The 66,035-nt window shown below is 43.5% G+C and overlaps 1 protein-coding gene across 1 annotated transcript; it reads left to right on the top strand.

Moving 5' to 3' along the window:
* Positions 1–39,538: 39,538 nt before the first annotated feature.
* On the top strand, positions 39,539–60,036 carry LOC137536863 (oocyte zinc finger protein XlCOF22-like). The gene is made up of 6 exons (XM_068259048.1): positions 39,539–39,585; positions 51,263–51,350; positions 52,340–52,507; positions 52,627–52,761; positions 52,890–53,163; positions 57,254–60,036. Exons 1-6 carry the CDS (start codon positions 39,539–39,541, stop codon positions 58,852–58,854), a joined length of 2,313 nt encoding a protein of 770 aa, XP_068115149.1. The 3' UTR covers positions 58,855–60,036.
* Positions 60,037–66,035: the final 5,999 nt, after the last annotated feature.

Consider the following 66,035-nt stretch of genomic DNA (forward strand, 5'->3'; position numbering starts at 1 on the left):
GTGTGCATTGCAGTCTTTTGTTTCAGGAAAGCTGACAAAAGAAGATGGGGCGGACGACAGGAAAAAAAAGAAGATGATGGTGGTATGAGACTGCACAGGTGAGTCCTAGATACATAAAGTGTGCATTTCAGTGTTTCGTTTCAGAAAAGGTGACAGAAGATGAGGCGGACGACTGGAAAAAAAGAAGATGGTGAAAGAAGGCAGCACAGGTAAGTCCGAGATAAATAAAGTGTGCATTTCAGTGTTTCGTTTCAGGAAAGGTGACAGAAGATGAGGCGGATGACTGGAAAAAAAGAAGATGGTGCTAGAAGACAGCACAGGTGAGTCCGAGATAAATAAAGTGTGCATTTCAGTCTTTCGTTTCAGGAAAGCTGACAAAAGAAGATGAGGCGGACGACAGGAAAAAAAAAGAAGAAGAAGGTGATAGAAGACAGCACAGGTGAGTCCTAGATAAATAAAATGTGCATTTCAGTCTTTCGTTTCAGGAAAGCTGACAAAAGAAGATTAGGCGGACTACAAGAAAAAAAGAAGAAGATGGTGATAGAAGGCAGCACAGGTGAGTCCGAGATAAATAAAGTGTGCATTTCAGTGTTTCGTTTCAGGAAAGGTGACAGAAGATAATAGCAGTATTTGTATTTGTATAGCGCCTTTCTCCTGTCGGACTCAAAGCGCTTGCGAGGCAGCCACTAGAGCGCACTCAGTAGGCAGTAGCAGTGTTAAGGAGACTTGCCCAAGAAACTCCTTACTGAAATAGGAGCTGGCTTACTAAACAGGCAGAGCCGAGATTTGAACCCAGGTCTCCTGTGTCAGAGGCAGAGCCCTTAACCATTACACTATCCAGCCACAAGATGAGTTGGAAAACTGGAAAAAAGAAGATGGTGATAGAAGGCAGCACAGGTGAGTTCGAGATAAATAAAGTGTGCATTTCAGTGTTTCGTTTCAGGAAAGGTGACAGAAGATGAGGCAGAAGACCGGAAAAAAGAAAGAAGGTGATAGAAGACAGCACAGGTGAGTCCGAGATAAATAAAGTGTGCATTTCAGTGTTTAGTTTCAGGAAAGGTGACAGAAGAAGACGAGTCGGTAGACTAGGAAAAAAAAGAAGCTGGTGATAGAAGGCAGCACGGGTGAGTCCGAGATAAAGTGTGCATTTCAGTGTTTTGTTTCAGGAAAGGTGACAGAAGATGAGGCGGAAGACCGGAAAAAAGGAAGATGGTGATAGAAGACAGCACAGGTGAGTCCAAGATTAATAAAGTGTGCATTTTAGTGTTTCTTTCAGGAAAGGTGACAGAAGAAGACGAGGCGGAAGAATTGAAAAAAAGAAGAAGAAGGTGATAGAAGGCAGCACAGGTGAGTCCAAGATAAATAAAAGTGTGCATTTCAGTGTATCGTTTCAGGAAAGGTGACAGAAGAAGACGAGGTGGAAGAATTGAAAAAAAGAAGAAGATGGTGATAGAAGGCAGCACAGTGAGTCTGAGATAAATAAAATATGCATTTCAGTGTTTTGTTTCAGGAAAGGTGACAGAAGTAGATGAGGCAGACGTCTGGGGAAAAAAGGAGATGGTGCTAGAAGACAGCACAGGTGAGTCCGAGATAAATAAAGTGTGCATTTCAGTCTTTCGTTTCAGGAAAGGTGACAGAAGAAGATGAGGCGGAAGACTGGAAAAAAAGAAAAAGATGGTACTAGAAGACAGCACAGGTGAGTCCGATATAAATAAAGTGTGCATTTCAGTGTTTCGTTTCAGGAAAGGTGACAAAAGAAGATGAGGCGGACAACTGGAAAAAAAGAAGATGGTGCTAGAAGACAGCACAGGTGAGTCAGAGATAAATAAAGTGTGCATTTCAGTCTTTCGTTTCAGGAAAACTGACAAAAGAAGTTGAGGTGGACGACAAGAAAAAAAGAAGAAGATGGTGGTATAAGACTGCACAGGTGAGTCCTAGATACATAAAGTGTGCATTTCAGTGTTTCGTTTCAGGAAAGGTGACAGAAGATGAGGCGGAAGACCGGAAAAAAGGAAGATGGTGATAGAAGACAGCACAGGTGAGTCCAAGATTAATAAAGTGTGCATTTTAGTGTTTCTTTCAGGAAAGGTGACAGAAGAAGACGAGGCGGAAGAATTGAAAAAAAGAAGAAGAAGGTGATAGAAGGCAGCACAGGTGAGTCCAAGATAAATAAAAGTGTGCATTTCAGGGTATCGTTTCAGGAAAGGTGACAGAAGAAGACGAGGCGGAAGAATTGAAAAAAAGAAGAAGATGGTGATAGAAGGCAGCACAGGTGAGTCCAATATAAATAAAGTGTGCATTTCAGTGTTTTGTTTCAGGAAAGGTGACAGAAGAAAATGAGGCAGAAGATTGGAAAAAAAGAAGCAGATTGTGCTAGAAGACAGCACAGGTGAGTCCGATATAAACAAAGTGTGCATTTTAGTCTTTCGTTTCAGGAAAGCTGACAAAAGAAGATGAGGCGGGCGACAGGAAAAAAATAAGAAGATGGTGGTATGAGACAGCACAGGTGAGTCCTAGATAAATCAAGTGTGCATTTCAGTGTTTCGTTTCAGGAAAGGTGACAGAAGAAGACGAGGCGGAAGACTTGAAAAAAAGAAGAAGATGGTGGTATGAGACAGCACAGGTGAGTCCGAGATAAATAAAGTGTGCATTTCAGTGTTTCGTTTCAGGAAAGGTGACAGAAGAGGAGGTGGAAGACTGGAAAAAAAGAAGATGGTGCTAGAAGACAGCACAGGTGAGTCCGAGATAAATAAAGTGTGCATTTCAGTGTTTCGTTTCAGGAAAGGTGACAGAAGATGAGGTGGAAGACTGGAAAAAAAGAAGGTGATAGAAGGCAGCACAGGTGAGTCCAAGATAATTAAAGTGTGCATTTCAGTGTTTCGTTTCAGGAAAGGTGACAGACGATGAGGTGGAAGACAGGAAAAAAAGAAGGTGATAGAAGGCAGCACAGGTGAGTCCAAGATAATTAAAGTGTGCATTTCAGTGTTTTGTTTCAGGAAAGGTGACAGAAGATGAGGTGGAAGACTGGAAAAAAAGAAGAAGGTGATAGAAGGCAGCACAGGTGAGTCCTATATAAATAAAGTGTGCATTTCAGTGTTTCGTTTCAGGAAAGGTGACAGAAGATGAGGTGGAAGACTGGAAAAAAAGAAGAAAGTGATAGAAGGCAGCACAGGTGAGTCCGAGATAAATAAAGTGTGCATATCAGTGTTTCGTTTCAGGAAAGGTGACAGAAGATAAGTTGGAAGACTGGTAAAAAAGAAGATGGTGCTAGAAGACAGCACAGGTGAGTCCGAGATAAATAAAGTGTGCATTTCAGTCTTTCGTTTCAGGAAAGCTGACAAATAAAGATGAGGCGGACGACAGGAAAAAAAAGAAGATGATGGTGGTATAAGACTGCACAGGTGAGTCCTAGATAAATAAAGTGTGCATTTCAGTGTTTCGTTTCAGGAAAGGTGACAGAAGATGAGGCGGATGATTGGATAAAAAGAAGATGGTGGTATAAGACAGCACAGGTGAGTCTGAGATAAATAAAGTGTGCATTTCAGTCTTTCGTTTCAGGAAAGCTGACAAAAAAAGATGAGGCAGACGACAGGAAAAAAAGAAGGTGGTGAAAGAAGGAAGCACAGGTAAGTCCGAGATAAATAAAGTGTGCATTTCAGTGTTTCGTTTCAGGAAAGGTGACAGAAGATGAGGCGGATGACTGGATAAAAAGAAGATGGTGGAATAAGACAGCACAGGTGAGTCTGAGATAAATAAAGTGTGCATTTCAGTCTTTCGTTTCAGGAAAGCTGACAAAAAAAGATGAGGCAGACGACAGGAAAAAAAAGAAGGTGGTGAAAGAAGGAAGCACAGGTAAGTCCGAGATAAATAAAGTGTGCATTTCAGTCTTTCGTTCCAGGAAAGCTGACAAAAAAAGATGAGGCGGACGACAGGAAAAAAAAAGAAGATGGTGGTATAAGACAGCACAGGTGAGTCCTAGATACATAAAGTGTGCATTTCAGTGTTTCGTTTCAGGAAAGGTGACAGAAGAAGACGAGGCGGAAGACTTAAAAAAAAGAAGATGGTGCTAGAAGACAGCACAGGTGAGTCCGAGATAAATAAAGTGTGCATTTCAGTCTTTAGTTTTAGGAAAGCTGACAAAAGAAGATGAGGCGGACGACAGAAAAAAAAAAAAGAAGAAGAAGATGATAGAAGGCAGCACAGGTGAGCCCTAGATAAATAAAGTGTGCATTTCAGTGTTTCGTTTCAGGAAAGGTGACAGAAGATGAGGTGGAAAACTGGAAAAAAGAAGATGGTGCTAGAAGACAGCACAGGTGAGTCCGAGATAAATAAAATGTGCATTTCAGTCTTTCGTTTCAGGAAAGCTGACAAAAGAAGATGAGGCGGGCGACAGGAAAAAATTAGAAGATGGTGGTATGAGACAGCACAGGTGAGTCCTAGATAAATCAAGTGTGCATTTCAGTGTTTCATTTCAGGAAAGGTGACAGAAGATGATGAGGCGGAACACAGGAAAAAAAAAGAAGAAGATGGTGATAGAAGACAGCACAGGTGAGTCCTAGATAAATAAAGTGTGCATTTCAGTCTTCCAATTAAAGAAAGCTGACAAAAGAAGATGAGGCGGACGACAGGAAAAAAAAAAAAAGAAGAAGATGATAGAAGGCAGCACAGGTGAGTCCGAGATAAAGTGTGCATTTCAGTGTTTCGTTTCAGGAAAGGTGACAGAAGATGAGGCGGAAGACCGGAAAAAAGGAAGCTGGTGATAGAAGGCAGCACAGGTGAGTCCGAGATAAAGTGTGCATTTCAGTGTTTCGTTTCAGGAAAGGTGACAGAAGATGAGGTGGATGACTGGAAAGAAGAAGATAGTGATAGAAGGCAGCACAGGTGAGTCCGAGTTAAATAAAGTGTGCATTTCAGTCTTTCATTTCAGGAAAGCTGACAAAAGAAGATGAGGCGGACGACAGGAAAAAAAAGAAGAAGATGGTGATATAAGACAGCACAGGTGAGTCCTAGATACATAAAGTGTGCATTTCAGTGTTTCGTTTCAGGAAAGGTGACAGAAGAAAATGAGGCAGAAGATTGGAAAAAAAGAAGCAGATTGTGCTAGAAGACAGCACAGGTGAGTCCAAGATAAATAAAGTGTGCATTTTAGTCTTTCGTTTCAGGAAAGCTGACAAAAGAAGATGAGGCGGGCGACAGGAAAAAAATAAGAAGATGGTGGTATGAGACAGCACAGGTGAGTCCTAGATAAATCAAGTGTGCATTTCAGTGTTTCGTTTCAGGAAAGGTGACAGAAGAAGACGAGGCGGAAGACTTGAAAAAAAGAAGAAGATGGTGGTAGAAGACAGCACAGGTGAGTCCGAGATAAATAAAGTGTGCATTTCGATTTTTCGTTTCAGGAAAGGTGACAGAAGATGAGGCGGATGACTGGAAAAAAAGAAGATGGTGCTAGAAGACAGCACAGGTGAGTCCGAGGTAAATAAAGTGTGCATTTCAGTGTTTTGTTTCAGGAAAGGTGACAGAAGATGATAAGGCAGACAACAGGAAAAAAAAAAGAAGAAGATGGTGATAGAAGACAGCACAGGTGAGTCCTAGATAAATAAAGTGTGCATTTCAGTCTTCCAATTAAAGAAAGCTGACAAAAGAAGATGAGGCGGACGACAGGAAAAAAAAAAAAAAGAAGAAGATGATAGAAGGCAGCACAGGTGAGTCCGAGATAAATAAAGTGTGCATTTCAGTGTTTCGTTTCAGGAAAGGTGACAGAAGATGAGGTGGAAGACTGGAAAAAAAGAAGGTGATAGTAGGAAGTACAGGTGAGTCCAAGATAAATAAAGTGTGCATTTAAGTGTTTTGTTTCAGGAAAGGTGACAGAAGAATAGGTGGAAGACTGGAAAAAAAGAAGATGGTGCTAGAAGACAGCACAGGTGAGTCCGAGATAAATAAAATGTGCATTTCAGTCTTTCGTTTCAGGAAAGCTGACAAAAGAAGATGAGGCGGACGACAGGAAAAAAAGAAGATGGTGGTATAAGACTGCACAGGTGAGTCCTAGATAAATAAAGTGTGCATTTCAGTGTTTCGTTTCAGGAAAGGTGACAGAAGTTGAGGTGGAAGACTGGAAAAAAAGAAGAAGGCGATAGAAGACAGCACAGGTGAGTCCTAGATAAATAAAGTGTGCATTTCAGTGTTTCGTTTCAGGAAAGGTGACAGAAGATGAGGTGGAAGACTGGAAAAAAAGAAGAAGGTGATACAAGGCAGCACAGGTGAGTCCGAGATAAATAAAGTGTGCATTTCAATCTTTCGTTTCATGAAAGCTGACAAAAGAAGATGGGGCGGACAACAGGAAAAAAAAGAAGAAGATGGTGGTGGTATAACACTGCACAGGTGAGTCCTAGATAAATAAAGTGTGCATTTTACTGTTTTGTTTCAGGAAAGGTGGCAGAAGTTAAGGTGGAAGACTGGAAAAATAGAAGATGGTGCTAGAAGACAGCACAGGAGAGTCCGAGATAAATAAAGTGTGCATTTCAGTGTTTCGTTTCAGGAAAGGTGACAGAAGATAAGGTAGAAGACTGGAAAAATAGAAGATGGTGCTAGAAGACAGCACAGGTGAGTCAGAGATAAATAAACTGTGCATTTCAGTGTTTCGTTTCAGGAAAGGTGACAAAAGAAGATGAGGCGGGCGACAGGAAAAAATTAGAAGATGGTGGTATGAGACAGCACAGGTGAGTCCTAGATAAATCAAGTGTGCATTTCAGTGTTTCATTTCAGGAAAGGTGACAGAAGATGATGAGGCGGAACACAGGAAAAAAAAAGAAGAAGATGGTGATAGAAGACAGCACAGGTGAGTCCTAGATAAATAAAGTGTGCATTTCAGTCTTCCAATTAAAGAAAGCTGACAAAAGAAGATGAGGCGGACGACAGGAAAAAAAAAAAAAGAAGAAGATGATAGAAGGCAGCACAGGTGAGTCCGAGATAAATAAAGTGTGCATTTCAGTGTTTCGTTTCAGGAAAGGTGACAGAAGATGAGGCGGAAGACCGGAAAAAAGGAAGCTGGTGATAGAAGGCAGCACAGGTGAGTCCGAGATAAAGTGTGCATTTCAGTGTTTCGTTTCAGGAAAGGTGACAGAAGATGAGGTGGATGACTGGAAAGAAGAAGATAGTGATAGAAGGCAGCACAGGTGAGTCCGAGTTAAATAAAGTGTGCATTTCAGTCTTTCATTTCAGGAAAGCTGACAAAAGAAGATGAGGCGGACGACAGGAAAAAAAAGAAGAAGATGGTGATATAAGACAGCACAGGTGAGTCCTAGATACATAAAGTGTGCATTTCAGTGTTTCGTTTCAGGAAAGGTGACAGAAGAAAATGAGGCAGAAGATTGGAAAAAAAGAAGCAGATTGTGCTAGAAGACAGCACAGGTGAGTCCAAGATAAATAAAGTGTGCATTTCAGTGTTTCGTTTCAGGAAAGGTGACAGAAGATAAGGTAGAAGACTGGAAAAATAGAAGATGGTGCTAGAAGACAGCACAGGTGAGTCAGAGATGAATAAAAGTGTGCATTTCAGTGTATCGTTTCAGGAAAGGTGACAGAAGAAGACGAGGTGGAAGAATTGAAAAAAAGAAGAAGATGGTGATAGAAGGCAGCACAGTGAGTCTGAGATAAATAAAATATGCATTTCAGTGTTTTGTTTCAGGAAAGGTGACAGAAGTAGATGAGGCAGACGTCTGGGGAAAAAAGGAGATGGTGCTAGAAGACAGCACAGGTGAGTCCGAGATAAATAAAGTGTGCATTTCAGTCTTTCGTTTCAGGAAAGGTGACAGAAGAAGATGAGGCGGAAGACTGGAAAAAAAGAAAAAGATGGTACTAGAAGACAGCACAGGTGAGTCCGATATAAATAAAGTGTGCATTTCAGTGTTTCGTTTCAGGAAAGGTGACAAAAGAAGATGAGGCGGACAACTGGAAAAAAAGAAGATGGTGCTAGAAGACAGCACAGGTGAGTCAGAGATAAATAAAGTGTGCATTTCAGTCTTTCGTTTCAGGAAAACTGACAAAAGAAGTTGAGGTGGACGACAAGAAAAAAAGAAGAAGATGGTGGTATAAGACTGCACAGGTGAGTCCTAGATAAATAAAGTGTGCATTTCAGTGCTTCGTTTCAAAAAAGGTGACAGAAGTTGAGGTGAAAGACTGGAAAAAAAGAAGATGGTGCTAGAAGACAGCACAGGTGAGTCCGAGATAAATAAATTGTGCATTGCAGTCTTTTGTTTCAGGAAAGCTGACAAAAGAAGATGGGGCGGACGACAGGAAAAAAAAGAAGATGATGGTGGTATGAGACTGCACAGGTGAGTCCTAGATACATAAAGTGTGCATTTCAGTGTTTCGTTTCAGAAAAGGTGACAGAAGATGAGGCGGACGACTGGAAAAAAAGAAGATGGTGAAAGAAGGCAGCACAGGTAAGTCCGAGATAAATAAAGTGTGCATTTCAGTGTTTCGTTTCAGGAAAGGTGACAGAAGATGAGGCGGATGACTGGAAAAAAAGAAGATGGTGCTAGAAGACAGCACAGGTGAGTCCGAGATAAATAAAGTGTGCGTTTCAGTCTTTCGTTTCAGGAAAGCTGACAAAAGAAGATGAGGCGGACGACAGGAAAAAAAAAGAAGAAGATGGTGATAGAAGACTGCACAGGTGAGTCCTAGATAAATAAAGTGTGCATTTCAGTGTTTCGTTTCAGGAAAGGTGACAGAAGATGAGGTGGAAGACTGGAAAAAAAGAAGGTGATAGAAGGAAGTACAGGTGAGTCCAAGATAAACAAAGTGTGCATTTAAGTGTTTCGTTTCAGGAAAGGTGACAGAAGATGAGGTGGAAGACTGGAAAAAAAGAAGAAGGTGATAGAAGACAGCACAGGTGAGTCCTAGATAAATAAAATGTGCATTTCAGTCTTTCGTTTCAGGAAAGCTGACAAAAGAAGATTAGGCGGACTACAAGAAAAAAAGAAGAAGATGGTGATAGAAGGCAGCACTGGTGAGTCCGAGATAAATAAAGTGTGCATTTCAGTGTTTCGTTTCAGGAAAGGTGACAGAAGATAATAGCAGTATTTGTATTTGTATAGCGCCTTTCTCCTGTCGGACTCAAAGCGCTTGCGAGGCAGCCACTAGAGCGCACTCAGTAGGCAGTAGCAGTGTTAAGGAGACTTGCCCAAGAAACTCCTTACTGAAATAGGAGCTGGCTTACTAAACAGGCAGAGCCGAGATTTGAACCCAGGTCTCCTGTGTCAGAGGCAGAGCCCTTAACCATTACACTATCCAGCCACAAGATGAGTTGGAAAACTGGAAAAAAGAAGATGGTGATAGAAGGCAGCACAGGTGAGTTCGAGATAAATAAAGTGTGCATTTCAGTGTTTCGTTTCAGAAAAGGTGACAGAAGATGAGGCAGAAGACCGGAAAAAAGAAAGAAGGTGATAGAAGACAGCACAGGTGAGTCCGAGATAAATAAAGTGTGCATTTCAGTGTTTAGTTTCAGGAAAGGTGACAGAAGAAGACGAGTCGGTAGACTAGGAAAGTAAAGAAGCTGGTGATAGAAGGCAGCACGGGTGAGTCCGAGATAAAGTGTGCATTTCAGTGTTTTGTTTCAGGAAAGGTGACAGAAGATGAGGCGGAAGACCGGAAAAAAGGAAGATGGTGATAGAAGACAGCACAGGTGAGTCCAAGATTAATAAAGTGTGCATTTTAGTGTTTCTTTCAGGAAAGGTGACAGAAGAAGACGAGGCGGAAGAATTGAAAAAAAGAAGAAGAAGGTGATAGAAGGCAGCACAGGTGAGTCCAAGATAAATAAAAGTGTGCATTTCAGTGTATCGTTTCAGGAAAGGTGACAGAAGAAGACGAGGTGGAAGAATTGAAAAAAAGAAGAAGATGGTGATAGAAGGCAGCACAGTGAGTCTGAGATAAATAAAATATGCATTTCAGTGTTTTGTTTCAGGAAAGGTGACAGAAGTAGATGAGGCAGACGTCTGGGGAAAAAAGGAGATGGTGCTAGAAGACAGCACAGGTGAGTCCGAGATAAATAAAGTGTGCATTTCAGTCTTTCGTTTCAGGAAAGGTGACAGAAGAAGATGAGGCGGAAGACTGGAAAAAAAGAAAAAGATGGTACTAGAAGACAGCACAGGTGAGTCCGATATAAATAAAGTGTGCATTTCAGTGTTTCGTTTCAGGAAAGATGACAAAAGAAGATGAGGCGGACAACTGGAAAAAAAGAAGATGGTGCTAGAAGACAGCACAGGTGAGTCAGAGATAAATAAAGTGTGCATTGCAGTCTTTCGTTTCAGGAAAACTGACAAAAGAAGTTGAGGTGGACGACAAGAAAAAAAGAAGAAGATGGTGGTATAAGACTGCACAGGTGAGTCCTAGATAAATAAAGTGTGCATTTCAGTGCTTCGTTTCAAAAAAGGTGACAGAAGTTGAGGTGAAAGACTGGAAAAAAAGAAGATGGTGCTAGAAGACAGCACAGGTGAGTCCGAGATAAATAAAGTGTGCATTGCAGTCTTTTGTTTCAGGAAAGCTGACAAAAGAAGATGGGGCGGACGACAGGAAAAAAAAGAAGATGATGGTGGTATGAGATTGCACAGGTGAGTCCTAGATACATAAAGTGTGCATTTCAGTGTTTCGTTTCAGGAAAGGTGACAGAAGATGAGGCGGAAGACCGGAAAAAAGGAAGATGGTGATAGAAGACAGCACAGGTGAGTCCAAGATTAATAAAGTGTGCATTTTAGTGTTTCTTTCAGGAAAGGTGACAGAAGAAGACGAGGCGGAAGAATTGAAAAAAAGAAGAAGAAGGTGATAGAAGGCAGCACAGGTGAGTCCAAGATAAATAAAAGTGTGCATTTCAGTGTATCGTTTCAGGAAAGATGACAGAAGAAGACGAGGCGGAAGAATTGAAAAAAAGAAGAAGATGGTGATAGAAGGCAGCACAGGTGAGTCCAATATAAATAAAGTGTGCATTTCAGTGTTTTGTTTCAGGAAAGGTGACAGAAGAAAATGAGGCAGAAGATTGGAAAAAAAGAAGCAGATTGTGCTAGAAGACAGCACAGGTGAGTCCGATATAAACAAAGTGTGCATTTTAGTCTTTCGTTTCAGGAAAGCTGACAAAAGAAGATGAGGCGGGCGACAGGAAAAAAATAAGAAGATGGTGGTATGAGACAGCACAGGTGAGTCCTAGATAAATCAAGTGTGCATTTCAGTGTTTCGTTTCAGGAAAGGTGACAGAAGAAGACGAGGCGGAAGACTTGAAAAAAAGAAGAAGATGGTGGTATGAGACAGCACAGGTGAGTCCGAGATAAATAAAGTGTGCATTTCAGTGTTTCGTTTCAGGAAAGGTGACAGAAGAGGAGGTGGAAGACTGGAAAAAAAGAAGATGGTGCTAGAAGACAGCACAGGTGAGTCCGAGATAAATAAAGTGTGCATTTCAGTGTTTCGTTTCAGGAAAGGTGACAGAAGATGAGGTGGAAGACTGGAAAAAAAGAAGGTGATAGAAGGCAGCACAGGTGAGTCCAAGATAATTAAAGTGTGCATTTCAGTGTTTCGTTTCAGGAAAGGTGACAGACGATGAGGTGGAAGACAGGAAAAAAAGAAGGTGATAGAAGGCAGCACAGGTGAGTCCTATATAAATAAAGTGTGCATTTCAGTGTTTCGTTTCAGGAAAGGTGACAGAAGATGAGGTGGAAGACTGGAAAAAAAGAAGAAAGTGATAGAAGGCAGCACAGGTGAGTCCGAGATAAATAAAGTGTGCATATCAGTGTTTCGTTTCAGGAAAGGTGACAGAAGATAAGTTGGAAGACTGGTAAAAAAGAAGATGGTGCTAGAAGACAGCACAGGTGAGTCCGAGATAAATAAAGTGTGCATTTCAATCTTTTGTTTCAGGAAAGCTGACAAAAAAAGATGAGGCGGACGACAGGAAAAAAAAGAAGATGATGGTAGTATAAGACTGCACAGGTGAGTCCTAGATAAATAAAGTGTGCATTGCAGTGTTTCGTTTCAGAAAAGGTGACAGAAGATGAGGCGAACGACTGGAAAATAAGAAGATGGTGAAAGAAGGCAGCACAGGTAAGTCCGAGATAAATAAAGTGTGCATTTCAGTGTTTCGTTTCAGGAAAGGTGACAGAAGATGAGGCGGATGACTGGATAAAAAGAAGATGGTGGTATAAGACAGCACAGGTGAGTCTGAGATAAATAAAGTGTGCATTTCAGTCTTTCGTTTCAGGAAAGCTGACAAAAAAAGATGAGGCAGACGACAGGAAAAAAAAGAAGGTGGTGAAAGAAGGAAGCACAGGTAAGTCCGAGATAAATAAAGTGTGCATTTCAGTGTTTCGTTTCAGGAAAGGTGACAGAAGATGAGGCGGATGACTGGATAAAAAGAAGATGGTGGTATAAGACAGCACAGGTGAGTCTGAGATAAATAAAGTGTGCATTTCAGTCTTTCGTTTCAGGAAAGCTGACAAAAAAAGATGAGGCAGACGACAGGAAAAAAAAGAAGGTGGTGAAAGAAGGAAGCACAGGTAAGTCCGAGATAAATAAAGTGTGCATTTCAGTCTTTCGTTCCAGGAAAGCTGACAAAAAAATATGAGGCGGACGACAGGAAAAAAAAAGAAGATGGTGGTATAAGACAGCACAGGTGAGTCCTAGATACATAAAGTGTGCATTTCAGTGTTTCGTTTCAGGAAAGGTGACAGAAGAAGACGAGGCGGAAGACTTAAAAAAAAGAAGATGGTGCTAGAAGACAGCACAGGTGAGTCCGAGATAAATAAAGTGTGCATTTCAGTCTTTAGTTTTAGGAAAGCTGACAAAAGAAGATGAGGCGGACGACAGAAAAAAAAGAAGATGGTGAAAGAAGGCAGCACAGGTAAGTCCGAGATAAATAAAGTGTGCATTTCAGTGTTTCGTTTCAGGAAAGGTGACAGAAGATGAGGCGGATGACTGGAAAAAAAGAAGATGGTGCTAGAAGACAGCACAGGTGAGTCCGAGATAAATAAAGTGTGCATTTCAGTCTTTCGTTTCAGGAAAGCTGACAAAAGAAGATGAGGCTGGCGACAGGAAAAAATTAGAAGATGGTGGTATGAGACAGCACAGGTGAGTCCTAGATAAATCAAGTGTGCATTTCAGTGTTTCATTTCAGGAAAGGTGACAGAAGATGATGAGGCGGAACACAGGAAAAAAAAAGAAGAAGATGGTGATAGAAGACAGCACAGGTGAGTCCTAGATAAATAAAGTGTGCATTTCAGTCTTCCAATTAAAGAAAGCTGACAAAAGAAGATGAGGCGGACGACAGGAAAAAAAAAAAAAGAAGAAGATGATAGACGGCAGCACAGGTGAGTCCGAGATAAATAAAGTGTGCATTTCAGTGTTTCGTTTCAGGAAAGGTGACAGAAGATGAGGCGGAAGACCGGAAAAAAGGAAGCTGGTGATAGAAGGCAGCACAGGTGAGTCCGAGATAAAGTGTGCATTTCAGTGTTTCGTTTCAGGAAAGGTGACAGAAGATGAGGTGGATGACTGGAAAGAAGAAGATAGTGATAGAAGGCAGCACAGGTGAGTCCGAGTTAAATAAAGTGTGCATTTCAGTCTTTCATTTCAGGAAAGCTGACAAAAGAAGATGAGGCAGACGACAGGAAAAAAAAGAAGAAGATGGTGATATAAGACAGCACAGGTGAGTCCTAGATACATAAAGTGTGCATTTCAGTGTTTCGTTTCAGGAAAGGTGACAGAAGAAAATGAGGCAGAAGATTGGAAAAAAAGAAGCAGATTGTGCTAGAAGACAGCACAGGTGAGTCCAAGATAAATAAAGTGTGCATTTTAGTCTTTCGTTTCAGGAAAGCTGACAAAAGAAGATGAGGCGGGCGACAGGAAAAAAATAAGAAGATAGTGGTATGAGACAGCACAGGTGAGTCCTAGATAAATCAAGTGTGCATTTCAGTGTTTCGTTTCAGGAAAGGTGACAGAAGAAGACGAGGCGGAAGACTTGAAAAAAAGAAGAAGATGGTGGTAGAAGACAGCACAGGTGAGTCCGAGATAAATAAAGTGTGCATTTCGATTTTTCGTTTCAGGAAAGGTGACAGAAGATGAGGCGGATGACTGGAAAAAAAGAAGATGGTGCTAGAAGACAGCACAGGTGAGTCCGAGATAAATAAAGTGTGCATTTCAGTGTTTCGTTTCAGGAAAGGTGACAGAAGATGATAAGGCGGACAACAGGAAAAAAAAAAAGAAGAAGATGGTGATAGAAGACAGCACAGGTGAGTCCTAGATAAATAAAGTGTGCATTTCAGTCTTCCAATTAAAGAAAGCTGACAAAAGAAGATGAGGCGGACGACAGGAAAAAAAAAAGAAGAAGAAGATGATAGAAGGCAGCACAGGTGAGTCCGAGATAAATAAAGTGTGCATTTCAGTGTTTCGTTTCAGGAAAGGTGACAGAAGATGAGGTGGAAGACTGGAAAAAAAGAAGGTGATAGAAGGAAGTACAGGTGAGTCCAAGATAAATAAAGTGTGCATTTAAGTGTTTTGTTTCAGGAAAGGTGACAGAAGAATAGGTGGAAGACTGGAAAAAAAGAAGATGGTGCTAGAAGACAGCACAGGTGAGTCCGAGATAAATAAAATGTGCATTTCAGTCTTTCGTTTCAGGAAAGCTGACAAAAGAAGATGAGGCGGACGACAGGAAAAAAAGAAGATGGTGGTATAAGACTGCACAGGTGAGTCCTAGATAAATAAAGTGTGCATTTCAGTGTTTCGTTTCAGGAAAGGTGACAGAAGTTGAGGTGGAAGACTGGAAAAAAAGAAGAAGGCGATAGAAGACAGCACAGGTGAGTCCTAGATAAATAAAGTGTGCATTTCAGTGTTTCGTTTCAGGAAAGGTGACAGAAGATGAGGTGGAAGACTGGAAAAAAAGAAGAAGGTGATACAAGGCAGCACAGGTGAGTCCGAGATAAATAAAGTGTGCATTTCAATCTTTCGTTTCATGAAAGCTGACAAAAGAAGATGGGGCGGACAACAGGAAAAAAAAGAAGAAGATGGTGGTGGTATAACACTGCACAGGTGAGTCCTAGATAAATAAAGTGTGCATTTTACTGTTTTGTTTCAGGAAAGGTGACAGAAGTTAAGGTGGAAGACTGGAAAAATAGAAGATGGTGCTAGAAGACAGCACAGGAGAGTCCGAGATAAATAAAGTGTGCATTTCAGTGTTTCGTTTCAGGAAAGGTGACAGAAGATAAGGTAGAAGACTGGAAAAATAGAAGATGGTGCTAGAAGACAGCACAGGTGAGTCAGAGATAAATAAACTGTGCATTTCAGTGTTTCGTTTCAGGAAAGGTGACAAAAGAAGATGAGGCGGGCGACAGGAAAAAATTAGAAGATGGTGGTGGTATGAGACTGCACAGGTGAGTCCTAGATACATAAAGTGTGCATTTCAGTGTTTCGTTTCAGAAAAGGTGACAGAAGATGAGGCGGACGACTGGAAAAAAAGAAGATGGTGCTAGAAGACAGCACAGGTGAGTCCGAGATAAATAAAGTGTGCATTGCAGTCTTTTGTTTCAGGAAAGCTGACAAAAGAAGATGGGGCGGACGAAAGGAAAAAAAAGAAGATGATGGTGGTATGAGACTGCACAGGTGAGTCCTAGATACATAAAGTGTGCATTTCAGTGTTTCGTTTCAGAAAAGGTGACAGAAGATGAGGCGGACGACTGGAAAAAAAGAAGATGGTGAAAGAAGGCAGCACAGGTAAGTCCGAGATAAATAAAGTGTGCATTTCAGTGTTTCGTTTCAGGAAAGGTGACAGAAGATGAGGCGGATGACTGGAAAAAAAGAAGATGGTGCTAGAAGACAGCACAGGTGAGTCCGAGATAAATAAAGTGTGCATTTCAGTCTTTCGTTTCAGGAAAGCTGACAAAAGAAGATGAGGCGGACGACAGGAAAAAAAAAGAAGAAGATGGTGATAGAAGACAGCACAGGTGAGTCCTAGATAAATAAAGTGTGCATTTCAGTCTTTCGTTTCAGGAAAGCTGACAAAAGAAGATGAGGCGGACGACAGGAAAAAAAAAGAAGAAGATGGTGATAGAAGACAGCACAGGTGAGTCCTAGATAAATAAAGTGTGCATTTCAGTCTTTCGTTTCAGGAAAGCTGACAAAAGAAGATGAGGCGGACGACAGGAAAAAAAAAGAAGAAGAAGGTGATAGAAGGCAGCACAGGTGAGTCCGAGATAAATAAAGTGTGCATTTCAATCTTTCGTTTCATGAAAGCTGACAAAAGAAGATGGGGCGGACAACAGGAAAAAAAAGAAGAAGATGGTGGTGGTATAACACTGCACAGGTGAGTCCTAGATAAATAAAGTGTGCATTTTACTGTTTTGTTTCAGGAAAGGTGACAGAAGTTAAGGTGGAAGACTGGAAAAATAGAAGATGGTGCTAGAAGACAGCACAGGAGAGTCCGAGATAAATAAAGTGTGCATTTCAGTGTTTCGTTTCAGGAAAGGTGACAGAAGATAAGGTAGAAGACTGGAAAAATAGAAGATGGTGCTAGAAGACAGCACAGGTGAGTCAGAGATAAATAAACTGTGCATTTCAGTGTTTCGTTTCAGGAAAGGTGACAAAAGAAGATGAGGCGGGCGACAGGAAAAAATTAGAAGATGGTGGTGGTATGAGACTGCACAGGTGAGTCCTAGATACATAAAGTGTGCATTTCAGTGTTTCGTTTCAGAAAAGGTGACAGAAGATGAGGCGGACGACTGGAAAAAAAGAAGATGGTGCTAGAAGACAGCACAGGTGAGTCCGAGATAAATAAAGTGTGCATTGCAGTCTTTTGTTTCAGGAAAGCTGACAAAAGAAGATGGGGCGGACGACAGGAAAAATAAGAAGATGATGGTGGTATGAGACTGCACAGGTGAGTCCTAGATACATAAAGTGTGCATTTCAGTGTTTCGTTTCAGAAAAGGTGACAGAAGATGAGGCGGACGACTGGAAAAAAAGAAGATGGTGAAAGAAGGCAGCACAGGTAAGTCCGAGATAAATAAAGTGTGCATTTCAGTGTTTCGTTTCAGGAAAGGTGACAGAAGATGAGGCGGATGACTGGAAAAAAAGAAGATGGTGCTAGAAGACAGCACAGGTGAGTCCGAGATAAATAAAGTGTGCATTTCAGTCTTTCGTTTCAGGAAAGCTGACAAAAGAAGATGAGGCGGACGACAGGAAAAAAAAAGAAGATGGTGATAGAAGACAGCACAGGTGAGTCCTAGATAAATAAAGTGTGCATTTCAGTCTTTCGTTTCAGGAAAGCTGACAAAAGAAGATGAGGCGGACGACAGGAAAAAAAAAGAAGAAGAAGGTGATAGAAGGCAGCACAGGTGAGTCCGAGATAAATAAAGTGTGCATTTCAGTGTTTCGTTTCAGGAAAGGTGACAGAAGATGAGGTGGAAGACTGGAAAAAAAGAAGGTGATAGAAGGAAGTACAGGTGAGTCCAAGATAAACAAAGTGTGCATTTAAGTGTTTCGTTTCAGGAAAGGTGACAGAAGATGAGGTGGAAGACTGGAAAAAAAGAAGAAGGTGATAGAAGACAGCACAGGTGAGTCCTAGATAAGTAAAATGTGCATTTCAGTCTTTCGTTTCAGGAAAGCTGACAAAAGAAGATTAGGCGGACTACAAGAAAAAAAGAAGAAGATGGTGATAGAAGGCAGCACAGGTGAGTCCGAGATAAATAAAGTGTGCATTTCAGTGTTTCGTTTCAGGAAAGGTGACAGAAGATAATAGCAGTATTTGTATTTGTATAGCGCCTTTCTCCTGTCGGACTCAAAGCGCTTGCGAGGCAGCCACTAGAGCGCACTCAGTAGGCAGTAGCAGTGTTAAGGAGACTTGCCCAAGAAACTCCTTACTGAAATAGGAGCTGGCTTACTAAACAGGCAGAGCCGAGATTTGAACCCAGGTCTCCTGTGTCAGAGGCAGAGCCCTTAACCATTACACTATCCAGCCACAAGATGAGTTGGAAAACTGGAAAAAAGAAGATGGTGATAGAAGGCAGCACAGGTGAGTTCGAGATAAATAAAGTGTGCATTTCAGTGTTTCGTTTCAGGAAAGGTGACAGAAGATGAGGCAGAAGACCGGAAAAAAGAAAGAAGGTGATAGAAGACAGCACAGGTGAGTCCGAGATAAATAAAGTGTGCATTTCAGTGTTTAGTTTCAGGAAAGGTGACAGAAGAAGACGAGTCGGTAGACTAGGAAAAAAAAGAAGCTGGTGTTAGAAGGCAGCACGGGTGAGTCCGAGATAAAGTGTGCATTTCAGTGTTTTGTTTCAGGAAAGGTGACAGAAGATGAGGCGGAAGACCGGAAAAAAGGAAGATGGTGATAGAAGACAGCACAGGTGAGTCCAAGATTAATAAAGTGTGCATTTTAGTGTTTCTTTCAGGAAAGGTGACAGAAGAAGACGAGGCGGAAGAATTGAAAAAAAGAAGAAGAAGGTGATAGAAGGCAGCACAGGTGAGTCCAAGATAAATAAAAGTGTGCATTTCAGTGTATCGTTTCAGGAAAGGTGACAGAAGAAGACGAGGTGGAAGAATTGAAAAAAAGAAGAAGATGGTGATAGAAGGCAGCACAGTGAGTCTGAGATAAATAAAATATGCATTTCAGTGTTTTGTTTCAGGAAAGGTGACAGAAGTAGATGAGGCAGACGTCTGGGGAAAAAAGGAGATGGTGCTAGAAGACAGCACAGGTGAGTCCGAGATAAATAAAGTGTGCATTTCAGTCTTTCGTTTCAGGAAAGGTGACAGAAGAAGATGAGGCGGAAGACTGGAAAAAAAGAAAAAGATGGTACTAGAAGACAGCACAGGTGAGTCCGATATAAATAAAGTGTGCATTTCAGTGTTTCGTTTCAGGAAAGGTGACAAAAGAAGATGAGGCGGACAACTGGAAAAAAAGAAGATGGTGCTAGAAGACAGCACAGGTGAGTCAGAGATAAATAAAGTGTGCATTTCAGTCTTTCGTTTCAGGAAAACTGACAAAAGAAGTTGAGGTGGACGACAAGAAAAAAAGAAGAAGATGGTGGTATAAGACTGCACAGGTGAGTCCTAGATAAATAAAGTGTGCATTTCAGTGCTTCGTTTCAAAAAAGGTGACAGAAGTTGAGGTGAAAGACTGGAAAAAAAGAAGATGGTGCTAGAAGACAGCACAGGTGAGTCCGAGATAAATAAAGTGTGCATTGCAGTCTTTTGTTTCAGGAAAGCTGACAAAAGAAGATGGGGCGGACGACAGGAAAAAAAAGAAGATGATGGTGGTATGAGACTGCACAGGTGAGTCCTAGATACATAAAGTGTGCATTTCAGTGTTTCGTTTCAGGAAAGGTGACAGAAGATGAGGCGGAAGACCGGAAAAAAGGAAGATGGTGATAGAAGACAGCACAGGTGAGTCCAAGATTAATAAAGTGTGCATTTTAGTGTTTCTTTCAGGAAAGGTGACAGAAGAAGACGAGGCGGAAGAATTGAAAAAAAGAAGAAGAAGGTGATAGAAGGCAGCACAGGTGAGTCCAAGATAAATAAAAGTGTGCATTTCAGTGTATCGTTTCAGGAAAGGTGACAGAAGAAGACGAGGCGGAAGAATTGAAAAAAAGAAGAAGATGGTGATAGAAGGCAGCACAGGTGAGTCCAATATAAATAAAGTGTGCATTTCAGTGTTTTGTTTCAGGAAAGGTGACAGAAGAAAATGAGGCAGAAGATTGGAAAAAAAGAAGCAGATTGTGCTAGAAGACAGCACAGGTGAGTCCGATATAAACAAAGTGTGCATTTTAGTCTTTCGTTTCAGGAAAGCTGACAAAAGAAGATGAGGCGGGCGACAGGAAAAAAATAAGAAGATGGTGGTATGAGACAGCACAGGTGAGTCCTAGATAAATCAAGTGTGCATTTCAGTGTTTCGTTTCAGGAAAGGTGACAGAAGAAGACGAGGTGGAAGACTTGAAAAAAAGAAGAAGATGGTGGTATGAGACAGCACAGGTGAGTCCGAGATAAATAAAGTGTGCATTTCAGTGTTTCGTTTCAGGAAAGGTGACAGAAGAGGAGGTGGAAGACTGGAAAAAAAGAAGATGGTGCTAGAAGACAGCACAGGTGAGTCCGAGATAAATAAAGTGTGCATTTCAGTGTTTCGTTTCAGGAAAGGTGACAGAAGATGAGGTGGAAGACTGGAAAAAAAGAAGGTGATAGAAGGCAGCACAGGTGAGTCCAAGATAATTAAAGTGTGCATTTCAGTGTTTCGTTTCAGGAAAGGTGACAGACGATGAGGTGGAAGACAGGAAAAAAAGAAGGTGATAGAAGGCAGCACAGGTGAGTCCAAGATAATTAAAGTGTGCATTTCAGTGTTTTGTTTCAGGAAAGGTGACAGAAGATGAGGTGGAAGACTGGAAAAAAAGAAGAAGGTGATAGAAGGCAGCACAGGTGAGTCCTATATAAATAAAGTGTGCATTTCAGTGTTTCGTTTCAGGAAAGGTGACAGAAGATGAGGTGGAAGACTGGAAAAAAAGAAGAAAGTGATAGAAGGCAGCACAGGTGAGTCCGAGATAAATAAAGTGTGCATATCAGTGTTTCGTTTCAGGAAAGGTGACAGAAGATAAGTTGGAAGACTGGTAAAAAAGAAGATGGTGCTAGAAGACAGCACAGGTGAGTCCGAGATAAATAAAGTGTGCATTTCAATCTTTTGTTTCAGGAAAGCTGACAAAAAAAGATGAGGCGGACGACAGGAAAAAAAAGAAGATGATGGTGGTATAAGACTGCACAGGTGAGTCCTAGATAAATAAAGTGTGCATTTCAGTGTTTCGTTTCAGGAAAGGTGACAGAAGATGAGGCGGATGACTGGATAAAAAGAAGATGGTGGTATAAGACAGCACAGGTGAGTCTGAGATAAATAAAGTGTGCATTTCAGTCTTTCGTTTCAGGAAAGCTGACAAAAAAAGATGAGGCAGACGACAGGAAAAAAAAGAAGGTGGTGAAAGAAGGAAGCACAGGTAAGTCCGAGATAAATAAAGTGTGCATTTCAGTGTTTCGTTTCAGGAAAGGTGACAGAAGATGAGGCGGATGACTGGATAAAAAGAAGATGGTGGTATAAGACAGCACAGGTGAGTCTGAGATAAATAAAGTGTGCATTTCAGTCTTTCGTTTCAGGAAAGCTGACAAAAAAAGATGAGGCAGACGACAGGAAAAAAAAGAAGGTGGTGAAAGAAGGAAGCACAGGTAAGTCCGAGATAAATAAAGTGTGCATTTCAGTCTTTCGTTCCAGGAAAGCTGACAAAAAAAGATGAGGCGGACGACAGGAAAAAAAAAGAAGATGGTGGTATAAGACAGCACAGGTGAGTCCTAGATACATAAAGTGTGCATTTCAGTGTTTCGTTTCAGGAAAGGTGACAGAAGAAGACGAGGCGGAAGACTTAAAAAAAAGAAGATGGTGCTAGAAGACAGCACAGGTGAGTCCGAGATAAATAAAGTGTGCATTTCAGTCTTTAGTTTTAGGAAAGCTGACAAAAGAAGATGAGGCGGACGACAGAAAAAAAAAAAGAAGAAGAAGATGATAGAAGGCAGCACAGGTGAGTCCGAGATAAATAAAGTGTGCATTTCAGTGTTTCGTTTCAGGAAAGGTGACAGAAGATGAGGTGGAAAACTGGAAAAAAGAAGATGGTGCTAGAAGACAGCACAGGTGAGTCTGAGATAAATAAAATGTGCATTTCAGTCTTTCGTTTCAGGAAAGCTGACAAAAGAAGATGAGGCGGGCGACAGGAAAAAATTAGAAGATGGTGGTATGAGACAGCACAGGTGAGTCCTGGATAAATCAAGTGTGCATTTCAGTGTTTCATTTCAGGAAAGGTGACAGAAGATGATGAGGCGGAACACAGGAAAAAAAAAGAAGAAGATGGTGATAGAAGACAGCACAGGTGAGTCCTAGATAAATAAAGTGTGCATTTCAGTCTTCCAATTAAAGAAAGCTGACAAAAGAAGATGAGGCGGACGACAGGAAAAAAAAAAAAAGAAGATGATGATAGAAGGCAGCACAGGTGAGTCCGAGATAAATAAAGTGTGCATTTCAGTGTTTCGTTTCAGGAAAGGTGACAGAAGATGAGGCGGAAGACCGGAAAAAAGGAAGCTGGTGATAGAAGGCAGCACAGGTGAGTCCGAGATAAAGTGTGCATTTCAGTGTTTCGTTTCAGGAAAGGTGACAGAAGATGAGGTGGATGACTGGAAAGAAGAAGATAGTGATAGAAGGCAGCACAGGTGAGTCCGAGTTAAATAAAGTGTGCATTTCAGTCTTTCATTTCAGGAAAGCTGACAAAAGAAGATGAGGCGGACGACAGGAAAAAAAAGAAGAAGATGGTGATATAAGACAGCACAGGTGAGTCCTAGATACATAAAGTGTGCATTTCAGTGTTTCGTTTCAGGAAAGGTGACAGAAGAAAATGAGGCAGAAGATTGGAAAAAAAGAAGCAGATTGTGCTAGAAGACAGCACAGGTGAGTCCAAGATAAATAAAGTGTGCATTTTAGTCTTTCGTTTCAGGAAAGCTGACAAAAGAAGATGAGGCGGGCGACAGGAAAAAAATAAGAAGATGGTGGTATGAGACAGCACAGGTGAGTCCTAGATAAATCAAGTGTGCATTTCAGTGTTTCGTTTCAGGAAAGGTGACAGAAGAAGACGAGGCGGAAGACTTGAAAAAAAGAAGAAGATGGTGGTAGAAGACAGCACAGGTGAGTCCGAGATAAATAAAGTGTGCATTTCGATTTTTCGTTTCAGGAAAGGTGACAGAAGATGAGGCGGATGACTGGAAAAAAAGAAGATGGTGCTAGAAGACAGCACAGGTGAGTCCGAGATAAATAAAGTGTGCATTTCAGTGTTTCGTTTCAGGAAAGGTGACAGAAGATGATAAGGCAGACAACAGGAAAAAAAAAAGAAGAAGATGGTGATAGAAGACAGCACAGGTGAGTCCTAGATAAATAAAGTGTGCATTTCAGTCTTCCAATTAAAGAAAGCTGACAAAAGAAGATGAGGCGGACGACAGGAGAAAAAAAAAAAGAAGAAGATGATAGAAGGCAGCATAGGTGAGTCCGAGATAAAAAAAAGTGTGCATTTCAGTGTTTCGTTTCAGGAAAGGTGACAGAAGATGAGGCGGAAGACTGGAAAAAAAGATGGTGCTAGAAGGCAGCACAGGTGAGTCAGAGATTAATAAAGTGTACATTTCAGTGTTTTGTTTCAGGAAAGGTGACAGAAGAAGATTTGGCGGAAATCGGGAAAAAAAGAAGAAGATGGTTACAGAAGGTAGCACAGGTGAGTCTGAGATAAGTGTTTCGTTTCAGGAAAGGTGACAGAAGAAGATAAGGCGGAAGACTGGAAAAAAAGAAGATGGTGCTAGAAGACAGCACAGGTGAGTCCGAGATAAATAAAGTGTGCATTTTAGCGTTTCGTTTCAGCAAAGGTGACAGAAGAAGATGAAGCGGAAGACTGGAAAAACAGAAGAAGATGGTGATAGAAGGCAGCACAGGTGAGTTCGATGATAAATAAAGTGTGCATTTCAGCGTTTTGTTTCAGGAAAGGTGACAGAAGAAGATGAGGCGGAAGACTAGAAAAACAGAAGAAAATGTTGATAGAAGGCAGCACAGGTCAGTCCGAGATAAATAAAGTGTGCATTTCAGTGTTTTGTTTCAGAAAAGGTGACAGAAGAAGATGAGTCGGACGACTGGAAAAAAAGAAGATGGTGCTAGAAGACAGCACAGGTGAGTCCGAGATGAATAAAGTGTGCATTTCAGTGCTTCATTTCAGGAAAGGTGACAGAAGAAGATGAGGTGGAAGACTGGAAAAAAGAAGATGGTGCTAGAAGATAGCACAGGTGAGTCCGAGATAAATAAAGTGTGCATTTCAGTGTTTCGTTTCAGGAAAGGTGACAGAAGAAGATAAGGCGGAAGACTAAGAAAAAAAGAAGAAGGTGATAGAAGGCAGCACAGGTGAGTCCGAGATAAATAAAGTGTGCATTTCAGCGTTTCGTTTCAGGAAAAGTGACAGAAGAAGATGAAGAGGAAGACTGGAAAAACAGAAGAAGATGGTGATAACAGGCAGCACAGGTGAGTCCGAGATAAGTAGTGTGCATTTCAGTGTTTTGTTTCAGGAAAGGTGACAGAAGAAGATGAGTCGGACGACTGGAAAAAAAGAAGATGGTGCTAGAAGACAGCAGAGGTGAGTCTGAGACAAACAAAGTGTGCATTTCAGTGTTTCGTTTCAGGAAAGGTGACAGAAGAAGATGAGGCGGAAGACTGGAAAAACAGAAGAAAATGGTGATAGAAGGCTGCACAGGTGAGTCCGAGATAAATAAAGTGTGCATATCAGCGTTTCGTTTCAGGAAAGGTGAATAAAAGAAGAAGATGGTGCTAGAAGACAGCACAGGTGAGTCTGAGATGAATAAAGTGTGCATTTCAGTGCTTCGTTTCAGGAAAGGTGACAGAAGAAGATGAGGTGGAAGACTGGAAAAAAGAAGATGGTGCTAGAAGATAGCACAGGTGAGTCAGAGATAGATGAAGTGTGCATTTCACTGTTTCGTTTCAGGAAAGGTGACACAAGAAGATGAGACGGACGAATGGAAAAAAGAAGGTGGTGCTAGAAGGCAGCACAGGTGAGTCCGAGTTAAATAAAGTGTGCATTTCAGCGTTTCGTTTCAGGAAAGGGGACAGAAGAAGATTAGGCGGAAGACTAGAAAAACAGAAGAAGATGGTGATAGAAGGCAGCACAGGTGAGTCCTAGATAAATAAAGTGTGCATTTCAGTGTTTCGTTTCAGGAAAGGTGACAGAAGAAGATGAGGCGGACGACAGGAAAAAAAAGAAGATGGTGGTATAAGACAGCACAGGTGAGTCCGAGATAAATGATGTGTGCATTTCGGTGTTTCGTTTCAGGAATGGTGACAGAAGAAGATGAGAAAGAAGACTAGAAAAAAGAAGAAGGTGGTGATAGAAGGCAGCACAGGTGAGTCCGAGATAAATAAAGTGTGCATTTCAGTGTTTCGTTTCAGGAAAGGTGACAGAAGATGATGAGGCGGAAGACTGGAAAAAAAGAAGAAGATGGTGCTAGAAGACAGCACAGGTGAGTCCGTGAGAAATAAAATATGCATTTCAGTGTTTCGTTTCAGGAAAGGTGACAGAAGAAGATGAGGCGGAAGACTGGAAAAAAAGAAGAAGATGGTGCTAGAACACAGCACAGGTTATTCTGAGATAAAAAAAATATATGCATTTAAGTGTTTTGTATCAGGAAAGGTGACAGAAGAAGATGAGGCGGACGACTGGAAAAAAATTATTATGGTGCTAGAAGACAGCATGTAACAATTGGTGTCAGCAAGTAAAGATTTTCAGATTATGGGTGATCTGCAGTATCACCAATAATACAGATGTTATACCTGATTATGTGGTGATCGGCAGAATCACCAATAGTACAAGTATAGCAAGACACAGGACACACAAGTGTAAGATAGTGTTTTGGTGCAACAGTAATATTGGAGGAGATACCCACTATCCCAGAGGCACTGGTGGAAGGGGGTATCTCTAAGGAATACAGTACTCAGTACCCCAGAAGGCTGGAGACTCAGAGCAATGGTGATAGTTTCACCCGAGGAGCTGGTGGTACACAGTGAGACAATGTAGAGTGATCACTCGAGGGGCGAGTGATTCAGACTGTACTGCAGCAGGTGATTCCCTAAGGGGCAGGGGATCCCGACAGTGCTGTATTAACTAGTCACCTGAGGAGCAGGTGATTAAGACTGTACTGCAGCTAGCAACCTGAGGAGCAGGTGATGAAGACTGTACTGCAGCTATCAATCTGAGGAGCGGGTGATTCAGACTATACTGCAGCTATCTACCTGAGGAGCAGGTGATTCAGACTATACTGCAGCTATTTACCTGAGGAGCAGGTGATAACTAAACTGAGAGTCCCTCAACAGGACTAAGCTCCCTGGTGAGGGCAGAAGAGTCAAACAAGCAGGTTCGGCAACACACGGACAGATACGGTACAGAGACAGAAAGCTAAATCAGAGTAGTAGTTCAGGCAGAGTCGGCAACTTATATCAGATAGGCAAAGGTACCGAATCAGAGAGCAGAAGAATAGTCAAACTAGCAGAAGGTCATAACAAATAATACAATTCAATTAGTACTTTAAGCTATCAACAGAGTCTGGCTAAGTGTGGATCCCCAGCTCCAGCTGGTTCTAGCATACTTTGGGATCTGACTAGGTCTGAGTGCTAACACGTAGCATATGCAACAGCAGACACGGAACAACTGACAGTCAGGTCCTATATATACTAAACGCGCTCTATAGGGCCGCCCCTGTCACTCAGCCAATCCAGAGCATAGCTGGAGTCAGCTGACCGTGTGATCAGCTGACTCCCCTTCTAGATGCATAAAGGTCCTTTCGCTCGGCCCTTAGTCTATGAGCGATAGAAGGACCAGGCAAAGCACCAGCATGTAACTGTGCGTTGGACCCGGACACTTCCTACCCGGTTTCCCAGGGTGTAACTCATGAAACTCCTTCTTCAACTCCTCTGCATGCATGCGACAATCCAGCACCTAAGTTCTCTCCTCTAGGCCATAGCCCTTCCAATGGACCCGGTACTGCACAGAATTCTGCACTGATCGAGAATCCAGAATCTTCTCGATCTCATACTCTGGTTCATCCTCAATCATCAGGGGGGGGGGGGGGGGAGAGGAATCCACATGCACAGCAGGTTTAAGCAAAGAAACATGGAATTATCTCACACCTCTCATGCTGGCTGGGAAATCAATCACATACGTCACATCATTAATTTTATTAGACACAGGGTACGGGCCTATGAATCTGGGTCCTAACTTGGGAGACAGTTGTTTCAAGGCTAAATGTCGGGTAGACACCCACACCTTATCTCCTGGGGAAAACTTCCATTCCACTGACCGCCTTTTATCTGCCTGTTTTTTCTGAACCTGGAAGGCTTTCCCCAGATTTCTCTTTACCAGGACTCAAATTTCCCTTAAAGCCCTTTGCCAATCTTCTAGAGCTGGAAAGGGAAAAGATGCTACTGGCAAAGGAGAAAAGTTGGGAGTTCTCCCCGAGAACACCTGAAATGGAGAGAAACCTGAAGATGAGCTCTTCAGGTTATTATGCGCAAATTCTGCAAAAGGCAGGAACTTCACCCAATCTGATTGCGCATCTGCCACGTAACACCTAAGAAATTGTTCTAGTGACTGGTTAACCCTTTGGTCTGACCATTGGTTTGTGGGTGGTAGCCTGATGAAAACGAAAGGTCCATATTGAGTTGACGGCAAAAGGCTCTCCAGAATTTCGACACAAACTGGACTCCCCTATCTGACACTACATTTTCCGGAATGCCATGCAGCCGGAAAATGTGCCGGATGAAGAGATCAGCTAATTCCTGGGCCGAGGGGAGTCCGTTCAGAGGTACAAAATGAGCCATTTTACTGAACCTATCCACTACCACCCAGATGACCGTCCTGCCTTCGGAGCTAGGGAGTTCCCCTACGAAGTCCATGGACACATGAGTCCAGGGTTCGTTTGGCACTGTCAAGGACTGAAGGGTACCCACAGGTGCATGGAGAGATGGCTTACTTCTGGCACACACAGCACATTCTCTTACAAACTCTTTGCAATCGAGTGCCAATGATGGCCACCATACACATCTAGCTAACAGATCCTGAGTACGGGCAGCTCTGGGATGCCCTGCATTCTTATGGGTATGGAATAGTTGCAAGATTTGTAAGCGGAAGGGAAGTGGCACAAAAAGAACCCCCCAGGCTTTCCCTCAGGAATGTCCTGTTGGTAAGGCCTTAACGTACTCGCCCAATCTTCCCAGGTCTCCGTGGCTGCTACTAATCTTTGAGGTAGAATGGTTTCAGGGGCTGTAGGCTGCACTGTCTCAGGCTCAAAGCACCTAGAAAGTGCATCTGCTTTGACATTCTTGCTCCCTGGAGTATACGTTATTATGAATGTGAACCTTGAAAAGAACAGGGACCAGCGGGCCTGTCGGGGACTGAGTCTTTTGGCCCCTTCAATGTACTCCAAGTTCTTATGATCAGTATAAACTGTAATAGTATGTTCTGCTCCTTCCAGCCAATGACGCCATTCTTCAAAGGCTAACTTAATGGCCAGAAGTTCCCGATTGCCAATATCGTAGTTCCTCTCGGCTGGAGAGAACCTATGAGAAAAGAAGGCACAGGGATGAAGTTTGCCTTGTAAGCCAGAGCGCTGAGACAGTACAGCCCCAACCCCCACTTCTGATGCATCAACCTCAACGATGAAGGGGAAGGTGACATCCACATGTCTCAGAATGGGAGCAGAACAAAATAGCTTCTTAAGCATAGCAAAGGCAGACTATGCCTCTGCCGACCAATGGTAAGTGTCAGCCCCTTTTTTGGTAAGGCTGGTTAGGGGTGATACCACCGAAGAGAACCCCTTGATGAATTTCCTGTAGTAATTAGCAAAGCCAAGAAATCTTTGGAGTGCCTTCAATCCTACAGGTTGAGGCCACTCCAATACAGCAGAGACTTTTTCAGGATCCATGGAAAGGCCTGAAGTGGAAATGATATATCCCAAAAAAGGGACTTGTGTGACCTCAAAGAGGCACTTCTCTAACTTTGCGTACAACGAGTTCTGCCTTAGTTTTCTTAACACATACTTTACATGTTTACGATGTTCTGTCAGATTGGGAGAGAAAATCAGTATATCATCCAAATATACTAAGACGAATTTTCCCAGAACCTCCCTAAAAACTTCATTAATCAATTCTTGGAAAACGGCGGGCGCATTACACAACCCGAAGGGCATAACCAGATACTCGTAGTGCCCATCGGGTGTGTTGAACGAACGTCTTCCATTCATCACCATCTCTAATGCGTACTAGGTTGTATGCCCTTCGAAGATCCAATTTAGAGAAAATACTGGCATTGGTCAGTGGTCACCTGAGCAAACAAATCATCTATCAAAGGCAGTGGATAACGATTCTTTACAGTGATCTTATTTAAACCCAGATAGTCAATGCAAGGTCTGAGCCCACCGTCCTTCTTTTGTACAAAGAAGAACCCAGATCGCGCTGGAGATCTAGAAGGACGGATTTTCTTTAATATACTCCTGCATAGCCAACTTCTCTGGTCCCGACAAATTGTAGAGATGGCCTCTAGGAGGCATACAACCTGATCTTAACTCAATGGGACAATCGAAACTCCGGTGAGGCGGGAGTTTGTCTGCTGATTTTGGACAAAATACATCCGCAAATTCTGCATACTGCACTGGCACCCCCTTGACTTGAACCTCGGTGGCACAAACAGCAACTCTCTCCAGACAATGATGATGACAATGGGTAGACCAGCTCTGTAGCTGACCGGACGCCCAGTCAATCTGAGGGGAGTGTAGTTGCAACCAGGGCATACCGAGGATAATGATAGAGTTTGCCATCTGCAGGACAAAGAACTGTAAATTCTCCTTATGTAACACCCATTTAGTACACAGCAGTGAGGGGTCTGAGAAAGAGGCTGTTTACACTGTAACGGAGAATCATCTACTGCTGTGATCAAAATCTGACGGTCCAGTGGGAGCAAAGGAATGCCCAATTTTTTCACAAAGTCATAGTCTATAAAATTGGCTGCAGAGCCCGAGTCCATGAATGCCTCTGTGGCCGTAGCCTGACCCTCCCAAGTGATGGAACTGGGGAGGAGCAAACGGTTATTATTTAGAGGTAAAAACGGCTCGCCTAGGGTATTACCTCTGACTACACCTAGGCGGCAGCGTTTCCTGACTTTTTAGGGCAATTCTGGACAATGTGACCCTCCTCAGCACAGTATAGACAGAGTCTTTCTGACCTTCTGCGATTCTTTTCCACTTGCGTCAGCCTCGAGTGACCGATCTGCATCGGTTCGTCTGGAGGTGATGAGGGTGGAGAAGAGGCGTAGGAAGCAGATCTTATAGCGCTCTTCCCACACGTTTGTCTCTGATAGCGAAGGCGGCGATCAACCCGTACCGCCAACGCAATTGCTTCGTCTAGAGACTTAGGCTCAGGATGCCCTAGCATTAAATTAGAAACTTCATCCGATAATCCTGACAGGAAACAGTCTAACAATGCATATGTTCCCCATCTAGCCGAGACAGCCCACTTCCTGAACTCAGCGGTGTAAACCTCCACTGGATTACGACCCTGCCTGAGCATCTTCAGTTTCCGCTCAGCAGTGGAAGCAATATCCGGATCATCGTAAATAACGGCCATGGCTTTAAAAAAACTCCTGAACTGAAGATAAAGCTTCATGTTCAGCATTCAGACTATATGCCCATGTTTGTGAATCTCCTGACAGAAGGGTCTTTATAAATGTTACCCTCTGGTTCTCAGATCCTGACAGATTGGGCCTCAACTCAAAATAAGACAACACACGATTCCTGAAATTCTGAAAGTCAGATCTATGGCCAGAAAATAATTGTGGCCTGGTAACTTCCACTGCGGTGTCCCAATGGCCACAAATTTTTAGAAGGCCTCAGAGTCCACCAGCTGGTATGGTAACAACTGGCGAGCTAACAGTTCCGCCAAGCCAGCTGTCAGATGCCGGGCAATGGGGGTGACTGGCAGACATTGGCTTCTTGCCCTCAAAGATTTCCCTTACGGAAACCTGGCTGCTGCTGTGGGCAGAGGAGCAGGAACCACTCAAGGTGAGAGGCGGAGTGGAGGAGGGTGACTGTGATTGTGAAGGTGCAAGGGAGAAAGTGGCTGAAGATGATGCACCTGAAGGAGGAGAAGGAGGGTGGCTTTGCTTTTGTGTGCTTTTTTTTTCTTTGGGTGGTCTTCCCATTGCAGTTTGTGCCTTTTCTCCATGTGCATTCATAAGACAGTTGTCCCTACACGGGAGTGGGCCTTTCCACGGCTCAATTTTTAGTGGCAGAGAGAACAGATGACATTGCTCTGATCTGAGGCAGACACACATAAAAATTTCTGCACCGCTGAGCCCTGGGGTGTGGGCACTATGGTGGCGTCAGCAGCTGACGTTGAAGGGCATGTTGGCTGGCTGTCCATAGGTGGCGATACATGGCGCCGGACACTGCCACCAGCTGTTTCTGACAACGAGCTCCCCTGCTTCTGTCAGGAACTCGTCTCCTCCTACTCCTCTCTGACTCCCCCTCTGAACTGTCCCCCTGTTCATCTCCTCTATTGAGAACCCATGTGACATCCGTATCATCATAATCATCATCATCATAATCATCATCCTCCCCCAGCTTCACTTGCATCAGACACCCCCAAAACTGCACCAACAGTCCAACAGCAGGTATTTTATCATCCTCATCCTCCTCACACCTTACGTCCATAGTGTCACCTAATTCAGACCTATGAGGTGTTGTAACTTGCTTAGCGCATTCATCTTGTTGTAGCAATAATGGCTGTAAATCAGTTAATTCCCCACCAAATAACTCCTGCGAAGTGTCAAATGCAGCAGATGTGGTGCTTGTAGTAGCGCTGGTGGCTGCGGAAGATGAGGTGTTCTGTGTTAAATGGTCAACCATGTCCTGACAATCTTGGGAGTTGATGGGACATGCCTTCTTCTGAGCACTGTACTTTGGTCCAGGGCCGCACGAATTCACGATAGTATGACCTCGAACAGACCTGCCGGGTGGCCTGCCTCTGGGTCTGCCTCTACCTGTTTTGGCCATATTGGGGGGGATGAAGTGAAAGGTATGCACTGACTTGACTAATACAATGTGCAGTCACACAGGTGCAGTGAAAGGTATGCAGTGACTGGTATTACAACTCAATGTGCAGCTGTCACACAGGTGCAGTTAACAGGTATGCATGGACTGGTATATTAAACAGCGTGCAGTCACACAGGTACTGTGAACAATTACAAATGTGCAGCTGTCACACACACAGGTACTGTGAACAGGTATGCAGTGACTGGTATATAATAAAACACTGATTGCGGTCACGTAGGTGCACTGAACAGGAATGCAGTGACTGGTATCAATACAGTGTGCAGCTGTCACGCATACAGGTACCGTGAACAGGTGCAGTGATTGGTATATACTATAACATTGCGTGCGGTCACGTAGGTAGTTGCACTGAACAGGTATGCAGGGATTGGTATTACAAATGTGCAGCTGTCACACACACAGGTACCGTGAACAGGTAGTCACTGAATGTGCTGGGCCTGGCAGTGGCACAGTAGGAATTACCAAGGGGCCAAGGGCCAGCTGCGACTAACTGAGAGGGCTTTATATGCAACAAGTGTCTGTGGGACACACACACACAAAAAAAATAGATCACAAGAACAACATTAGCTCTCAAAAGAGCTGTTGAGGTGTGCTTTTTAGCAATCAGCAAGGATCAAGCTAACAAGAGCCTAACTAAGCTTTCCCTATGTCTCCCTGTAGCAAACTCTCCCTTCTCTAATTACTGCAGCTACACGAGTGAAATGGCTGACGCTGCCTGCCTTTTATAAGGGGGGGGGGGGCTCCAGGAGGGAGTGTAGTCTGATTGGCTACCAGGTGTCTGCTGGCTGTGATGTAGAGGGTCAAAGTTAAGCCTAATGATGGTCGAACTCGCATATAGTGAACCACCGAAGTTTGCGTGTTCGCGATCGAATGCAAACCGTTCTGACCATCTCTACTCTTCCGGTGTGCACCAGCCCTTATTTAAATCCAGACTGAAAAGCCACCTTTTAAGCCTGGCATTTGCAGACTTGTAAAATTCTTCCTCTGTACCAAAATGTACCACTCAACCAAGTACTGATCTGAGCCACGCTTATGTACTTTGAGTCCTATGGGAGAAAAGCATTTTACAAATGTTGTTTGTTGTTGTTGTATTAAATTTAATTTGTAATGAAAAAATACAGTGTTAAAATGTCCTATTTTGCAGATAATACTAATAACATAACAAAAGTACTTTTATGCTGTAAGAATAAAACCTAGAGTGCAGCTTCACTATTTTGGAACCTGACACTAACCTTTTCTAATCCAATTTCTGGATCCCCCACATCCCCCTAACACTTAAAAGGAAATAAATATGGCAGCCTCCATATACTTCTGACTACAGTACTCCTTTAAGCAATACCAGTTGCCTGGCTAACCTGAAGAGCCTCTGCCTCTAATACTTTTAGCCATAGACCCTGAACAAGCATGCAGCAGATCAGGTGTTTCTGAAATTTTTGTCAGAACTGACAAGATTAGCTGCATGCATGTTTCTGGTGTGATTCAAACACTTCTGCAGGCAAATAGCTTAGCAGGGATGCCAGGGAACTGGTATTGCTTTAAAGGAAATAAATATGGCAGCCTCCATATCCCTCTCACTACAATTGTCCTTTACATTTTTTTGTGGAGGGGGGCGGGGCGGGGACATGAGTGATCCAGAGTTTGCTACAGCAGCGTGGATCCAGAGGCTCTCTACCTGATTAGTTATGTTTTAACTTTGTTTGAGGCAGTTAAAGGTAATGCCACAGACAGTATGTCATGCAAGATATAAATACTGCACTTTGTTTATGAATGATAATAGCATGCATGTTGTGACCAATGGAAGTCAATTGTATCATCAAAAGACAGAATATATTTTAGATGGATCTGTTGTTTTTTTTTAAAGTGGACCTGAACTTGGAAACTTCCTCGCTGCTCTAAAAGACACACAACAGCATAATAACTTTTAAAGAAAAACGTGTTTTTATTACAGCTGATAGAAATGATGCAATAAATCTGCATTGTGTCTTCTTCCTGCTTTCATGGAAGCAGACATATTGTTAACATCCTCTGTTTACGCAGTTTGACGCAGGAGACCTGGGTTCGAATCTCGGCTCTGCCTGTTCACTAAGCCAGCACCTATTCAGTAGGAGACCTTAGGCAAGTCTCCCTAACATTGCTACTGCCTATAGAGCGCGTCCTAGTGGCTGCAGCTCTGGCTCTTTGATTCCGCCAGGAGAAAAGCGCGATATAAATGTTATTTGTCTTGTTTTGTCTTGTTTACCAATTAGCTGACACAGCTGAGGAATCAAATTACAACTTGTGATTAGGCACAGATGAGTGGGAATTAGACACGGCAAAACTCTCTAAATACTGTGCATACAGGGTGCATTTCTCAGTTTTTTTCCTTCTGTCCTGTGCAGGAGTTTAGGTCCACTTTAAAGGGGTTCTGTGGGGGTGCCTGAGGATAAAAAAAACGCCACTTCCCTGGGGCTTCTATCAGCCCCCTGTAGCAGTAATGTCCCACGCCGTCCTCCTCCGATCCGCCGTTCTCGCCGCCGGCCCCGGTCTAGCGTGGCACGCCATCCAACTGTGGCTGCGCGGCTGTGGCTGGCTCGCTCCCGCCCGCGTCATCAGAAGCTTACTGCGCAGGCGCAATACAAGAAAACTTCGTACTGCGCCTGCGCAGCGCAAATTATTCGGCTATGACAGACGAATAATGCCCGGTGCCGGCAGCGGGGAACGGCAGATCGGAGGTGGACGGGGTGGGACATTACTGCTACATGGGGTAGATAGAAGCCCCAGGTAAGTGGTGGTTTTTAGCCTCAGGCACCCCTGTGATTTTGGTTTTATATGTACATATACAGTATATCGACGGGGCGTATAAGACGACGCCCAACTTTTCCAGTTTAAATATACATTTTGGAATATACTCACCGTATGTACTAGTGCTATACTGTATAAACAGGTACAAATACTGGTGCTGTACTGTATGAGCATTGGCGTAGCTAAGGAGCTCTGTGCCTCGCCCCCGATGCAAGTTTTACAATGGGGCCCCCCAAGCACTCTATACATAACAATTGATACGGCGCACCAAAACCTGCCAATGGCAACTACAGTGTCAGAGGTGCAAGAAGGGGAAGGGGAACAGTCTGTTAATGATTACCACTATTCAAAGTATCTATAGAAGTGATTATTATGAGCACAGTGACAGGACCAGTTGAGAGCTAATATTGTAGTTGAGGGAGGGCCCTTCGGAGCCCCCCTGGCCCAAGGCCCCCGATGCGGTCGGCGCTACCTCTGCACCCCCTATTGCTACGCCCCTGTGTATGTGGTACCCAGTATACCACAATCAGCCAATCACGGCAAGCGATGTACCTTACCAGTGATTGGCTAGTTGTTGTATACAAAGCCTGCTTGGATTGGTCAGCTATCCCTGTCTCCAAGATTATCAGAGTGGTAGTGCAAACATGCCTCTTTCACCCGTCTGGCCCGCCCTTGTATACTATTACCTCCTCTGTCTCTCAGATCTCGCATATGCGCGTCTGATGCGCATCTGCGCCCTTCACTGCAGTCCTCAGGAACGAAATCTGAGAGGCAGAGAAGGAGGTATGGTAATAGGATACAAGGGCGGGTCAGACGGGTGAAAGAAGCGTGTTTTTCTGGGCACAGTGCCGCTCTATCTCTGTTTTCCATACCTGGGCATCCTGGACGCCTGTAGCTTTCTCTACCCTTCACTTACACCTTCCCAGTGAGGTGCCTCCTCATCTCGCCATTGGGACTGCGTTAAGTCACTTCTTTCCAGGAATCCTGGTCAGTGGATTTTCTTCTATCCTACTTGTACAGCATCGGCCTCACTGCTTTCATGTGGTCGCCACATACAGCGGGGGTGTGGCCGCAGACGTTTTTGGGCTCCCCCCACCTTATGCGGCAACCGCAGATTCTCCAGTCCGGCTCGGAAGTTTCAGCACCTGGCCCACCCTATAAGACGACACCCGGTGTATAAGTAGTCTTATACGCCAGAATATACAGTAAATAGTTTGCAGTCATTAACATAGGATGTGCAGAGATGTGTGAGCTTTGCATTATGGGTTTTGTTTGTACAATTCTTTGTAAGAAAATCTTTCTAGTCTAATAAACAGAATTTAAAGTGTGCCTGAGATGCGAACTTAAGAAAGAAAAGATACATACCTGGGGCTTCCTCCAGCCCCCTCCAGGTTTATCGCTCCCTCGCCATCACCTCCACCTCCTTCTTCATCTGCAACTGGCCCCAGTAAATCGTTCAGTCGGTGCATGCGCTATCCGGACGCGCACACTCCCCGTCTCGCTTCCAACACCTGAAGCGTTCTGTGCCTGTGCAGTAGTACTGCGCATTCGCAGAACGCTTCTGGCGATGGGGGTGCACGTGACCGGACCATGTATGCGCAGTGGGCCCTGGACTGGAGTACTTTCCAAGGCCAATTGCAGAAGAACGAGGAGGTGGAGGAGGATGGCGAGGGAGCATGTGTTACCCTATTTCAATGCAAGAGGCCACAAATTAAATGAAAATCTATGGAGATTTTCACACCATGGGCTTGATTCACTAAACCGTGATAACTCAAATATCATACCTTATGTCACAGGAGCCCTAGTGGCTGACCGCACTTAGCCTTCTAAACGGTGCCAGCGCACAGATCGTGCGAACTCTGGTCGCAGTCAATGCGCAGGAACCGTTAAGAATTAGCCGCAGACAACTCGGAAGGGAGCCTGTGAGACACGGGTGATTACAACTTCACCCACTGGTTCAGAGTAAACTGCCACCACCGCGGTTACCATGGGACCGTGGAGCCCACTAACTGACTGACTAGTCCTGCGAATAAAACGGTTAAACACACGGTATTCTGTCTAGCCAACAACAAACAAACAGTAGCGTATCTTCAGAGACCCGGGATCAGTTCTGTGTGTGCTGATAAGCAGGGTAGCGGACAGTGAATGACTTGGAGAAAGTCGTTTATTCACGCAATATAAATAATTAATATATACAGACAATTATTAAAATCACAATTATTAAAACAGTAATAGCCAGTATAAAAAAATAAAAGAAGGGAGAAAAATACTTAGTTCCTGGAAAGATGTCCTTTTTGTGGGAAAATCAGAGTTCTGGGTTTCAATCTGAGTTCAGAGTTCAGACCAGGTGGATGCCAGCATATCCTCAAGCTGGCACCTGATGAGTTCAAGATGTTTCAGTGTGGAGGACACTGAGTTTGGCTCCTCTGCCATTCTTATGCCCCTGATTCAGTAGGAGGGAGTGAGGGCGGGCCCACACCCCCCCTTAGAACATGAGATGAGTCCTCCCCTTGTCCTGGGGGCCAGAAATCATGCCTTAACCATATATGGGCTCTATCTCACAGAACCGTACAGGTCAGGGCAGATTTATTAATAGTTTCAGGTCTGCCTCGATGTACCCAGCAGCCTGATACCAAACATGAGGGGTGGGACCCTTGTGGTATCAGCAGGGCACTTCCGAACTGCCTAACTGGCAGTCTTTCCCTCAGGATGGTCTGAAATTCCTTCAGAACCAGCGCCAGATAGGGTCAAGCCTGCTCTGTTAGTTTGGAGGGTCTGCCAGCCTGGCAACACAGAAAATATGATACATATAGCAGTTTATGGAATATGAGAGACCCCTGGGATTTATACCAGGTCATTCCCAGGCAAAGGCTCTTTGAAGTTGGCAGCAGCAAGCCACATGTCGGCTCCCTGCTGGGAAAAGGAGTCGGAGTGTCTGAGTTTCCTCACTCTAGATTGGTTCTGTCATGGTGCTTGTCACCTTATACCTGATGGATGGGCCATCAGCACAGCTTGAAGCCAGGGACTCTCCGGGGCAGATTAGGCTCAGGCTCATTAGCATATCAAAAGAGCCATCCAGCCTTTAGGATGGTGCTCTCTCTCTGCTAAGAAAAGGACTTCAGCTGCCCCTACACACTCAACCCAGATTGTATCGATTTGAAGCGCAATCGATGCAGGGAATCGAGTGCGATCGCTTTTTCTTCACGGGCGGTTCCAGGACGCGCCTGCGGCCCCGCAACCGTCCGTGACACCTTATCAAAGATATCACACCATATCAAAGTTAACATGCCTTATCAGAGTAGCAGAGCGAGCGCTACAAACTTATGCCTGCTAATTGGCAATGGCACTCGTCCTGCCCTGAGCCCCTGTGGGTTTGTAGTGCTCGCTATGCTACTCTGATAAGGCATGTTAACTTTGACTAGGTGTGATATCTTTAAAAAGGTGTGATATTTGAGTTATCACGTTTAGTAAATCAAGCCCCTAATGTGGTCGATTGCAGTGTACCGGAAGTGGCCGATCTGATGCAAGGGCTGCAGTGTGTTACTACAAGCACCACGCTTCACACACGGTGCTTGGGGTAATGGAAGTCTATGGGCAATGCAGTAAGTGTAAACGGCAGATGGTGTCGCAGCACACATGTGCGGACTTACAGGAAGCCCAGTGACGTACTTCCTGCCCAGCAGGAAGTACTTCACTGAAGAGGGGCGGCGCTATGCGTATGACCCTTTTGCCGCACTTTGCCACAGGGTCATATGAAGAAGGATGTGTGCAGTGCAGTGATCACACAGCTGGCTCCCCCACTGCACGATCACCACATAGGCATAGTGTAAAACCATCCTTAAATGGATATCATTAAAAGTAATTATTTAGGCCCAGTTTATACTTGTTGAGTTGAGTTGCGTTGCATCCCATTTTGACAAACACGACGCAATGCAACTCAACACAATGAAGTGTAAATAGAGCCTTTAAGGGAACCTAAACTGTGTAAAAAACAAGTTTCACTTACCGGGGCTTCTACCGTGCCCCTGCAGCCGCCCTGTGCCCGCGCTTCCTCTAAATGATCCTCCGGTCCTCTGCTGCACCTCAGTTTAGATTCTGGCGAGTCAGCCAGTTGATGGCGACTGCTCCTGCGCGGCCCTGCTCGATAACGCTCCCCGTCGCCAGGAGTTCCCTGCGTATGCGCAGTAGAGTTTCTGTGACGCGTTCACCTCTCTCTATGGCTGTGAGCACCCCTCACAATCATAAAAATCACTCCAGGCGGCGCAGCTCTCTCCTTTTCCTGCCCTGTACACCTGCTGGTTTGCCCTGCCTCTAGCATCCAGAGGCTTCCTTCTACCTAGGTAAGTATCTCTTTTTTGGCTGAGGTGCGCTTTGGGTTTACTTTAAAGGGTAAGTCCGAGGAACTAAAAAAAAAAAGAAATCCACTTACCTCCAGCCCCTGGAAGCCAACCAGTGTCCTCGCCGTAGCTCCGTTGGCTCCCGGTCCCCTTTGGTGCAGATTCCAGGTCTGCATCTTCCTGCACTCTGGCGTGCGGCTCACTTATTTGCGGCTTCCTCCAGCCCCTGCTAGCCATCCTGTGCCCTCGCCGCAGTTGGTGGCCCGGAGTCCCCTCCGGCGCAAGATCCCCACTGCGCCTGCGCGAGCAGCTCTCAGAGTCGCACTGACATCATCCGGGCTGTAATGCGCAGACGCAGAACTGCTGCGCCTGCGCAGTACGGTCCACATGACATCAGCGCGACTCTGAGAGCTGCTCGCGCAGGCGCAGTGGGGATCTTGCGCCGGAGGGGACTCCGGGCCACCAACTGCGGCGAGGGCACAGGATGGCTGGCAGGCGCTGGAGGAAGCCGCAAATAAGTGGATTCTTTTATTATATGTTGGTCCTGTCTGAATGGGCTAAGAAGCAAAATTATGAGAAATGTGCAGTGCACACTGCACTGCACAGCTAAAATACAGATCACGCTTGTCAGCTGTTCTCATAGTCTCCAGAAGGTGGCGATCTCAAAGACAGGAAGTTCCTGTTTGGAGACGATGCAATGGGAAGAAAGAACTCGCTGCTGGAACTGGCAGTTTAGAAGGTAATAAGATATTCTTTGCTTGCAAAACGTGCTGGAACTTGTAGTTGTACAAACAGGACACATGCTAGTAAAACATGCTGGCATTTGTAGTTCCAGGGATCTAATATTGAAATGGGACCCAGAGCATGCTGGGAATTGTAGTTGTGTTGATTACATGGAGCTTAGGGAGGTACAGTTAGTACTATTATTTGGTTGTAATAATCCTCAGTCCCCAGAATACAATGTTAGAAAGTCCCACGTGTCAACACCCTGGGGAGCAGCTGAGATTTTCCAGGTGGATGAGGAGGGAATTTTGAGGGCATAGCCAAGAGGTCCATAATAATAAAGTGTGGCATATTTGAGGTCAGTCTTGCTGACATACAGTCCAGTATGCTGGACATACACTTTACAACACTGAGGCAGGGAACACGCATGTCTTTCAGGTTTCTGCACAGGTTTTTCTTCGTAGGTTTTCTGCACACCTGGGGCTTGATTCACAAAGCGGTGCTAACTGTTAGCACGCCTGTGAAAACCCCCTTAGCACGTCTAAACAAGCTTTTCGCGCATAAAACTTTACGCGCGCAAAACTTTATGCGCGTACTGCACAGAGCACAGGGCGCACCGCGCGAAGTGCCCATTAAAGCCTATGGGACTTAGCGCGCGTAAAACTTTACGCGCGCAAAGTTAGCGCACGATCTGATTGAGAAATCCGGTGCTAACCTACTTAGCACCCTGGTTAGCGCGTCTAAAGACTTTAGACGTGCTAAGTAGGTTAGCACCGCTTTGTGAATCAAGCCCCAAGTGTGTTTCTAAGCAGAAAAACACGCATGTTTTTTAACAGCAGCTAGAGATAGAGATTACTGACACAATGTGCAGAATCATGATGCAGAATGTCAGTTTTTTCTGAATAAAGCATTAAGTGTGAACTAGCCCATTGATTAACATCAGTTCTCAGTTTTTCTGTGCAGAAAACGCACATGAAAACAGTATTTTCCGTGCCTAAGGGAAATAGTAGCAGGAGCAGAGCGAAGCACACTGAGGGAGGGGGTACCAGGGGCAGAGAGGAGCACACTGAGGGAGGGGGTACCAGGAGCAGAGGGGAGCACACTGAGGGAGGGGGTACCAGGGGCAGAGAGGAGCACACTGAGGGAGGGGGTACCAGGGGCAGAGAGGAGCACACTGAGGGAGGGGGTACCAGGAGCAGAGGGGAGCACACTGAGGGAGGGGGTACCAGGAGCAGAGGGGAGCGCACTGAGGGAGGGGGTACCAGGAGCAGAGGGGAGCGCACTCAGGGAGGGGGTACCAGGAGCAGAGGGGAGCACACTGAGGGAGGGGGTACCAGGAGCAGAGGGGAGCACACTGAGGGAGGGGGTACCAGGAGCAGAGGGGAGCACACTGAGGGAGGGGGTACCAGGAGCAGAGGGGAGCACACTGAGGGTGGGGATACAGGAGCAGAGGGGAGCACACTGAGGGAGGGGATACCAGGAGCAGAGGGGAGCACACTGAGGGAGGGGATACAGGAGCACAGGGGAGCACACTGAGGGAGGGGATACAGGAGAAGAGGGGACCGCACTGAAGCAGGAGCACCAGGTGCAGAGGGGAGCACACTGAGGGAGGGGATACAGGAGCAGAGGGGAGCACACTGAGGGAGGGGATACAGGAGAAGAGGGGAGCACACTGTGGGAGGGGATACAGGAGCAGAAGGGAGCACAGTGAGGGAGGGGATACAGGAGAAGAGGGGAGCACACTGAAGCAGAAGCACCAGGTGCAGAGGGGAGCACACTGAGGGAGGGAATACAGGAGAAGAGGGGAGCACACTGAGGGAGGGGATACAGGAGCAGAGGGGAGCACACTGAGGGAGGAGCCGAGGGGAGCACACTGAGGGAGGGGATATAGGAGCAGAGGGGAGCACAGTGAGGGAGGGGATACAGGAGAAGAGGGGAGCACACTGAAGCAGGAGCACCAGGTGCAGAGGGGAGCACACTGAGGGAGGGGATACAGGAGAAGAGGGGAGCACACTGAGGGAGGGGATACAGGAGCAGAGGGGAGCACAGTGAGGGAGGAGCCGAGGGGAGCACACTGAGGGAGGGGATATAGGAGCAGAGGGGAGCACAGTGAGGGAGGGGATACAGGAGAAGAGGGGAGCACGCTGAAGCAGGAGCACCAGGTGCGGAGGGGAGCACACTGAGGGAGGGGATACAGGTGCAGAGGGGAGCACACTGAGGGAGGGGATACAGGAGCAGAGGGGAGCACACTGAGGAAGGGAATACAGGAGCAGAGGGGAGCACACTGAGGGAGGGGATACAGGAGCAGAGGGGAGCACACTGAGGAAGGGAATACAGGAGCAGAGGGGAGCACACTCAGGGAGGGGATACAGGAGCAGAGGGGAGCACAGTGAGGCAGGAGCACCGGGTGCAGAGGGGAGCACACTGAGGGAGGGGATATCAGAAACACATTTATGGAGGGAGTACAACAATGTATGTGTGTAATCATATCTAGAAGCACACAGATCAGTGTGACAAATGCAGCTGTGAGTAGTCCTAGTGCAATTAGCTGCTGGTATTATAATAGCACTATCTTTCATCGTCTTTATCTCTTCTCCCTCCTCTCACTCCTCTCTTTTTTCCCCTCCATAAAACACCATTCCTGTTTTTGCCATGTAGAATATTGAGACAGTACTCATCTAATCTAATCTACAATAACCAGTCTTTTTAATCCTTCATGTGAGGCATATGCAATGTATCCCTATCTGAATATAGTCCAGTGTCCTAAAGCCCAAATATTTATCAAATATAAAACAGTGCAATTATAGTCCGTTCAATATAAGACATTTCTCAATAAATTCCCAAAAGTATGTTCTTTCACAGCCTGATACTCTCAGATAGGACAGCCTCCACCACACCTGTTGTACAGGACTCATGGTCCACTAAGACCCACTGGCGGGTCAGAAGCAGCCTTTGGACAGTTCCTGGGTCACCCCCCACCTCCCTGGTGATCTTTGTTTTCCTCCAATGTCAGTCACTTCGCTATTTCAGCATAATATTTCCATTACCTCAATAAAAAGCTTCTCATAGCGTAAAACTGCCTTACATTTATTAAGTTCTTAAAGTTCTAAATCTAAAATTCAATACCTAGTTCTCCTTGCAACAGGAAACAAGATCACTAATCCAAAAGAAATCGCTGATTTATTTAGTGACTATCACTATGGTCTTTATAATGTTAAACCAGGGCTGTGGAGTCGGTACAAAAATCTTCCGACTCCTTAGTTTGTGAAACCAAGACTCCGACTCCGGGTACCCAAAATGGCCCCGACACCGACTCCTTAGTCTAAGTCTTAACAGGGCTGTGGAATTTGTACAAAAATCACCCGACTCCGACTCCTCAGTTTATGAAATCAATGACTCCGACTCCGGGTGCCCAAAATTGCTCCGACTCCAACTCTGACTCCACAGCCCTGCTTTAAACTGGACCCCAATACTCCCCAACCCAATCAACAAGTAATAGATATATTTCTTTCTAAACTGAAATTACCATCAATATCTCCTTCCCAACAGTCTTTTAATAAAGAAATCTCACTAACAGAAGTTATTGATACTATTAAATCAGCTCCACTAGGTAAAGCACCAGGACCCAACGGATACTCGAATGAGTTTTATAAATGTTTAAATCTTTCTATTGCACCCCATCTCTCCCAAGTATTTAACGAATTTAAGAGGTCAGGCATCATCCCAGAGGAATATTTACATGCAACAATCAGTGTGTTACCTAAGGCTGGCAAAGACACCTCAACACCTGCTGGTTTCAGACCCATATCGTTGCTAAATGTGGACATCAAGCTGTATTCTGAAATATTAGCCAAACGCTTATTAGACATCCTCCCGCATTTGATACACCTGGATCAAGTAGGGTTTTTTAAAGGCAGAGTAGCCAGAGACGGCAACAGTAGAATAGTAAATCTGTTGGCTTATTTTGATTCCTGTCAAACGCCTTCTCTGCTCCTTACATTGGATGCTGAGAAGGCGTTCGACAGGGTTCATTGGAGGTTCTTGAAACAAACATTGCTTAAATTTGGATTTGAAGGGGATATTATTAAAGCAATTATGGCACTTTATGCGATTCCCTCTGCAAAGGTTAATGCAGCAGGGTTCTTATCGAAAACATTTTAGGTCTCTAACGGAACTCGGCAGGAATGTCCCTTGTCTTCACTTATTTTCGTATTAATAAGAAAAACTTTAGCAGAATCGATTAGAGCCAATAAAAAGATACAAGGAGTTGTTATCGGCGCGACTAATCATAAAATCGGTCTCTTTGGCGATGATGTTATACACTCATTGGTCAACCCTACAAGTTCTTTGGAACAAGCTTCCCTACCCTTACAGACCTCTGCAGAGATATCCTACTATAAGTTTAACCAATCACGATAACGTCTTCTGGGCATCCATATCCCACACAGAATGAAAGAAGAGATTCAAACTAAATTTTTATTCCCTTGGGCTCAAAAACATATAACTTATTTGGGCATTCAAATTCCTAACTCCCCATCTAATATTTATACAGCTAATTACTTTCCACTACTATCAGCAATGAGACAAGAGACTGCCTCTCTTGGCAAACATGAAGTATCCTGGGTAAGCAGATTGAATATATTCAAAATGTTCATTCTACCAAAAATATATTATTTTAGGACAGTTCCTTGCCCGATTAAACAATCCTTTTTTACTGAAGCAAGACAAATCCTATCTAAGTACCTGTGGAGGGGAAAGAAGCCGAGAGAAGCTTTTTCTACACTAACTACTATTAAAAAAGAAGGGGGGATAGGAGTCCCTGATCTAGAAGCATACTACTCTGCAACTATCCTCGACACCTCACGATATTGGTGGACAGATGCGAATTATAAACTTTGGTCTCAAATAGAGGAATTCAGAATTAATAAAATTCTTAAATCTATTATTATTGGTTTCCTACTGGGTTTATAACTACCTAAATCTCGAATTCCTCCTATTCAAACCACTGTTAAAGAATGGCAGAAATGTATATCTATAAACCACACTACTATAACTGATCCTCAGGTACAGATAGATATGAGGTCAATTGCATCACTGATAGGTGATGTATCCTTTTCAATTTGGGAAAAGATGGCCTTCGTTACTTAAATGATATCTTTGATGGCACAGCATTTGCAAATTTCTCTGACATCCAAGCCAAGTACAATTTACCAATGAAAAGGTTCTTCGGTGCCAATAAAAATGGAATCTTGATATTCTGGGCTTAGACAACACCGATTGGGAAGATATATTAGAGGACTTTGTGAAAACTCCTATCTCAGCTAAAGATAGATTAATTCAGGTCAAATTCCTTCACAGAACCTACTTAACACCTGTGTGTATGCATAATATATGTGACTCCCAATAGTGCACTATGCCAGAGATGTTCTACCGAGCACGGCACTTTTCTACATATGTTCTGGAGCGCTAGTAAAATGCAGGCTTTTTGGGCTGACATTTTTGCTATTATTGATGAAATTCTGGAAACTCACTTTGAGTGTACACCCGCATTAGCGTTACTAGGTCTATTACTAGGTCTAGGATCAGACGCAGGGGCGTCTCACCCACCAGGCAAGTACAGGCAGTTGCCTGGGGCAACATGAGGTGGTCAGGCGCATTCCGCCGCCGCTGCTACCGAGACCATTTTTTTTTGTTTAATATATAATATAACCTCCCGACTCCAGTGCCCGGCATGCTACCCCCATGTGCTCAGCAGTGCCTCCACCTCCATAGACGCCCCCTCCTCCCCAGCCAATAGAGCAATTAATACTGCTCTTCCTCTCCAGGCTCCTCCTTTAAAGCCGCGCCCCTTCTTCTCAGTAGACACACGGGTAAAGTGTTTACCTCGTGTGGCCCAGCCTTTAACTCCGCCCCCTATCAGTCAAACCAGGAGCCAGCGGTCAGCCAGCTTATGCCCCCGACAGTCTGACCCCCCCCTGTGTCACTGGCTGCACACAGACACTGGAGCGAGACAGCCAGGGGCCAGATGCAGACACAGAGAGAAGAATGTGATGTGTCCGTGTTGGAGCCCCCCACACAAAACAGCAACACAGCCCGGGAGCCAAGAAGTTTCTGCTCCAGAGATAAGCTGCATGCACAAGCAGAAGAGAAGGTATGCAGGCAGGCTGCTGAGAACAATTCCTGTCCTGTGTGCAGACTCCCAGTGCTGTTATAATTGCTAGAATGTGCCCTGCTCTTTTAATTCTAGAGTTTTCTTTAAAAGCTGGTAAGGCTGTAGGCTGGTAAAGCTGTAAACCTGTGCTTTAGTGCTGTCTCTCCCTCTCCCCTTTCTGTCCCTTTGCCCCCTCTTTCATCTTATGCTGTCTTTCCTTTCCCCTCTCTGTTCCTCTGCACTCTCTTCCATCTGATGTTGTCTCTCCCTCCCCCTCTCTGTTCCTCAGCCCCCCTCTTTCATCTTATGCTGCCTCTCCCCCTCTTCTTTTTCCCTCTGTCCGGATTACATGTATTTTCTGGTGAAACGCTTCCGCATTACGATTATTTTCAGACATAACGTTTCCCCATTCCAATTATTTTCTGGTGAAACGATTCCACATTACGATTATTTTCTGACAAAGCGCTGCCGCCTTACAATTGATTTCTGGTGAAAAAATGCTGCTGCAATAAGTGTATTTTCTGGTCAAACACTGCCACATTACAATTATTATCTGACGAAACGCTGCCGCAGTATGATTATTTTCTGGTGAAACGATGCTGCATTTCCGATTATTTTCCACAGGTTTTCTAGCCTGGAGTGACAAAATGGCTAGAGGCACCCCTGATCAGACGTGTAGTAAATATGCACAATATTTAATCCGTATATGATGCTTTTATGCACGTAAGGAAATTTTAAGAGTATGGAAAGGTGATGCTTTACCATCCATTAACCACTGGAAGCGTACTATCAATGTCGCCCTCCTCTTATACCAAATGACATACAAAAACCATAACTGTCCACAACGGTTCCACAAAATATGGGCACCATGGTATAATAATGTTATGACGGCTGGTTCCAATTTGAAACCTTAATTCTCTTTTTCCCTTAAAGGGATACTGTAGGGGGGTCGGGGGAAATGAGCTGAACTTACCCGGGGCTTCTAATGGTCCCCTGCAGACATCCTGTGTTGGCGCAGCCACTCACCGATGCTCCGGCCCCGCCTCCAGTTCACTTCTGGAATGTCTGACTTTGAAGTCAGAAAACCACTGCGCCTGCACGCCCGTGTCCTCGCTCCCGCTGATGTCACCAGGAGTGTACTGCGCAGACACAGACCATACTGGGCCTGCGCTGTGCGCTCTTGATGACATCAGCGGGATCGAGGACACGGCAACGCAGGCGCAGTGGTTTTCAGACTTGAAAGTCTGAAATTCCAGAAGTGAACCGGAGGCGGGGCCGGAGCATCGGTGAGTGGCTGCGCCAACACAGGATGTCTGCGGGGGACCGTTAGAAGCCCCGGGTAAGTTCAACTCATTTTCCTCTGACCCCCCTACAGTATCCCTTTAAGCTTTATACTAGAACATAGGTATTAAGAACGTCTACATGCTATGTCCGGGGGTGGGCTCAGAGTCTCTTTTTATTTCTTCTTTTTCTCTTTCTCTCTTCCCTTCCTTGCTTTTCTTCCTTCTGTTCTTCCAACAGCGTTGTCCTCCTAATTCATAAGCATACTTGATACGGTTGACCAACATTCCAAGGTATATGGCCCAATTATCCGGTGTTTGTTATGTATTCTGCCTACCTGCGTTACTTTCATATATATTTAATGTACAGTAACTTTTTATGTAAGTACTACTGTTGCATATTCCTGTTGATATGGCATTGTTAATTATAAAGATGTTATATCATTCCTGTGACCTCCTGCTTGTAGGAGAACATTGCTGTTTCTCTGTACTGTTCTTTTTATGTTCAATAAAAAAATATATATATTACAGCCTGGGAATATGATTTGGGGACTAGAATATCCTTGCAACAGGTGAAAAGTGCACTAAATTGAGCTTCTATATTATCCAAATGCATGTCACACTAGGAATTACTCCCAAAAATTTTGATGAAGTGGTATATAACACGTAGAAAACTGGCAGCTTTTGACCCCACTCAATATCACCTTTGTTGGAGAACTGCGGTATGGTTGGCACTTTGTTACACATACTTTGGGAGTGCCCTAGTATTCAAAAATTCTGGAAAAAAGTTCAGTTTAGAATCCAAAAGCTAACCTCCACATCTAAACCCTTTTCCCCAGAATTAGCCTTGCTCAACATAAATATTGAGGATTAGAACCTATTACATAGACCGGTAGTTTTCCATATTTTGGCAGCAGCAAGAGCATTAATAGTTTCAAATTGGAAGTTAACTGAACCCCCCCTCTCTATCACAACTGAAATGTTTGGTTGAACAGAACCTATCCTTAGAATATAAAATCAGATCACGTCTGCATAGTCCAACAACCTCTTCATTCTCCCACCTTGGTCAGATGGGAAAAAGATTATTTAATCATCAACTCAGCCCTGGGTAAATACTTAAAGGGGAACTTCAGCCTAAACAAACATACTGTCATTAAGTTACATTAGTTATGTTAATTAGAATAGATAGGTAATATAATTTTTTACCCACCCTGTTTTAAAAGAACAGGCAAATGTTTGTGATTCATGGGGGCTGCCTTCTTTATCATGGGGGCAGCCATCTTTTTGGTTGGAAGGAGGTGACAAGGAGCAGGAGACACAGTTCCAACTGTCCTGTGTCCTGATAACCCCTTCCAGCTGCACATGCTAGGCTTCAAATGTCAAATTCAAAATGTAAGAAAAAAAAAATTGCACCAAAACAGCAGAACGAGAGCAACAACATCAGAAATCCCATCATGCTTTGCACAGCATCAGGGGAAAAAAGCCCGGGCAGTTTTCTTCTGTGCAGCTAAAAATGAGGCTTGGATAAGAGAAACAAAGTTCTGATGCTGTGAAACTGTTAAAAAAACACCAAGCCTTTTCAGTGCTGCTGAGTCGATGTTTAGTCCGGAGGTTTACTTTAAAACCAACAGCTAGCTGATAAACTAAGAAACTCAAAGAATATCGAAAAGTATAATTGAATATAATGAGACCTTCTTCCCTTACTAATAGAGAGATACATGACACGTTTAGTTACTAAATTCGGTTACACTAGGCAGTGTACTCCCACTTCTATAGGTTTTTAATAAGGCCCCTAGGCCCATCCTCAGGAATATTCACATGTGAATAACAACTCCTCTAGGAAATAAAAAAACTAGTTTATAGACCATGGGGTTTAAGGTTTTGTACTAATATAATTATCTCATCATTGGTATATGTTTTAACATGGGATTATAGAGTTAAGATATTATTCACATGTAATCGTTATGGAAATTGATCCTTGTCCCAACAACATATCCTGAAGATGTGATACACCATGCTATTATTTTGTTCTTTGTAATGAAAAATTTTAATAAAGAAAATCTAAATACACTCACATTCCGTAGACTTGATTGATAGCACAGAGATTAATTTGGATGGGCTCTGCCCAATTTCGTTGGCCACAAGCAGGCTTTGCCTTGTAGTCCCAAGTCCGGTGTAGCGGTTGTGCGCACTTCCGACACCACCGATTCACGTGGGACGCCAGCCGCATGCAGGTCTCACTGAAGAGAGACATTTCTTATATTGAACAGACTACAGTTGTACTGTTTTATATTTGAATTTAACAGTGACGTATCTTTGAACCTGTGTGGTGCTACCTCTGTCTGTTGTTTTTGCGATTGTGTGGAGAGGAGGTGCACTAGAGGAGTTCTTTTTTTTTTATTTATTTCTGGAGCAGGTTGTGTTAGCGTGCTTGTGTTTATATATTAATATCACACAACCAGAACACTGAAGATAAACTAAATAAGGAAAAGTAGATCTGAACACAACCGCACCACTCATGAATGTATACAAAATAATCCATCTTTATTCAATACTAAAAAGTCAGTTAGAACAATTAAAAACTAAGTAACGGGTGGTACCACTGATACAATAGGAATAGTGTAGAATGAGAATAAATAACAATAAACAGTCCACAACAGGTAGGTCAGAAGTTAAATAATGGGATAAAAATCATCGAACGTCTAAATGAGCCACAATAAAAATGCTCAATGTCCCCAGATATGCATAATTATGAGAGTAAGAAATAAACAATTATCTCCTCAATCATCATACACTCACCTAAAGGATTATTAGGAACACCATACTAATACGGTGATGGACCCCCTTTTGCCTTCTGAACTGCCTTAATTCTAAGTGGAATTGATTCAACAAGGTGCTGAAAGTATTCTTTAGAAATGTTGGCCCATATTGATAGGATAGCATCTTGCAGTTGATGGAGATTTGTGGGATGCACATCCAGGGCACGAAGCTCCCGTTCCATCACATCCCAAAGATGCTCTATTGGGTTGAGATTTGGTGACTGTGGGGCCATTTTAGTACAGTGAACTCATTGTCATGTTCAAGAAACCAATTTGAAATGATTCGAGCTTTGTGACATGGTGCATTATTCTGCTGGAAGTAGCCATCAGAGGATGGGTACATGGTGGTCATGAAGGGATGGACATGGTCAGAAACAATGCTCAGGTAGCCTTTGGCATTTAAACGATGCCCAATTGGCACTAAGGGGCCTAAAGTGTGCCAAGAAAACATCCCCCACACCATTACACCACCAGCCTGCACAGTTGTAACAAGGCATGATGGATCCATGTTCTCATTCTGTTTATGCCAAATTCTGACTCTATCAAGACTCATCAGACCAGGCAACATTTGTCCAGTCTTCAACTGTCCAATTTTGGTGAGCTTGTGCAAATTGTAGCCTCTTTTTCCTATTTGTAGTGGAGATGAGTGGTACCCGGTGGGGTCTTCTGCTGTTGTAGCTCATCCGCCTCAAGGTTGTGCGTGTTGTGGCTTCACAAATGCTTATATACCTCGGTTGTAATGAGTGGTTATTTCAATCAGTGTTGCTCTTCTATCAGCTTGAATCAGACGGCCCATTCTTCTCTGACCTCTAGCATCAACAAGGCATTTTTGCCCACAGGAGGACTGCTGCATACTGGATGTTTTTCCCTTTTCACGCCATTTTTTGTAAACTCTAGAAATGGTTGTGCGGGAAAATGCCAGTAACAAAGCAGATTGTGAAATACTCAGACCGGCCCATCTGGCACCAACAACCGTGCCACGCTCAAAATTGCTTAAATCACCTTTCTTTCCCATTCTGACATTCAATTTGGAGTTCAGGAGATTGTCTTGACCAGGACCACACCCCTTAATGCATTGAAACAACTGCCATGTGATTGGTTGATTAGATAATTGCATTAATGAGAAATTGAACAGGTGTTCCTAATAATCCTTTAGGTGAGTGTACAATGCCCTGTCTTGTTTCACCCCCTACTTATTTGTTTATTTGCACCATTGCATTGGTATCACTTCATCTTATTTCACTGTCATGTTTCACTGGTTGCATATTTGCACTATTTGTGGATTGTATGATGGTTGAGGAGATAATTGTTTATTTCTTACTCTCATTATTATGCATATCTGGGGACATTGAGCATTTTTATTGTGGCTCATTTAGATGTTCGATGATTTTTATCCCATTATTTAACTGTTTGTTACTTGCCCTATTCCAATTTTTTCTGCAGAACACTGAAGATGTTTGAGGGCCAAAATCACGTGACTGAGGGGATACTAAACTTCACCCTGGAGATCATCTTTCTGCTGACTGGAGAGGTGAGGAGGATTCTGGGAGGGTCATCTGACATCACTCTTATCTCTATCAATAAAACAGACAGCATGTCTGGGCATGGCCAAGGTAAGTCACCCATGAGCTGACCTCTAGAAGTGGTGCCTCCACTATCAGACCTCAGGGTCCCCACCAGCTCAAGGCCCAACTGCTGCTTCCTCACAGAGTTCCAGTAAGGCAGCAGTGGGCCTGGCCAGAAATACTGATGTGGCTTCAGTTTCCTGAAACAAAGGCCCCTACACCTCAGGCCTACTTCACACTGCATATTTGCAAGGAAATATCGTGTTACTATGCGGTATTCTCCATCTGGCATCCGGCCAAGCAAGAAGTGACGCTCACATCCTTTTTGGCAATCGATGACGTGCACGCAAGCTTATTTCTAAAATACGCTTCCACGCTTGCGCAATGCAGATAATTGCGGGTGGTTTTTAAAAGTGCGCATGTTAACATAGACTTATATGACTTCTGGCCTGATGCAAATTGCCGCAGGACGCCACAGGAGCCGCATGGTAACGTAGGTATTGAAGCGCGTTAGATAGGGCACTTCCGGTGCAGCGTACGGCAATGTGGGGAGTGTGAACTTCCCCATAAATATACATTAGGCTTCAGTAGCAGTACGGCAATTTGCCACACCGCACCGCCATAGTGTGAAAGGGCCATCAGAGTGAAGTAGGTAAAAGGTTTACAAAACTGAAGGACAGGATTATGGAGCAGGAGGCTAATTTGGTAGATCTTCCCATGAAGACTAAGAGCAACTTAAAATCGGAGGCACTGTAATAATGTAAGAATTAGTGTTACTTATTGACCCTAAAAGAGAATAATTCAACAAAAGATTCCATAGAGGTCTGGATTGCAAGACTGGGGATTCAGGCAGACGCTGGGAAACTGAGTGATTATTCAGACAGTGCAGTTATTTTGGAAAATAAGATGTTACAAATGCATATTGAAATTATTGATGCTTTATGTTATGAAACAGGAGTATGAAGTAGTGAAAAAGACATCCAGGGAGTTTTTGACCCCTAGTAGACCTCTCCATGGTCCTCCCACCATCTTAGTGCCTCCACCTAACCCGCTGATGCCTGAAAGAAGCAATGAGAAGATTCTAGACGTCATCTACAAGATGATTGAGCTGCTGACAGGAGAGGTGAGCAGTGCAAGGAATTATGGGGCATTACCCAGTAACAGCAATTGATGCATGTGGATAGTGTCTGTAGCATGTTTCGGGTTCCTATATGGTGTCAGGATGTCTATTTCTCCATGCAGGAGTGGCAGTATTTAGAAGGACAGAAGGACTTCTACAAGGACATCATGGAGGAGAATCAGCCTCCTAATATATCATCAGATAAGAGAAGTATCAATTGTACACAAGAGGATCGCTCCGTCCCCCACCATTATGAGGTAGGTGGGACTGAGGGTATCACAATCTAGACAAGATATCATGCTATGTAAAATTACATTCTTCTTTGTATTCTGAGTCTGTTGGTGCTCCCAACTTAAAATTGTTTGTTTTTTCTGTGTGTCTTTAGAATGAAGAATGTATAGATTACAATATGGAGGTCAAAGAAAAGTTGGTTGAGAGGCATGATCAGCTGTCTGGGGAGAAGGATGGAATGATGACAATTAAAATGGAAGAAGAGATCTATGTGAGGTGTGATCAGCAGTCTGTGGAGGAGGAAAAAATGATGACAATCAAAAAGGAAGAAGAAGAGATATATGTAAGGGGTGGTCAGCCATCTACAGAGGAAAGGGAAATAATATGGTCAATTAAAGAGGAGGAATGCCATCTGGATATCAGCACAAGTGAGTAGTAAATCTTCGCTGCAGAAACATTTATTTGATTGCAAGTAGATGTGGAGACTAAAAGTGAGTTAATGTTGAAGGCCAATGAAAGTGTACCTGAGGCGACATGCTGAGATAAACATGTGTATGTACAATGCAAACCATATTAATAACCAATCCGTTTTACTTGCTCTATTTTGGTGCCTGAAAGAGTTAATTTTTAGGCATGGAAGTGGCAACTTGTTGGGAATATAGTAAACATCACTGATAAGCTAATTACAGCCATAAACGTTTTCCAGGCAGAATACAACTTCTGAGAGCTGAGGGAGATACAATACATGAACTATTGGCTTTTTTTCTAACTCTGGGACACGTATTAGGCTGCTACTGAGCACAGGCAACACAATATGCAGTCTACTTTATAAATATTTAAATATAAATTAAAACCATGGAATATCTGAAAAAAAGGTCATTTTTAGGAGTAGGAGGATAAATACAATTGTTTATCTCATCAGTATATTTTCACCTCGGGTTCACTTTTTAAGAACAGGATCTGTTATAAGGTTTGTGCATACAACATCCCATCTCTCCTAGTGAAACATTTACTCCAAAATAAGGGCAATGTCACTTGCAAAATGGTGGTTTCTAGAGGTTGCGCAAATATAGGACCCACGGATGCTTATTGTGTCAAACTGGCATTCCAAACACATAAAATACCAGCAATGGTTTGCTTATTGGGCATGACCCAGTTTAGTATGTAAGTTATGTGGTAAGTGGCTAGAGTTAGGCAGGAGTAGGTGGGAGAGGTTAGGGCTAGTTACAGGTAATGTGGGTGAGGTTAGAGCTAGTTATGAGAAAGGTGGAGGAGGTTAGAGCTAGGCAGGGGAGTAGGTGGGGGAGGTTAGAACTAGTTACAAGTAATATGTGGGAGGGTACAGCTTGGTAGGGAGTAGGTGGGGAAGTTTAGAGCTAGTTACGGGTAGTGTGGGGGAGGTTAGAGCTAGTTATGGGTAATGTGGAAGAGATTAGAGCTAGTAATGGGTAATGTGGGGAAGGTTAGAGATAGTTACGTGTAAGTTGCTGGAGTGAGGTTATGAGTAATGTGGGTGAGGAAAGAGCTAGGCATGGAGTAAATAGGTGGGTTAGAGCTAGTTATGAGTAAGGTGGGGAAGGTTAGAGCTAGTTATGAGTAAGGTGGGGAAGTTTAGAGCTAGTTATGAGTAAGGTGGATAAGGTTAGAGCTAGTTACGGGTAAGGTGGGGGAGGTTAGAGCTAGACAGGGAGTAGGTAGGAGGGTTAGAGCTAGTTTTGAGTAAGGTGGGGAGGTTAAAGCTAGGTAGGAAGCAGGTGGGGGAGGTTAGTGCTAGTTACTGGTAATGTGGGGAGGTTATCGGTAGTTACTGGTAATGTGTGGGAGGTTAGACTAGCTATGGGTAAGGTAGTGGAGAGTACAGGTAGTTACGGATAATGTGGGGGAGGTTAGAGCTAGCTACTGGTAAGGGGGTGGAGGTTAGAGCTTGTTACAGGTAATGTGGTGGAGGAGGTTAGAGCTAGCAACAGTTAAGATAGGGGAGGTTAGAGCTAGGTAGAGAGTAGGTGGGTGAGGTTAGTGCTAGTTATGGGTAAGGTGGGGGAGGTTAGAGCTAGCTACAGGTAATGTGGCGGAGGTTAAAACTAGTTATGGGTGGGGGAGGGAAGTCGGAGCTAGGTAGGGAGTAGGTGGGGGAGGTTAGAGCCAGATATTGTAATGTGGGGTGGGGTGGGGGGGATTAGAGCTAGTTATGGGTAAGATGAGGGAGGTAAGAGCTAGGCATGAAGTTGGTAGGTTGGCTAGAGCTAGTTACAAGTAAGGTGGGGGAGGTTAGAGATAGGTAAGGAGTAGGTGGGGAGGTTAGAGCTAGTTACGGGTAAGGTGGAGTAGGATAGAGTTGAGCAGGGAGTAGGTAGGTGGGTTGAGTTAGAGTTGTAGCCGACAGTATGCGCGTGTGTACGCGCTGTCGGCGGACTGATAAGGCTGTTTCTGAATGATCCGTACACGCGCTTACTGTCCGCTAAAGACCGCCCAGCGGGAGGTTCCGGCGGACCCGTAGTTTCCTTTTGTAGTGCGTGTGTAAGCACCTATAGCCTCAATCTCAGACCTCTGGGTACACATTAACGTCCACATTCCCATAGTAAAAGTCTAACTTCCCTGCGTCCCACTTTAACCCCTCCACTCTATGCCTATATATCCACCCACTGTCCTGTGACTAACTCTTAAGCTCAGGGAGGTAACAGTTGGCAGGGAGTAGGTGGAAGCATAGGTAGGCGAGTTAGAGCTAGTTACGAGTAAGGTGGGGGATGTTAGAGCTAGGAAGGGAGTAGGTGGGGGAGGTTAGAGCTATTTACGGGTAATGTGGGTGAGGTTAGAGTATAGGTGGCCATAGATGGTACAATTTTTCAATTTTTTCAATTAGAAAATTTAGTTCGATTATTCCGTTAGATCGAATATAAAAATCTTTCCAGCATGTGCGATCTGATTTTTCTCTCAAAAACGGGATAATCGTTCAAATTTCTTGATCGAAAAAAAATATTTTCAACTTTCATTCGATTTGACCATTTAGATCGAATAAACGGGATAACCGAACGTTTTTATTGTACCATGTATGGCCACCATAAGTTATGGGTAAGGTAGGGGAGGGTAGAGCTAGGCAAGGAGTAGGTGGGCAGAAGGGTTTATGTTCAGCACAAGGACAGCCATCACAGTCTGATATGAAATCTGCTTTGTTGAGGTGCAAATCAAACTGAAACAATGACCCTTTCAACCTTATCAGCAGTGTTTCCTCAGCCAGATAGAATAGTTTTGCCTTCTAGTTACTTTTCAGTGCTGAATTCAACTAGCTGTTCCACAAGCTCCTTTGCATAGCTAGCAAAGCTAGTTATATATAGATATAGATATATTACACTTTCTCTGGATATAAACAGGAGGGGACTGCATAAAATGTAAAGATATGACAATTACTCTAATTACTCTATGTGCCTATGTTCATGTTTAAAAATTGCAGACCTTAAACTTTAAATGGATATGAGACTCAGCTTTATGTTACTAATATTCAATTTACCAGGAGTAGTACACATAAAATTAATTGACATAAGTTTATGTTCAGTTCAGGTTTGTTCTAATGCTTCCATTCCCTGAAATATGTTCCACCACTTGAAACCAATGCAATGGAGGGAGGTTCCTGGGGATTATAGCTTTTGGGCGGATTAAGCATATGTTGTATATCTGTATTTTAACTCTGTATGGCCTCAGTTCACTAAGCATTACCGTAATGCAGAAAACAGCTGATTTTACCTAACCTCTTCCCAAATTCCAATTCACTAAACCGTTTACCACACAGAAAATTGAAATTACGCACTAGTGAGGTAAATTACCAACTTGTGTGGTAAAAGCCTCAAGAAATGTCTAGAAATGGCAATTCACAAAGATTTCGGTAAATCAAAAAAAAGTGTTCAGTAATTTTCTCCAGCAATTAGCAGCCGATAACTCACTCTCTCCATGTTCTCTCCATACGGTAACTTTGACAGACAGCCAATAGTGAGAGCCAGACAGCCAGTAGTGAGAGCCAGACAGCCTATAGTGAGAGCCAGACAGCCAATAGTGAGTGCTACACAGCCCTGCTTCTCATCCTGATTTGATCCGACTTAGTGGAAGGCTTTTCTGCATCCCTTTAGATGTGCATATCTGTATTCTGGCATACAGGAGAGCTCCCCCTGGTGGCTGCAGCACATCTAAAGGAATGAAGGGGATGCACTGGATAGAAAATCCTAAATTATGCACACAGCTCTCTGCCTCACCGCTGACCTGCTCCACAGCTGGTAAGTGACACTTACCGAGCAGGGCTTATTGAATTGAAGCTTGTTTGTTCGGTAAATTACCGAACTTCTACCTCATGTAAGGAAATCTTAGTGAATTTGGAAAAAAAGTGTAAAATACCGAATGCGGTATTTTACAGGCCAAAATTGTTTTATTGAACTGTCCTTACTGAATTGAGAACCTATATGTGTATTTTAAAGTTACTTCAGATGTTACAATGGGAATGAATGTTGTATAACTAATATCTTTTACCTCCAGATGATAATGCAGAAGATAATGGCGTCACACAATATTCTCCAGGAGGAAACCCCATTACTGGAAATACACATCACAGACTTTACCATGAGGACAGATCACCGGATCACTCTAATCCTGACCGATCACATCCTGTTACCCCAAATATACAACCAAGAGGTTATAATGCTAATAAATCACTTCATCTGTCTGATTCTTGGGAATCTTCTAGTAAATCATGTGTTCTTACTCAAAGAGGTAAAAATATATTCACATCAACTGACTGGGACAATTGTAAAATGAAATCAGTGGTTTTATCTCAGAAAAGTCACAAAGGTGAGCGGCCTTTTTCATGTTCAGAGTGTGGAAAATGCTTTACTCTGAAAGGAGATCTTGCAAGACATCAGAAATTTCACACAGGTGATCGCCCTTTTTCATGTTCAGAGTGTGGGAAATGTTTTACTCTGAAGTCAGATCTTGTTAGGCATCAGAGGATTCACACTGGTGAGCGGCCTTTTTCATGTTCAGAGTGTGGGAAATGCTTTACTCAGAAGTCTGAACTGGTTAGACATCAGAGGATTCACACTGGTGCGTGCCCTTTTTCATGTTCAGAGTGTGGGAAATGTTTTGAAAAGAAGTCCGCTCTTCTTACACACCTGAGAATTCACACAGGTGAGCGCCCTTTTTCATGTTCTGTGTGTGGGAAATTATTTAATTTGAAGGCGCATCTAATTAGACACCATATAACTCACACAGGGGAGCAACCTTTTCCTTGCTCTGAGTGTGGAAAGAGCTTTAATCGGAAATCGGCTCTTCAGAGGCACTGGAGAATTCACACAAGCAAACATAGTTTATTACTTTCAGAAAGTGGGAAATGTTTCAGTGAGATAAATCTTCTCAGACATCAGAAAGTTCATAGTGGTGAGCAACTGTTTATGTGTTTAAAGTGTGAGAAAGGGTTTACTCTGAAGGCAGACCTTCTTAACCACCAGAGAATTCACACAGATGAGCAGCCTTTTTCATGTTCACAATGTGGGAAATGTTTTATTCTGAAGTCGGACCTTCTTAGCCACCAGAAAATACACAGAGGTAAGCGGCCTTTTTCATGTTCAGAGTGTGGGAAATGTTTTACTCTGAAGTCAGATCTTCTTAGACACCAGAGAATTCACACAGGTGAGCGGCCTTTTTTATGTTCAGAGTGTGGGAAATGTTTCACTCTTAATGGGAACCTCCTTAAACACCAGAAGAAGCGCCATAAGGATAAGTTAATGAAGCTCCCTAATCCTGCGGAAACATCTGATAAATCACTTAGAGTTGCTCCAGATGTTCTTTCAAGTTGTGATGATTACAATAAGTCACCTGATGAACCAGCTGTTGCGGATAATCTTGGCAAATTGTGTACGCTTACAGAAATATATGGTAAGATGTTACCTTCATCCGAATGTGATCCCTCGACTCACACCAAAAAGGTGGTCCACCCTTTTCATGTTCAGAGTGTGGGAACAGTTTTACTCGGAAATTCAAGCTTCTCACCCATCAGTGATCCCATACAGGCGAGCAGCCCTTCTCATGTTCTGAGTGTGGGAAATGTTTCAGCGAGAAAATACTTCTTTATGAACATGTAATTATTCATACTGGCCAGCACCCTTATTTTTAATTGGTTCTGACTATGGAAAATGCTTGAATCGGAAATCAACTCTTCAGAGGCACCAGAGGATTCACACAAGCCAACATTTGTTTCAGTCTATGGAGTGTGGGAAGTGTTTTAATAAGCAAATACTACTTCATCGGCATCAGAAGATGTATACTGGTGAGAATCTTTTTTTCGTGGTCAGAGTGTGAGAAACCGTGTACTATGCAGTCAAATCTTCGAAGGCACCAGAGAACTCGCACAGGGGAGTGGTTTTGTTTTTTGTTTTTTTCAGAGTATGGGAAGTGCTTCACTCTTAAAGTGTATCAGAGATGAACTTTTATTTATTGCATAATTGTGTTCCTTACATATAGTTTATAGGGCATTCCTCAAGCCAAATCTTTTTTTTCTTTTTTTAATACTAATTCCCTATAAACTAAACAAGCCTCGCCCACAGCTTCTCCAAAACGCAAAAGCACTTAGACCCATTTAGCAAGTGCTTATGGGAACTCAGTCTGGGCAGGAGGAGGAGGTTACTAGCCAGAGATTTTATAGGCAGAGGGGAGGGGGGAGTGAATTTTTCACAGGCTGAGGAGTGGAGATGCAGTTGCAGATTACCTGTGTAATAATGACAAAGAGAGCATGGCTGCTCTCATTGTATCACAGGAATAAATAATCATATTCTGTTGAAGCTGTATGCAGCCAGATTTGCTGTGTAAACTATCTAAACTTTAGATAAGATATATAAACAAGTTACTTGTTATTGTTAGTTTTTCATCTCGAATCCGCTTTAACAGAAACTTTATTAAACACCAGAGAACTCACACCGGTGAGCGTTAAGCAGGCCATAGACTTATAGATTGCCACCTGATGTACTTACCATACACAGCACACAGCACATTGATGTTCAATAGATTTCCGCTGTGAATCTATTAAAAATGTTGATACATTTTAAAAGACCACTCCAGCAAAAAAAAAATAAGCAGTAAAAATCTGACAGAACTGACAGGTTTTGGACTAGTCTATATCCTCATGGGGCAGTCTCAGGGTTTTCTTTGTTTTCAAAAGCATTTCCTGAACAGCAGTTTAACTGCCAAAATAGTAAGATGATATCAGCCAGACTCCCTAATCACTTTCACACTATTATGTTAGTTAGACTTGGCAAATGCTTTAGAAAACAAAGAAAACACTGAGAGTCCCCATGAGGATATGGACTAGACCAAAAAATGTCAGTTCTGTCAGATTTTAACTGCTTACTTTTTTTTTTTTTTTTTTTTTTTTTTGCTAGAGTGGTCCTTTAATAATTCAGAATTATTTACATGTCTCTGACCATCTGTATTGTTGGGTCAGTTCTCCTGTATGTTATTTGGTGGGTGTATAAAATGTCCAGGGGATGGCTTAGCAGTTATGTTAGAAAATATAGAGCAGATTTATAATGGGATTATAATTTTGTTGCAGCCCCCCTCCGCCCCCCTCACCTTCCTATACACACTTGACCACATAAATTGAGGGTCAGTGTGACGTTGTGTGTAGTCTATCATGTCAGGCCTTCCCCAACCCCTCCACACTGCAGCCCCATCCCAACATCTCTGGGTAATTAGCAAAATGTCAATCACCAAACTCTTTCTGAGACCATTACACTGGAGGAGACTGTCTACAATACACTACGTCTGCATTGTTGATGTACGAGATTCGTTGAATATAGGAGTTACAGTGACCACATATCCTGGTTCCTGTGTTAATAAAATTATATTTGCATTACTTCATGTAGCTGTTGTGTTTTTTGTGTTTCAATGTTTTTTCATGCTCTGAGCTCCCCAACCTGGTTAGTTGTTCAGCCAGTACCCATCCTTCAAGAGAGCGACCAAGCCAAGATAGATCATGGGATCACAGTTTGTCATCTCCACCCGCCCGTTTCGGTTAGTTGCCCTAACTAGGAACCTGATTTTGTGAGTACCTTTCTTCCTTTACTACGCCAAAAATAATCATGGTTTATTGCACCATCTGCACTTGCGTCTCTGGCCTTGATTCATTAGCCATACTGCGCTGAAAAAGCCGGAGTTAAATCTTCTTACGTGCACTAATGACATTAGCGTGACTTAATTACTGGCAGCATAGCATGCGCTCCTTAGCAACGGCTGATCCTTGATTTTTGGCGATCGTGATACTTCACTAGTGCAGCCGCTACTAGGTTAATTAACTATTGCGCGGCATTTACAAGGATCGGCTGGTGCTAAGGAATGCATGTTATACTGCAAATAGCATGCCCGCGCTATATTTAAGTTGTGGTAATGCGGAGCAGTGCTTTTCAGCGCTGCTAGATTTGGATGCAGACGGCACCACCATAGACTGTAAAAGGAATTACATCTATAGCGGCGCTCAGTGAGTAACGTCAGTGCCGTCAGAAGGCGGAGTCGAAGTTGCTTTTAAAACACAATAATTCGGCCTCCAGCAATCTCTGGAAGTTGAATTATATCATTCCCCCACTATCTATGGCGGCCTGGAGGGTGAATAGTAATTAACACGGCCGGAAACTTGTGCAGCAGCAGGATCAGCCATATACTGGCTGTGTCCTGCGCCCAAGAAGATTTAACTTGCGCTGTTACAGTGCGGTAATGTTAATGAATCAAGGCCTCTGTGTTCTTTTTTTTTTAAAGGTTCCACGTCATCTCCGCCCCCCAGATGTTCAAAAAATATTGGTTAAAGACTTCAATGAATATAACGTAATGAAAAAAGTGCTTACGTTTTACAATAATTATGTATAAATGATTTAGTTAGTGTTTGCTCATTGTAAAATCTTTCCCTGTTTTACATTCTGACATTTATCACATGGTGACATTTTTACTGCTGGCAGGTAATGTTTGTGGAAGGAGATGCTGCTTGCTCTTTTGGCAGTTGGAAACAGCTGTTATTTCCCACAATGCAACAAGGCTCCCACAGTGTGATGTCAGCACCTCAGTGCCATGAGGCGCTGAAATCACACTGTGGGAGGGATTTCACCACAATATCCGCCATGCAGAGACCCCAAAGTATGTGCCTTTATATTTGTTGAGAAGCCCTTCCTGCACCCATATATAATTGTGGTGTTGTCTGGTATAAGCACTTACCCTTTCTAACCCCATGCAGAGTACATACCTTGCAACTGGGCAAATCAAATGTCCTCCCTTCTGATTTCAATTGGTTTAAAGTGAAAGTTAAATAGGAACTTTAGCGAAAAGGTAAAAGAAAATAAACCAATACACTGCAAAGTGAGAAGTTAAAGCGGACCTAAACCAAACATTTTTTTAATTCAAAATATTTAGTTGCACCACTGTGACACATACAAAGATAAATAAACACTCCTTCAAGCCTATGAGCATTTCAGTGCATGCTTTTCGCCCTTCTCTTTTCATAACTAGGGTTACACAGGGGGCAGCCATTAGCAATTCCTCCTTTGCTGGAAACCATCTACTCCACCAGTTTGCCGGATTATTTGCCGGCAATATAAAAAGGAAGGAGAGGGGTTTCTCCAATAAATGTTAAATATTCTATATTTGTCATCATGCAGCTGAAAAACGGCTGCTATTTATTATTATAATTTAGATAATAGATTATATTTCTGAAATCTTGTATTTTTAGTTTGGGTCTACTTTAAAAAGTAGAAGAGAGAACAAGAAATGATTGATATTCGCCATGTAATTTGTTCATATTGTTTGATCCACAATCATCCTGCATGTCATCATCTACTGGCAGACATCAAAAAAAAAAAAAACAGATAGGATCAACTGCCATTATCTATAACCACACCCCCTAACAATGCGATAGGCTAAAAGGTTGTTTTTATACATATACATATGCAGAGTGTGAGATACTGGTTGCTTGGCAGTTGGAAATAGATGTTATTTCTAACACAATGCAACAAGGCTCACAGACCAGAAACGGTCAGGACCTAGGTCTTGACATCACACTGTGGGAGGGGTTTCACCACACTATACAGACCCCCTGATGATCTTTTAAAGAAAAGTTAAGGGCTCGTTCCCACTGTTGCGACGCGATTTCGGCCGCATTCCGACGCTTGTAAAAACGCATGCGGATGCGTTTCGACATGCGTTTTTACCCGCGATTTTGCATGCGATTTCGCATGGCAGGGTGCCATGCGAAATTAACCATGACACTGCCAGGGCAAAATAAAATTGAAAAAGGTGCGAAATCGCACGCGAAATCGCGGGTAAAAACGCATGTAACAAACGCATGCGTTTTTACTATTAAATACATTAGCGGCGATTCGCACGGATTCCCGACGCAGGAAACAGGCCCATCCACTTGCATTACATGTGCGGATCTGCATGCGTTGGACGCATGCAGATTCGCGATAGTGGAAACGAGCCCTCAAGGGCCTATTTCCAGAACACATGGATTCTGCATGCAAATTTCTGCATCCAAAATGCAACACATGTTGGTGAATAGGGCTATTTTTTATTCGATACAAATTTTTGGACGTGATGCGGAAAAAATGTGGATGGTATGCAGCATTTTTTCCGCATGCTGGTGGAATCTGGATGCGAATCGTGGCTAATGTAAGTCAATGGGCCCGCATATATCCGCGTTACAAATGCGGAAAGTTGCATTGTGAATGCGGATTTACCCAGCAAACATGGGAAGTGTGTTGTAGCTGAGCAGTTTTCAAATCGCAACACATATTTTTGCATAAAAACGCATATGCAAAAAGCATATCCACATTAAAAACGAATGCAGATTTCCGTATGCGATTTAAGCGCATGCCAGTGGAAATAGTCCCATAGATTTCTCATGGGAAAAGGGATATCAGCTACTGATTGGGGAGAAGTTGAATCCTTGGTTACAGTTCCTCTTTAAGTCAAAATAAACTGATGAGATAATTAATTGTATCTATTCTTCTACTTCTAAAAATGACTTCTAGATATCCCATAGTTTTATGTTATGTTTAAAGGAATACTGTAGGGGGCCGGGGGAAAATGAGATGAACTTACCCGGGGCTTCTAATGGTCCCCCGCAGACATCTTGTGCTCGCGCAGCCACTCACCGATGCTCTGGCCCCGCCTCCGTTTCACTTCTGGAATTTCAGACTTTACAGTCTGAAAACCACTGCGCCTGCGTTGCAGTATCCTTACTCCCGTTGATGTCACCATGAGTGTACTGCACAAGCCCAGTATGGTCTGTGCCTGTGCAGTACACTCCTGGTGACATCAGCAGGAGCGAGGATACAGCAACGTAAGCGCAGTGGTTTTCAGACTTTAAAGTCTGAAATTCCAGAAGTGAACCGGAGGCGGGGCCGGAGCATCGGTGAGTGGCTGCGCGGGTGCAGGATGTCTGCGGGGGACCATTAGAAGCTCCCTTACAGTATTCTTTTAAATACAAACTTAAATAAGTAGATTTATTGTTGTGTCTCAGCTCAATGAAACAGTCTATCCTAGTCTGTGCTAAAATAAACAAACTATTGACCTTTTTATTTATACCTTACTCTCAGAAGCCCAGTTCTCTGCTATGAAAGCTATAATTCCTAATCAGTGAAAGACACTATAGTCGACTGGGTCCGGACTGGAGAAAAACTGTACATTAAAGAGAGCCCGAGGTAGTCTCATAGACTTCAAAGAAACCTAGGCTACTTAATCCGGGGGGGCTGAGCGGATCAGGTACCTTGAATAAGAGACTTTGTCTCTCATTCACAGCAAGCAGGGAGGCGGGGTGCGGCCAGGGAGAGCGAACTGACCAGTGGCAGCTCTGGAAACCCTGCAGGAACGCGTTTTGAACAGGGAATCCCTCTCCCCTCTGTTTACCTCTGAGTAAGCTACAAATATTGTTGCCAATCTCGGGGGGGGGGGGGGGGGGCTATAGCGCGGCGGTGGGAGGGGGGCACAGGGGCATCTCATGAGGCAGAGAGCATGCCTCTGTGTCCCATCTGCTCCACCCATGAACCACTTTTGGTTCTCTTTTAAAGAGGAACTATTGCAAAAATCTTAAAATTTGAAACACATACAAATAAGAAGTACATTTCCCCTTGAGTAAAATGAGCCATAAATTACTTTTCTCTTATGTTCCTGTCACAATTAAAAGTAGAAATCTGTCATTACCGACAGATTTTGGACTAGCCCATCTTCTCCTAAAGGGGTTCTCAGTGTTTTCTTTATTTTAAAAGCACTTAGTGAATGGCAGTTGCAACGTCCAACTGCCAAAATAGTGTACAGCAAGCAGGGAGGCTGGCCAGCATCTTTGTATAAATCTTATTCAGTGAATGTCTTTATAAAGAATAAAGGCCATGCTGAGAATCCCCTATGTGGAGATGGACTAGCCCAAAATCTGTCGGTAATGTCAGATTTCTACTACCTACTGTAAGTGACAGCAACATAGGAGAAAAGTAATTTATGGCTCATGTTACTCTGGAAGAAATGTACTTCTTATTTGTATGTGTTTTGTATTTCAACATTTTCGTGACAGTTCCTCTTAAAGAAGAAAAGCAACAGCATGTTTATTTGTATGCTTGGCACTGTTCATACAAATGTCAATCTCATCCTGACACTTTCCTTTAATTTCATGTTCCTTATTATTTCTATTAAATTTGAATGCATTGAACTATTAGCATCCAACTGGCCATCTGTACTGCAGAGCTACCGAGAGGCAGAGACTGGGAAGAGCTGCCTGCAGTCTTTTGCTGATATAAACCCAGAGTGCATTTTGTTAGACACACGCTAGATACACTGTAAAAAAGGTGTGTGTGCCCCCCCCCCCCCCGGCAAACCTTGCATGAGGACTAAAGCTGCCCATACATGGATGGTTTTTGTTTGATACTTTCAATTACCCTGATTGAATCAGAGATCAAAGCCCTAATGCTAGGTACACACAATGGAATTTTCTGACAGATTTACTGTCAAATCGATTATTTCCAACATGTTAGATCTGATTTCTGATCAATAGAAGTGAATGGAAAATAGATCGGAAATAAGATCAGACATGTTGGAAACTTTCGATCTGACAGTAAATCTGTCAGAAAATTGCATCATGTGTACCTAGTTTTACATTTCTAAAGATTTCTGGCCAAATGTGACCGAAATGATTGATTTTGCTGGATGGAAAATCATGCTCAAAAGGGGAGGGGAGTTGGGGCACATCAGTAGGCAATTCCACAGGGCCCCATGACCAGTGCACCCTGGGGACCTTGAA

The sequence above is a fragment of the Hyperolius riggenbachi genome, chromosome 10, assembly GCF_040937935.1.
Source record: "Hyperolius riggenbachi isolate aHypRig1 chromosome 10, aHypRig1.pri, whole genome shotgun sequence".
Taxonomy (NCBI): domain Eukaryota; kingdom Metazoa; phylum Chordata; class Amphibia; order Anura; family Hyperoliidae; genus Hyperolius; species Hyperolius riggenbachi.

Coding starts and splice junctions, on each gene's coding strand:
- LOC137536863 (XM_068259048.1), top strand. CDS start 39,539: ATGCAATGGGAAGAAAGAACTCGCTGCTGGAACTGGCAGTTTAGAAG. Junction 39,586..51,262: donor TGGAACTGGCAGTTTAGAAG/GTAATAAGATAT, acceptor TTTTTTCTGCAG/AACACTGAAGATGTTTGAGG. Junction 53,164..57,253: donor CCATCTGGATATCAGCACAA/GTGAGTAGTAAA, acceptor TTTTACCTCCAG/ATGATAATGCAGAAGATAAT.